Raw genomic sequence first — 72089 nt, forward strand, 5'->3', positions numbered from 1 at the left:
TGGTATCTAAATTCCATAAGTGCTTCTCTTTGGGGTTGTCTTGATTGGGTCTTGTCTTCAACTCAAACCATTTCGTGAAACTACGGGATGCATTTGTCAAACGTATTACCCTAACTCAAGCATTGACTTGACTTTTTTGAATTAAGTAAGTGCTACTTGTTGGGGTAGTTTTACTTGACTAACACAGTCATATCCCCTGCATGTTCTCAAAACCTTCTTAAACACTTCACGATAACCTGAAATAGAGGCATTGGTGGTATTGTTATTCCATAAGTGCTTCTCTTTGGGGTTATCTTGATTGTCACCTCATCAAATGCTAATTGTTGCTTGATACTAGTTGCTTGTGATGAGGAATTGTTCACCTGGGAAAAAAGTGTGGTCGTTAACAACCGTCTACAAAATCGTTGGTGCTTTTCAAACAAAAAAATGGGGAGGGCCTGGCGGAGCATCCTCTATATTAAATGAGTAGATTCTGACCTCCCACATCATTCCATGATCTTCCCCAGGTGAGACTACATTCAGGATCAAGAAATGTTGGGTTATTCAGTGCTTCTCTTTGGGGTTGTCTTGTTTCCATCCTTAACCAGCTAAACTTAAATTCTCCAAGATAACCTGAAATAGAGGCATTGGTGGTAATTTGATTCCATAAGTGCTTCTCTTTGGGGTTGTCTTGACTGGGTCTTGTCTTCAACGACCAACCAATCCGTTATACTAAGGCCATTGTCAAAAGTATTACCCTAACAGGAGCATTGACTTGTCTTGTTGACATTTAGTAAGTGCTACTTGTTGGGGTAGTTTTACTTGACTTACACAACTATATACACTGCTTGTTCTCAGATTTTAAACTCCGCAAGATAACCTGAAATAGAGGCATTGGTGGTATCTAAATTCCATAAGTGCTTCTCTTTGGGGTTGTCTTTATTGGGTCTTGTCTTCAACTCCCAACCAAACCGTGAAACTACGGGATTCATTTGTCAAAAGTATTACCCTAACAGGAGCATTGACTTGTCTTGTTTACATTTAGTAAGTGCTACTTGTTGGGGTAGTTTTACTTGACTTACACAACTATATGCACTGCTTGTTCTTACATTTTAAACTCAGCAAGATAACCTGAAATAGAGGCATTGGTGGTATCTAAACACCATAAGTGCTTCTCTTTGGGGTTGTCTTGATTGGGTCTTGTCTTCAACTCCCAACCAAACCGTGAAAGTACGGGATTCATTTGTCAAAAGTATTACCCTAACAGGAGCATTGACTTGTCTTGTTTAAATTTAGTAAGTGCTACTTGTTGGGGTAGTTTTACTTGACTTACACAACTATATACACTACTTGTTCTCAGATTTTAAACTCCGCAAGATAACCTGAAATAGAGGCATTGGTGGTATCTAAATTCCATAAGTGCTTCTCTTTGGGGTTGTCTTTATTGGGTCTTATCTTCAACTCAAACCATTCACTCAACTCAACCATACTCTATATTAGATGAGTAGATTCTGACCTGCCACATAATTCCATGATCTTCCCCAGGTGAGACTACATTGAGGATCAAGAAAGGTTGGGTTATTCAGTGCTTCTCTTTGGGGTTGTCTTGTTTCCATCCTTAACCAGTTAAACTTAAACTCTCCAAGATAACCTGAAATAGAGGCATTGATGGTATCTAAATTCCATAAGTGCTTCTCTTTGGGGTTGTCTTGATTGGGTCTTGTGTTCAACTCCCAGCCAAACCGTGAAACTACGGGATTCATTTGTCAAAAGTATTACCCTAACAGGAGCATTGACTTGTCTTGTTTACATATAGTAAGTGCTACTTGTTGGGGTAGTTTTACTTGACTTGCACAACTATACAAACTGCTTGTTCTCAAATTTTAAACTCAGCAATATAACCTGAAATAGAAGCATTGGTGGTATCTAAATTCCATAAGTGCTTCTCTTTGGGGTTGTCTTGATTGGGTCTTGTCTTCAACTCCCAACCAATCCGTGAAACTACGGAATGCATTTGTCAAACGTATTACCCTAACTCAAGCATTGACTTGTCTTTTTTGAATTAAGTAAGTGCTACTTGTTGGGGTAGTTTTACTTGACTTACACAGTCATATCCCCTGCATGTTCTCAAAACCTTCTTAAACACTTCAAGATAACCTGAAATAGAGGCATCGGTGGTACTGTTATTCCATAAGTGCTTCTCTTTGGGGTTATCTTGATTGTCACCTCATTGAATGCTATTTGTTACTTGATACTAGTTTTTTGTGATGAGGAATTGTTCACCTGGGTAAAAAGTGTGGTCGTTAACAACCGTCTACCAAATCGTTGGTGCATTTCAAACAAAAAAATGGGGAGGGCCTGGCGGAGCATCCTCTATATTAGATGAGCAGACTCTGACCTGCCACATCATTCCATGATCTTCACCAGGTGAGACTACATTGAGGATCAAGAAAGGTTGGGTTATTCAGTGCTTCTCTTTGGGGTTGTCTTGTTTCCATCCTTAAACAGTTAAACTTAAACTCTCCAAGATAACCTGAAATAGAGGCATTGGTGGTTATTTGATCCCATAAGTGCTTCTCTTTGTGGTTGTCTTGACTGGGTCTTGTCTTCAACGACCAACCAATCCGTGATACTAAGGACATTGTCAAAAGTATTACCCTAACAGGAGCATTGACTTGTCTTGTTTACATTTAGTAAGTGCTACTCGTTGGTGTAGTTTTACTTGACTTACACAACCATATCTACTGCTTGTTCTCAAATTTAAACTCAGCAAGATAACCTGAAATAGTGTCATTGGTGGTATCTAAATTCCATAAGTGCTTCTCTTTGGGGTTGTCTTGATTGGGTCTTGTCTTCAACTCCCAACCAAACCGTGAAACTACGGGATTCATTTGTCAAAAGTATTACCATGACAGGAATTTTGACTTGTCTTGTTTACATTTAGTAAGTGCTACTTGTTGGGGTAGTTTTACTTGACTTACACAACTATATGCACTGCTTGTTCTCAAATTTTAAACTCAGCAAGATAACCTGAAATAGAGGCATTGGTGGTATCTAAATTCCATAAGTGCTTCTCTTTGGGGTTGTCTTGATTGGGTCTTGTCTTCAACTCCCAACCAAACCATGAAACTACAGGATTCATTTGTCAAAAGTATTACCCTAACAGGAGCATTGACTTGTCTTGTTTACATTTAGTAAGTGCTACTTGTTGGGGTAGTTTTACTTGACTTACACAACTATATGCACTGCTTGTTCTCAAATTTTAAACTCAGCAAGATAACCTGAAATAGAGGCATTGGTGGTATCTAAATTCCATAAGTGCTTCTCTTTGGGGTTGTCTTGATTGGGTCTTGTCTTCAACAACCAACCAATCCGTGATACTAAGGCCATTGTCAAAAGTATTACCTCAACAGGAGCATTGACTTGTCTTGTTTACATTTAGTAAGTGCTACTTGTTGGGGTAGTTTTACTTGACTTACACAACCATATGCACTGCTTGTTCTCAAATTTTAAACTCAGCAATATAACCTGAAATAGAGGCATTGGTGGTATCTAAATTCCATAAGTGCTTCTCTTTGGGGTTGTCTTGATTGGGTCTTGTCTTCAACTCCCAACCAATCCGTGAAACTACGGGATGCATTTGTGAAAAGTATTACCCTAACAGGAGCATTGACTTGACTTGTTTACATTTAGTAAGTGCTACTTGTTGGGGTAGTTTTACTTGACTTACACAACTATATACACTGCTTGTTCTCAAATTTTAAACACAGCAAGATAACCTGAAATAGAGGCATTGGTGGTATCTAAATTCCATAAGTGCTTCTCTTTGGGGTTGTCTTGACTGGGTTTTATCTTCAACTCAAACCATTTCGTGAAACTACGGGATGCATTTGTCAAACGTATTACGCTAACTCAAGCATTGACTTGTCTTTTTTGAATTAAGTAAGTGCTACTTGTTGGGGTACTTTTACTTGACTTACACAGTCATATCCCCTGCATGTTCTCAAAAGCTTCTTAAACACTTCAAGATAACCTGAAATAGAGGCATTGGTGGTATTGTTATTCCATAAGTGCTTCTCTTTGGGGTTGTCTTGATTGGGTCTTGTCTTCAACTCCCAACCAAACCGTGAAACTACAGGATTCATTTGTCAAAAGTATTACCCTAACAGGAGCATTGACTTGTCTTGTTTACATTTAGTAAGTGCTACTTGTTGGGGTAGTTTTACTTGACTTACACAACTATATGCACTGCTTGTTCTCAAATTTTAAACGCAGCATGATAACCTGAAATAGAGGCATTGGTGGTATCTAAATTCCATAAGTGCTTCTCTTTGGGGTTGTCTTGTTTCCATCCTTAACCAGTTAAACTTAAACTCTCCAAGATAACCTGAAATAGAGGCATTGGTGGTAATTTGATTCCATAAGTGCTTCTCTTTGGGGTTGTCTTGACTGGGTCTTGTCTTCAACGCCCAACCAATCCGTGAAACTACGGCAATTGTCAAAAGTATTACCCTAACAGGAGCATTGACTTGTCTTGTTTACATTTAGTAAGTGCTACTTGTTGGGGTAGTTTTACTTGACTTACACAACCATATCTACTGCTTGTTCTCAAATTTAAACTCAGCAAGATATCCTGAAATAGAGGCATTGGTGGTATCTAAATTCCATAAGTGCTTCTCTTTGGGGTTGTCTTGATTGGGTCTTGTCTTCAACTCCCAACTAATCCATGAAACTACGGGATGCATTCGTCAAAAGTGTTACCCTAACAGGAGCATTGACTTGTCTTGTTTACATTTAGTAAGTGCTACTTGTTGGGGTAGTTTTACTTGACTTACACAACTATATGCACTGCTTGTTCTCAAATTTTAAACTCAGCAAGATAACCTGAAATAGAGGCATTGGTGGTATCTAAATTCCATAAGTGCTTCTCTTCGGGGTTGTCTTGATTGGGTCTTGTCTTCAACTCCCAACTAATCCATGAAGCTACGGGATGCATTTGTCAAAAGTGTTACCCTAACAGGAGCATTGACTTGTCTTGTTTACATTTAGTAAGTGCTACTTGTTGGGGTAGTTTTACTTGACTTACACAACTATATACACCGCTTGTTCTCAGATTTTAAACTCAGCAAGATAACCTGAAATCGAGGCATTGATGGTATCTAAATTCCATAAGGGCTTCTCTTTGGGGTTGTCTTGATTGGGTCTTGTCTTCAACTCAATCCATTTCGTGAAACTATGGGATGCATTTGTCAAACGTTTTACCCTAACTCAAGCATTGACTTGACTTTTTTGAATTAAGTAAGTGCTTCTTGTTGGGGTAGTTTTACTTGACTTACACAGTCATATCCCCTGCATGTTCTCAAAACCTTCTTAAACACTTCCTACCTTAAATAGAGGCATTGGTGGTATTGTTATTCCATAAGTGCTTCTCTTTGGGGTTATCTTGATTGTCACCTCATCAAATGCTAATTGTTGCTTGATACTAGTTGTTTGTGATGAGGAATTGTTCACCTGGGAAAAAAGTGTGGTCGTTAACAACCGTCTACAAAATCGTTGGTGCTTTTCAAACAAAAAAATGGGGAGGGCCTGGCGGAGCATCCTCTATATTAGATGAGCAGATTCTGACCTGCCACATCATTCCATGATCTTCCTCAGGTGAGACAACATTTAGGATCAAGAAAGGTTGGGTTATTAAGTGCCTCTCTTTGGGGTTGCATTGTTTCCATCCTTAACCAGTTAAACTTAAACTGTCCAAGATAACCTGAAATAGAGGCATTGGTGGTATCTAAATTCCATAAGTGCTTCTCATGGGGTTGTCTTGATTGGGTCTGGTCTTCAACTCCCAACCAATCCGTGAAACTACGGGATGCATTTGTCAAAAGTATTACCCTAACAGGAGCATTGACTTGTCTGGTTTACATTTAGTAAGTGCTACTTGTTGGGGTAGTTTTACTTGACTTACACAACCATATCTACTGCTTGTTCTCAAATTTTAAACTCAGCAAGATAACCTGAAATAGAGGCATTGATGGTATCTAAATTCCATAAGTGCTTCTATTTGGGGTTGTCTTGATTGGGTCTTGTCTTCAACTCAATGTGCTACTTGTCGGGGTACCTTTACTCGACATACACAGCCATATCCCCTGCTTGTTCTAAAACCTGGTTAAACACTTCAAGATAACCTGAAATAAAGGCATTGGTGGTGTTGTGATTCCATAAGTGCTTCTCTTTGGGGTTGTCTTGATTGTCACCTCGTCAAATGCTAATTATTTCATATGAATCATATATCCTATATGAATCATCTCCATAAAAGATCAAACAATCCGATTCCATAAAATGTTTCATAAAATGTATACGTGTAAAAGTTTACAGTTTGCCCATGTCACAGAAGTGATGAGTCACCGATTGACGAAGATGGGCCCAACACTGCGGGTTTTCAAGTTAATTAAAAAAAAAAGCCAAGGAGATAATGTGCGGCTTAATGAAACGGGTGGTTTGGCGCCCTCCAGTGGCCGTTGAAGTCATAACTGTGGATGCAGACGTCAATGTTCCATCCGTTGAAGTCAGAACTGTGGATGCAGAAATCGATGGATCCGCTGTTGAAGTAGAACAGTACTTTGAACATTAGTTTGAGAAGTCAGTGGGTCAGATGTCAATGGTCCATTTGTTGAAGTCAGAACTGTTGATGCAGAAGTCAATGGTCCATCTGTTGAAGTAAGAACTGTGGATGCAGACGTCAATGGTCCATTTGTTGAAGTCAGAACTGTTGATGCAGAAGTCAATGGTCCATCTGTTGAAATCAGAACTGTGGATGCAGAAGTCGATGGTTGATCTGTTGAAATCAGAATTGTGGATGCAGAAGTCGATGCCTCTGCTGTTGAAGTCAAAACTGTGACGTCAGAAGTCGATGGCTCTGATGTTGAAGTATGAACAGTAGTTTGAGAAGTCATTGTGTCAGAAGTCACTATTCCATCTGTTGAAGTCAGAAGTGTGGATGCAGAGGTCAAAGCCCATTTGTTGAAATTAGAACTGTTGACGCAGAAGTCAATTGTCCATTCGTTGAAGTCATATCTGTGGATGTAGAAGTCACTGTTCCATCCGTTGAAGACAGAACTGTGGATGCAGAAGTCGATGGATCTGCTGTTGAAGTTTGAACCGTAGTTTGAGAAGTCAGTGGGTCAGATGTAAACGGTCCATCTGTGGACGTCAGAACTGTGGATGCAGAGGTCAATGGTCCATTTGTTGAAGTCAGAATTGTGGATGCAGAAGTCAATGGTTCTGCTGTTGAAGTCAAAACTATGACATCAGAAGTTGATGGCTCTGCTGTTGAAGTTTGAACCGTAGTTTGAGAAGTCAATGGGTCAGAAGTAACTGCTCCATCTGTCGAGGTCAGAACTGTGGATGCAGAAGTCAACGGTCCAATTGTTTTAGTCAGAATTGTGGATGCAGAAGTCAATACTCCATCTGTTGAAGTCATAACTGTGGATGCAGAAGTCAATGGCTCTGCTGTTGAAGTTTGAACCAATGCTTGAGAAGCCAATTGGTCAGCATTTCTTTCAACTTCTTTCAATTTGATAATGTAAAAATCGAGTGCAATATCTGCACTCGAAGTTTGACGCAAAGTCAGGCAATAAAGCAGGCTCATAAATCTTTCAACCATGAGATTTGTTCATGTAGAAAGAGAGTTGCAGCCCTACCTAGCACCCAGTGCAATTTAGTTTATTTATTAACACATGTATCGTTGCTAGTTTACACCCGCCGCAAAGCTGATTTTTTAAATCTCATTTTATCCCCCTACTTCCCTCGCAGCAGTTACAAGGAGAGTGTGGTTCCCGAGACGCACAGAGTGAGATGCTCCAAAGTTAAACTTATAGTTTACGTCATTTCGGAACCAATGTCATGTGAATATAACGTGTCAAATCTAACTTTGACTACGTTATGGCTAGCATGTCTGTGGTGAGGGTGGAGTGTTCTGACATTTATCAGGACTGACGTACACAAGCACCGCAGACCTGGGTTCAAGTCCCACCAATAACCCTATCAAACATAATATATCTTTTGAACCGATGTCACGTGAATTGTAAAGTCAATTATGACACCACCGAGACGCACATGCTCATGAGTGTGATGCTCGGAAGGTATACTTATAGTTGACGTCATATAGGAATCAATGTCATGTGAATATAACGTGTCAAATTTAACTTTGGCCACATTATGTCTATCATGTTTGTGGTCAAGTGGCGTGTCTTGATGTTAATAAGGGCAGATGATCATTCGCACAGCAGACCTGGGTTCCAATTCATTGTTGGTCTCTGTGGCGCAGGTGATAGAGCTGTTACCTATCTGTTCTGGAGACATGTGTTCGATTCCTGCCTTGACAGGTTTTGTGGCAATGAATGTATGGTGAACGGATGATTGCGAATAACTGTCTGTGTGAAGTGATTGCTGTGAATGACTTAATTCACATTAATCAATTTGGCCAGACGGTAATTCGGAATGAATGGGTGAGTGGGATTGACAGTATGGGAGAATGGGTGTCCCACAGACCCCATATGAATGTGTGAGAGTATAGATCCCTTCACTAGACAGATGTTCCCACCAACCACCGTGGAAGAAATAGAACACATGTCCCCAGAACAGATAGGAAACAGCTCCCCTGCCGAGGCACCTCTTATTGGTAAAAGGTTCTAAAGTTAAAAAGTCATCTCCCTAATTCTCTCCCAGAAGTTTCAAGGAGACTGTGATGGCTGGGACTTGAGCCCATGTCTCCAGATCTCGGTTGAGGTTTGGTGTGCATCGACTACCTCCGGTACAAACAACGAGACACACAGAGCAAGGTGCTCAGAAGTTATACTTATAGTTGACCTCATATAGGAATCAATGTCATGTGAATATAACGTGTCAAATATAACTTCGACCAGATTACCACTTGCATGTCTTTGGTCAAGTGGAGTGTCTTGATGTTAATAAGGGCAGATGAGCATAAGCACTGCAGACCTGGGTTCAAGTCCCCACCAACAACACTCTCTTCAAACCTATTGGATGTTTTGAACCGATGTCTCGTGAATTGTAAAGTCAATAACCTCTCACCAAATCATTGCTGGTGCCTCTGTGGCGCAGGTGGTAGAGCTGTTACCTATCTGTTCTGGAGACATGTGTTAGATTCCTGCCACGGCAGGTTTTGTGGGATGGTGAACGGATGATTGGGAATAACTGTCTGTGTGAAATGATTGTGGTGAATGACTTGTTATGTGCAGATCTGCTCCATGTTTTGCAGAGCTCCTCCTTCAGCCCCTCCTTCTCCTCGTTACCTGGCACCTAAAGCCTGGGAGGCTTCACTCACTCGCTGGCCAGCCAGGGCTAGCAGCAAGGTCCCCATTCACCAGCTGGATTAACCTTTGTTACAAAAAACCCAGTTTTCTTAGATTCTTAGATTGTTTGTCTGCTTCATGTTACTTCCCTCGAGCCGGGTCGTAACATATTGGGGGCTCATCCGGGATAAATCTGGATGAGTTTTGCAGAGTTAATTTTTTTTCTATTTTTCCCCTAGACAGAGTAACCTGGTATGCTTTGGTGGTGTTTGGCAGTGTGGCTGTGAGCAGCTTCTTTTCATGGTGAGTATGGTGAGTATTGAATCTGAGTGCTATGATTTTAAGTTGTGAGTGATCTCCCTGGTTAGTTAGGGAGTGTGCCGGCTGCTGGGCAGAGCAATCTATCCTTCCATCGGTGCACTATTTGTTATTTTGCCTTTTCTATTTTCGAGGTAATCCTGACAGTTAGGGTTAGTTTAAAGTTAGGCAGGTGCCAGGGGGCTTGCTTAGATGATCATTTGCACTCGGAGGCTTGCTCACTGTGCTCAGCAGTGATTGATTTGTAAAGTTATTTGAGTTAGTGATTGCTTATGGGGACAGTTGTGGTAACTTGTCCAGGGTCCTAACTTTGTTTTTGTACAGCTTCTGGATTTGTCAAGTGGTGGTGTGTAGCTTGACTTTGTCGGCTAGTTCTCCCGGAGGTTGATGTTGCCTTAGTCTTGATTACCAGCAGGGTCCATTTTGGTAGTCCATTTAGGAGTTGCTTTGTCAGCTCACTAAAGAACAGCTCCTTAGCCTTGCCAGTCATTATGACATTGAGATTGCCAGTGCTGATAAACGTCTTAAAGATAGTTTAAGAGAAGCACCTAAGGCTAGCCTAGCAGAAGGAGGCGTCCTAAAGACGTCGGCTTTACCAGCATATCAGCATCAACTTGTTCTTCCTCAAATGCCAGATGCTGTGCTGGAGTTCAGGTTGACGGACATCTGGCCGGGAAGATGTCCGTCAACAAGAGCTGACTTTAACATTATTGCTCTCAGCCACTCCCTCTTTTCGCTGATTGGACGCACAAAATTTGGATGGAGAAAACCCACTAACATACTGCAGACCCAGACGTAGTACTGAAGGGAAATTAACAGAGATGGGACAAAGTCACTGTTTGGCAAGTCCCAAGTCTTAGCAGTCAAGTCAGAGTCGAGTCCCAAGTCAAGACAGGGAAAGGCAAGTCGAGTCCACGTCAAAGTCACACCAAAGCCAAGTCGAGTCCAAGTCCAAGTCCCAAACTTTTTCAAGTCTTGAACAAGTCATGTATTTTTACTTAATAATGTCATTATTAGGCTATTGATCATAATTTCAACATATCACTCTAATGTACAGTCATTTCTTATCAACACAGTTATAATATGTTCATTGTTTGTCTTCAAATGTGTTATGATATGCACATGCGCCGAAATCGTATCTTTTTAAAAGTAGCCCAATAGGGTGGGAAAACCACCCAATCTGGCAACACTGCTGAACGTCCTCACCTCCAGCGTCAACGTAAATCAATGAGACCAACTGAAACGAAGCCAATATGAAACTTTAACTGTGATTCTGAAGAAAGCATAAATGATATCAAAATTCAGTTTAGATATTATTGAAGATACGAGTGTGTAGATTTGTTATATTTTTTGAACGAAGGTAAATGGTTGAACAATGATTTAGTTACGATGTCTTAAGTGTCAGAGGCTGGCCAGACGGCTTCAATGGGACCAACTCAAAACGCAGCTGATATGAAACTAAAACTGTTATTCTGAATAAAGTATAAACAATATCGAAATTTCGTTCGTGGATATTATTGAAGTGTAGATTTGTCTTCGCTCGCTGTTTTTTTTTTCATCTTCACGGAAGTGAATGCGTCTTGGGTGTATAGCCCTCTAGGCGGGAAATAGGTTAGATATCTAAAACTACAAATGTTTTTGACTCAAGACATGTCGAGTCATTACAAGTCAAAGAGGCAAAGTCCGAGTCAAGTCTCAAGTCAATAGCAGTCAAGTCTAAGTCTAGTCGCAAGTCATGCGTAATTTTGTCAAGTCGAGTCTGAAGTCATCAAAATCATGACTCGAGTCCAAGTCATGTGACTCGAGTCCACATCTCTGGAAATTAAAATTTAGCCGAAGTACTTTGGCGGGCGGAGCCAGGCTAGGAGATCTTGGGAGTGTGTAAAAAAAAGAACGAAGCACCAAGAACCAGCCTGGCGTGGATTCTACTGTGACGAAATGGGGGGGAAATAGTGTTGCCCAATCTGGCAACGCTGGTCTCCGCCGACCCCTCTAGGTGAACAACAACCTCCGCTTCCACATCCAGCAGCCACAACAGGCGGAACCGCCTGTCCGCTGTTGTGCGCTGACTCAATCCCCTGAAGAACGGTATGAATAGAAAAGCAGGAGGGGGTCTATTTTGAGTTTGCATGATTGTATGATAATGGCTTTCTTTTATTCATCCCATATTGTATTCACCGGAGGAAGATACAAAGTGGAAGTGGTAGTCCACAAGCCGGTGTTCACGAAAGTTTCAACTGCTACTTTGCAAATAAAAGCTTGCAGGAAAATCTGCAGCCCCATCACAGGGGGATGATGTCAAAACTGGTTTATGGATTGGTTAGAAGAAAACGCTACATGGAAGCATGGATCGACTGTGTGTTCGTTTGTGGTTAGTGCATCCCGTGCGCATTGATTGATTGCTTAATGCGCAACAGGTGCGCAAGCCGGCCCATTGCCCCAGAGAGTCTGCTCGGTTGCGCACGCACCACCAGATGCGGCACACGGCGGACTCAAAGTATCGAGACCTAATTGAATGAAGCTGAAGTTATTATTTTGCTTTTTAAAATCGAAAATTTCCTTTGTGTTTTTACCTGTTTGCGACAAAGGACTGAATCTGTGATTTAATAGGATATAGTTAAATTGAAGAAGATTGTCATGTAAGTTAATGTATACCTAATGCCAGTGAGGTAACACAATGGTGATTGAGCCTATGGCCCACTGATGAAAGCCCTTCCATTTGAAGTTTTATGAATAACCAAGTGTCTTTGAGGTGCAGTGGTAAGACCTGCTGAATTACGTGCTTGGGACCCAGCTTCAAGTCCTGCTTATGACTGTTGTTTTTCAACCACATAGTCATGTGGAATGTAATGTCAAATATTCTTCTGGATATCTCCAGCGCTGTGGCGAGCTCCCGGTCATCAGCCCCATTGCGGATGAAGTACATTGTGAAGTGACTCTTGGGTTCGAGTCACTTCACAATGTATCAATTTAGCCTCAATGCCTTGATGGTCGATTGCTCTTGGTTGTGGTCACCAGAGATCCTGGTTCATGTCCCCTGGACATTAGGCTATCTATATTATAAACTATAATTAATTACTATAACTATGATTAAACTATATGAAAAACTATAGATCTAGATCTATAGGATAGAATTTATCCCGTGTCAGTCAGGGTCAGGTAGTTTAGGTTTCTGGCTGCTTTACTTTTTTTTTTTGTGGTTGTATCAAGGTTTAACTGAGTGAACATCTGTACAAATGTCATGATGTTTTAGGTTTTGGGTCTTTCTTTTCACAATATCTGTTCTGTCTGCCTTTGTACAATATATTGTAAACTCTTAAATGCAACCTTAATTACAGGTTGCATTTAAAAGGTTGGTTCAAACATTTGTATAAATAAATGTTTTAGTCACATCTTGGTATTCTTATTTGATTGGACTATTTCCCTCTAAACTCATCCACCTTTCTGTGTTGTTGTTTTTTCTTGCCCTGTGAAAAAGTATAGAAGAGAAGCTGTTATTTATTTGGCAACAGACTGTCTCTACAGCATTCAGAGCTTGTTCAGCTGCATTCTGTCTGGCTATTATTTTGGATCTCCCGACTCCCATTTAATAAAACCCTCAAAATAAATCTGAGGAACACACAGACAACACACAGACACTAAGGTAGTCTAGTAGGTCCAGTTTAGTAGGATTTCATAGAACATAATCGGGAAAGATCCAAGATCCATCCTTACCTGTGCTAAAAATAGAAAATAGGAAAACTACCTCCTAAGAACAGCATAAGGGATAGGTGGCAAAATGAAGATATCAAAGTTAAAGGGAACGAAAGAAGGATACAAACACACACACACACACACACACGCGCGTCCTGTGTGCACAGTGGTAATGTATTGTACCCGACAGAGACTGGTTGGGTGAGGCACACCCATTTCCCATCTCCTAACGCCATAGTCTCCATGTGTCCCAGAAAGAGGTGTTTTAAGACTGCTAAAGTATGCAACGTTGTTGTAGACAATTGGAATCAGCGGCTGTGAAGAGCTTGCAGTGTAGTGTTGATCCATTTATCCATCTTTCTATCCACATATCTATTATCTATACTTAACATAGAAACATAAACCCAAGTACAGACACACACACACACACAGGCGTAGACTCACACAGACGCACACAAATTAAACATTTCATAGCATTAGGCTCAATTCATGCACATGCAGATTTCCCTGTCCATCACTTTGAGTCGTGAAGGTCACATCAAATGATATGGTTTGTCTTTGTGTGTGTGTCAGTATGTGTTTGCGTATGTGTGTGTGTGTGTATATATAAATATATATATATATATATATATATGTATATATATAAATATATATACATATTGTGGCATCCCGCCCCTGAAGCCTCGGCCTGAACGGTCCCGTGGGACCGTGAAGGACGGGGTGTACCACCCCCACCCACCAGCCGGCGACGGAGAGCACCGGGTCCTTCCCCCCAATCAGGGTGATTGGGGGACACCTGGCCGAAAACCGGGGAGCCATCTTAAGAGGAGGGCCAGACCAAGAGCAAGAGAGAGGCAGAGACACACATGGACTGCAGAGGCGTGAGGCTCACGGAGACCCACGCGCACCCTTATCCTGTCTTTGTTGCTTACAATAAACGCCGAAGTCGGCTTAAACCAACCGTTGCCACGTGCTTTCCTGATACACGGCTCATTCTCCAAGCCGGAGACCACAATATATAAATATATATAGATATGGTGGAGGATGCGGGCAACTCGACCGCGCTACGGGCCAGTTTTGTGAGGGAACCCCCTTCAGCCGGCATGCAGAACCCGGATGGGACCGCGGCGACGCCCGCCCAGCAGCAGCGGGAGACCACAGAGAGTCTGGCCCTGCTCTACGAGGTCGTACTACGGCTCACCGAACTAAGCGCCGCGACCGCCGCCGCAACCGCCTCCGCGACCGCCGCCCCGATGCAGCCGGAGACGACGCCGCCAGAGACGACGCGGCCCGAGATGAGGCCGCGGGAGACGAGGCCGCGGGAGGCGGGGCCGCGAGACGAGCCACGCCGGCATGCTAGTGACCTGCTGGGCACAGGGGAAAACAGGAGGCCCGACCATACCGGCGCGGGTAATGAACCGGGGCACGCAGGCCCTCGTGGATACCGGCAGTGTGGTCACTGTCCTCCGCCCCGACTTGGCGGGCGGGAAGGAGGGCGCGCCCATAGAGGTGACCTGCATACACGGGGACGGCCGGACGCTCGAGACCTGCCACGTCGTCATCCGGACCCCGCACGGGGTATTCACGATGCGGGCAGGGATCGTACCCCACCTACCGGTGCCGCTGCTAATCGGGAAGGACTGCCCGATCTTCCACCGGCTACCGGACCCGGTGCGTGAACTCCGGAGCCGGAGAGAACCACCCCGCAGGTGACCCACCAACGCACGAGTGACGCGGTGGTCCCGGGCCCTCCGAAACATCAGGTATTTTCTCCTAGGGAGGGAGGTCATCCTGGTCACCAACCACGCCCCCCCGAAGTGAATGGCCGGGATGCCTGCCTGAGCGGGTTCACCGACGACCAGGGGCCTGAGCAAGCGGTGGAGGAGTGTGGCATCCCGCCGCCGGACCCGCCCGGTCCGAGGACACGCAGTAGACGGGGGTTTACCGTCGCCACCCTCCAGCCGGCGACAGAGAGCACCACGTCTCTCCCCCCAATCAGCGCAATCGGGGACACCTGGCCGGAGGAAGGGAATGGACCGGGAGCCGGCATAAAAGGGGCACCAGACCAGGCGAACGAGAGAGTGCCACGGAGAGAGTCCGCACAGGGAGAGTGACACGGAGGGAGTAAGCACCAGACCGGGCGAACGGCGAAGCGCCGGCTATCTAGAGGCTCACGGAGACCCTAGCACGAGTATACAGACTACTTATTCTGTCGAAATAAACGCCGACAGGGCTTTAACCCCTGCTTTCCGTGTGATTCCTGCCGGGTATCTGACAATCGGGGAAACGGGTTGCCACAATATCCAACTTGAGTGTCAAGTGAAGGGATGGCAATAGAATATCTGATACGGGAGACTCCGGTGAGTGAACACGGGTAACTGTAATATGGCCATCCAGCCAGGAGGGGGCGCTTCAAGGACGCCCATCGCGTTTTACCTGGACGTGTGAGTAGCCGACCGAGTTCTCTTGGCTCGGAGGAGCGAAGAGGACTATTCACGCGGGTTGGCTGACAGGGCTCGGGCGAAGGAAATCACGCGACAAGCGTGGGATCTGTGGGATCTGTGACTATCTATGTCAGCCTGACAGATCCGGTATAATTTTTAGGTGGGACAAATGCGCCTGTCTCCGATATTGGAGGGGACACGTCCCCTCCGTCCCCCCCGGTTCCTACGCCCTTGGTAGTGTGGATATTGTGTGTGTTTAGTGGTTAATATTTAATAAGGGTGCTGGTGTTATATGTTTAGCATAATATAGGAAATCAAAACTAATAATTTAAAATTGATTGAAGAGCCTAGGGCCCTGCCCTCTTTATTATAGGGGTAAAAGGGCTACATAAAATGGAGGCCCCGCTATGTTTAGTTTGGGTTTCAAGATGACCAGTACCAGTTGGGCTGCACGATTCAGGGAAAAATGTGAATCACGATTTTTTTCTCACAAATACATTTTTTTACTGTTCGAGCAGTTCGAGGACAGGATAATAACAGAGGGTTCAACGCAGGCTATTTTTCTTCGGTTATTTTCATTCGAGAGCCAACACGATCAGCCCTGGACAAGTAGAAGCTGTCTTCCATCTGGTTTACCCCCCCACCCACCCAACAGCACCACCCACCCAACACCCACTACACCCCCAAACGGATTACACACACACACAAACCACGGAGACCTCCCCCATGGTCCAGATGTTGGTCCAGCAGCAGACCCTGATCCTGGCACAGGTGAGCTGTTTACAGGTTATCAGTCAGTCGGTGGCAGAACCATTTGAGACGGGGGTTCAAGTCCTGTACATGTTGGTGTTTTTTCTTAATGTCATTGTGTGAATTTAATCCCAAATATAAAGTCTTACCATGAATTGCATGTGTCTTGGTGGTGCAGTGGTAAGACATAGTGATTCAAGTGCCTGATACCAGGGCGTCTATGGCGCAGTGGAGAGAGCTCTCGGTTAGGGTTCCCTGCATGTTGTAGTTTATATAACATGCAACATAGTTAGTTTTTAATTGAGTTTAAAACGGAGGGGGAGCGTTAACTTCAACTAGACGAACTTCCTAGTAAACGTCCAAAAAAGTTGCAAGACCCTCTTAGTTGTAACACCCCCCCCTGCCCCCCGGAAGGGGGGGAAGGAGGGGTTCTGCAGACACGTTGGGGGCCCTTTTGGGGGTACCCCCTTCTTGGTGGCCGTGTGAGCGGGGACTCGAACCTGAGTCTACAGAGTGTTAACCAACAGCCCTTAACCGCTGCACCACCAAGACGCCGACTAGGATGTTCAAAGGGCTGGTTTTTCAACTACCTGATACTAGGTATCAAATCACTATTTTGTCTAAGGGTTTTCAAGCTGAAAGTCATGGTGTGAATATGATATCAAATATTACTTTGGACTGTTTCAATATCTATGGCATATGGTAGAAAGATGTGTTCAAGTTCCACTGATATTCTTCATTAAGAAAAATGAAATGTTTTATACACAAAATAAGTTTCTTTGAATTTCAAATCCACCCTTAAATATCAATGATCACAATGTCATACCAGCCAGCAGTACAATCAGTTATCACCACCAGAGCTCATAGTCGAATTCCATGCATGTTATACTTCTTAAATGAGTTTAAAACCGAGGGGTTAACTAGCATTAACTTCAAGTAGTCAAACTTTTTTAGTAAACGTTCAAAAAAGTTGCAAGACCCTCTTAGTTGTAACACCCCCCCCAGCCCCCCGGAAGGGGGGGATGGGGGGGTTCTGCAGACACGTTGGGGGCCCTTTTGGGGGTACCCCCTTCTTGGTGGCCGTGTGAGCGGGGACTCGAACCTGAGTCTAGAGAGTGTTAACCAACAGCCCTTAACCGCTGCACCACCAAGACGCCGACTAGGATGTTCAAAGGGCTGGGTTGCACTTTTTACTGATAAGAGAGTAGGAGTTATAGAGAGAATAACAGAGGTTCTACGCCGGCTATTTTTCTCTTCACGCACACACAAACCACGGAGACCTCCCCCATGGTCCAGACGTTCTTGTCACCTCGTGCTAGCAGCAGATCCTGGTCCTGGTGTGACCAGGTGTTTAGCCTTCATCTCCTCTATTAACCACAAGGCCCTGTTGGGGAACCCTGAAGAGCCCGGGGTTAGTTTAGTCTATCGCCCCCTCAGTTGCTAGGACCAGGGCGGGAGCCATGCTAGATCATGGCTAGATTTTTTTTTTTTTCTGCAAATATATGTGTGTGTATCTGTCAGTGAGAGAGTGTACATACCCTACTCCTACTTTAATGGATGACCTGTAGAATATTAGCAGTTGTTATGGAAGCAGCAGATGTCTACACACACACCTGTAGGTGTGTTTTTCATCTGACATGTATATTGGAGCTTTTCTGTGTAATCCTAAGGTTATGAGAAAGTTGTTTATAGGTTACCAGTCAGAGAAGCAAGTTCCAGTCCCTATGATGTTGATCATCCTATTTGTGTCAGAACTATTTGTTTTCATGGGAGAAATCACCACTTATCACTAAAAGAATTTTAACCAAGAATAAGAGGCAGCAGTCATCAATTTCAAAAAAGTATTTCCAACATAGTTTTGTTACTATGTAAGTGATATGATCTACTTGCTATTGTGCTCAAGACCAGGATTCAACTCTTGTTTATGTTGGTTGTTTCTCAAGGACAAAGACATTATGTGACTACAATATGAAAGATAAAATCTTACCATCATTAGTAAGTATGTTAGTTGCATAGTGGTAAAACCTGCTAATGGCAGTGGTTCAAGTCCTATACATATTGTTGACTTTTTTTATTATGACATTATGTGAATACAATCCCAAACATAAACTCTGCCCATGAATTGTATGAGTGTTGGTGCTGCAGTGGCAAGATATAATGATTAAAGAACCTGATATGATATCAAACATTATTTTAGACTGTTTCAATATGTATATCAATGGCACATGGGAAAAAATTCAGTTATGAACACTGAGGTTCTGTGTTTAAGTTCCACTAAGATTTTTCAGTATGAAAAATGGTATGTTTTATACACAAAATAGCTTTCTTTGAATTTTAAATCCATCCTTGAAAAATGTCATATAATGTGGTTCAGTGGGCAATACAATCAGTTATCACCACCAGAGCTCCTAGTTGAACTCACTGCACATTATATTTCATAAATGAGTTTAAAACAGCGGGGGAGAGCTATCTTTAATTAGACAAACTTTATTGATTACATTCATTCATTCATTCATTCATTCATTCATTCATTCATTCATTCATTCATTCATTCGATTGTGCAAAAAAGTTGCATAACCCTCTTAGTTGTAACACCCCCCCCATCCCCCTGGAAGGGGGGGGTGGGGGGGTTCTGCACACACGTTGGGGGCCCTTTTGGGGGTACCCCCTTCTTGGTGGCCGTGTGAGCGGGGACTCGAACCTGAGTCCACAGAGTGTTAACCAACAGCCCTTAACCGCTGCACCACCAAGAACGCCGACTAGGACGTGCTCGGAAGCTGTACTTGGCTTTGCAATTCACATGATGCAGAAGTAAGAGATCATCAGTTGGACACCACTGACACCACTGACACTGATCAATCAATCAATCAATGCCCTTCTTGGTGGCCGTGTGAGCGGGGACTCGAACCTGAGTCCACAGGGTGTTAACCAACAACCCTTAACCGCTGCACCACCAAGAACGCCGACTAGGACGTGCTCGGAAGTTGTACTTGGCTTTGCAATTCACATGATGCAGAAGTAAGAGTTCATCAGAGTTCACCACTGACACTGATCAATCAATCAATCATCAATCAATCCCCTTCTTGGTGGCCGTGTGAGCGGGGACTCGAACCTGAGTCCACAGAGTTTTAACCAACACCCCTTAACCGCTGCACCACCAAGACACCGACCAGAACATTTTTGGCGGTTATACTTGACTTTACCATTCACACGATAGAGAAATAAGATGCATCCATTAAGGAACCACTTGAACCCTGGTTCTGTGCGGGGAACGTGAACCTACATAGTGTCTGAAAGCTCATCACAAAGGTCAGCTTCTTATTGGCCGTGTGAGCGGGGACTCAAACCTGCACCTGCAGAGTGTTAACCAAGAGCCCTTACCGCCACACCACCAAGACACAGATCAGGATGTTTTGGCGGTAGTACTTGACTTTACCATTCACATGATAGAGAAATAAGATGTATCCATTAAGGTACTTACTCCATCAGGGAACTTAAACATTGGGTCTAAGCGGTGACCAGCACCTAGGCTCAGCAAGAAAGGACGAGCCAATTCTTAATCCCTGTGAGCTGGGACTCAAACCTGCGTCGACTGAGTTTTGATGATTTTGTTGATGGCGGTTAGACTTGACTTTACCACTCACATGATATAGAAAATTCTTATTTTCCATTTATGAACTTCAGTTGGACTTGAACCCCTGTCTCAGGAGTGTCAGCCAACTGCTCTCTTCACTTCCCCATGGAGGTTGTGATCAATTTGTGGTCGAAAGCTATATAAATCAGTTCAATTGAAATATCACTACATTTAAGAGTTACCCTTTAGTATTAACATACATTAAACAGGAATTGAGCGCTGGTCTCCAGAGTGCTATCCAACCTCAGTGAATAAATGCCGCTCTCAGCGAGGTCAGCTTCCCGACGCATAGAGAGCCTATCTGACGATGTGCGCGGATCAATTATGAGTGGCCTGAGTCAGGCCAACTACTTTTCCGTTGCCATTGACGAGAGTACAGACAACACTGATATCAGTCAGATGTGCATATACGTGCGGTATTTTGATGGGAAGGAGTTCAGGGAGGAGTTGTTGGCTCTAATTCCATTAGAAGGGAACACCACTGGGGATGTTATGTTTGCCAAAGTGGAGGAATTGATTAAACAACATGCACTACCATTTGAGAAAATAAACCTCATCGTGACAGACGGTGCACCTGCCATGGTTGGTTGCCACAGAGGTCTGGTGGCCCGATTGAAGGAGATAGCACCACAAATGCACGCACTACATTGCCTAATTCACCAGAGTGTCCTGTGCGCCAGACTCAGTGGCGAGCTGAAGAGTGTCATGGATAAAGTGATGAGAGTCATTAATTTTGTCCGGGGTGCATCAAGCACACAGCACCGTCTTTTTCGCCAACTTGTTGCTGAGTCAGAGGCCTGCTACGAAGATCTGCTACTTCACAATGACGTGCGCTGGTTAAGTAAAGGAAAGGCACTGGAGCGCTTCTGTGCGCTACTAGATCAAGTGAAAACCTTCCTGCGAATGAGCAAGATGCGTGCTTTAGACGATCACCTGGCCTTTCTAGAAGGTGAAATGTCCATCTCAAACATCGCGTTTTTAACTGATATTTTTGGCCATCTTAACCAGCTGAACCTGCAACTACAAGGGAGAGGGAAAACCATTGTGGACCTGATCGAGAAGATGGATTCGTTTACAAGGAAGCTGGAGTTGTTCCAGTCTGATCTAGCAAGTGGAAGGCTCTTGCACTTTGCAACATTAAAATCACAGGGAGGGGGGCGAGTGACAGGAATTATGACTGAATTCCTTGACAAGCTACGGGACAACTTTCAGTCGCGGTTCCGAGACTACTGTGTCCCAAGGGAAATTGTTGGCTTTGTCCACGACCCATTGTCCACGCGAAGCGAGGAATTCTCCTCACTGGCCAAAACAACCATGAGCTCGTTGGACGAGGCAACGCTTCAGTTGGAGCTCATCGATTTCCAGTCAAGCTCCCTCGTCCGTGATGCGTTTAGTGCGCATTCCGTGGAGGATTTCTGGATCGGATGCTCAGAAGAGTACATTGTTATCAAGAAACTTGCCCTTTATGTGCTGACGATGTTTTCATCTACCTACACGTGTGAGTCCAGCTTTTCGTCAATGAATGCAATCAAGACACACGAGAGGAACCGTCTGACCAATGCAAGCTTGGAGAACTGCTTGAGAATAAAAGTGACATCCCTGTCGCCCGACATCCACAAAATTGTGACCGAAGGGAGGAGCCACTTTTCCCATTAAGTGAGTAGCCTACTGGCCTTTTTAAATAGTAGGCCTAAAAAAAATGCCCAGTTATATTGTTTGATCTTATTTAAATTGTAAATTCCCTTTTTTCTGTCTTTATTCAGGAGCAGCGCAGATCCTTCTCCCACGCGGACAATGTGCATTCATCTTTCACTTTCTTTAAGTTTTATTTTAATTGGGCCATTTCACATTTGAGCAGACCTTGTTATGTTGTTAATTTAACGAAACGTAGCCTATTTTTTACCTTGCCCACTGGAGGAGGGAGACGGGACACTTTTGGGGTTTTTTTGCACAAGATTACGCGCACTCGCGTGCCAATACCGTTCCGACCTGTGCGTCATGGATAACTGCACAGATGTTCCACCTGTTGTTTTGTCACTTTAGGACTATCATCTATACCTCAATAAATGTTTCGAAATTGATGGGATTGCTGTATGCCTTTTTTTTTTTTTTTAAATATGGGGTTGAAAATAATTTTTTTTTAATTAATTAATTTTTTTTTTTTTTTTTTTTACATCAAATTAACGTCATCTCGTGGGCCAGACAGAATAGATGGCGGGCCAAAATTGGCCCGCGGGCCCCTATTTGCCGACCACTGATCTAGAGCATATATATAAAACAATGACAGAAATATAATATAATATAATATAATATCCTATTTGAACTGGTCATTCATTATAAACTGGCCTTACACAGATCACCCACATCGCCCAGAAATGGTGGCAAAATGAAAGTGGAAAAACTTCTTTGATATCACAGGGAAATACATGTTTCTACTTCAATGTATATCTTGTTCATAGATTTGTGGTTTGAGGGATTATCCTAGGTGTCATCCGACTCATCGGCTTCCATCCAACTTTATAGGATTCGCAATTGACTCCGACTGATCTCTTCGGTTTTACAGTAGGCAACATAAATCTAAAATGAGATTGATCTCATTCGTAACAAATGTATTTTCATGTCTGCTGTTGAAGACTTCCATCATTGGTTCGACCCGTGGTTAAATTCATCAGATACATCAGACTCATCCGTTTCACCGGTTCGTCAGGGCCCATGAGATTGGTCTCGATAATGTTGTGTCCTTTCCTCTGTTTCTACGGTTGTTGAATTCGGCGGAACGGCGAATGCCGATTCATGATGCTTGACATCTGAATGGTAATATGAGAAAGAAGGTCAGGATATGCAAAGGACTACGATGACGAGCATCAAAACAGACTACAGAGGCAAAAGTACAAAAAAGCAAGACATTGGCGATCACAACTGACTCAAAAACACACCGCTCTTCACCATTCTCGTCCCGACAGCGGTGGGAGGGAGGATGGCGAGGTTCTAGCCGTCCGTCGGTGGCAAGGCGTCCACCATGATGAAACCGTGTGGGCACCGAGTGAAACACCCATAGATCGTCAATAAACTGACGCCATGGATATTTATGAGGAAAAAAGTGAAAGAAAACAAAAAACGGATCATGTTATTCGTTTATGTAGTCATAAACGAATAACGCGATTACACACTTGTCTTTCTGCTGATGCAGGTTTTTTGTTTGAGGCGACAATAAATTAATTATTCCCTGCTACGGCTTTTTTTGCATTAGAAATACATGTGCCTCCCCCACTTTTCCACGCCCACTTCCTTTTCAGCCCTCCCTGGAGTCCTAAACTCATAAGAAAGTGCTGCTTTGTCTTGCAGCAGCAAAGTTGTGGAGAGCAAGGGATAAAAGTTCTAAGACACTGGCTCTTCAAACTCTCAACTCTTTGTGGGTCAAGTGTCAACTGTGCGCCCTTCCTAGGAGTCCCTTAAGGAACCACATTATAGCTTTTGGGGTACAAGCAAACAGTAATCCAGCACAGACCTTATTTATTGCTATATCAATTGTGATTTAGCTTACTATGATATGTTGCTTGTGTCAGCCACCAAGCTAATGCAGTGTTTCCCACATCTGCCCACCGTCTCTTCGGCAGGTACACTGTAATGTGTACGGTAACATTATAAAGTTTCAACCACGTTCAACATGCCCATACTTTTTTTTAAGAATGATTATTTTAACCAGTGATAACATTGCTGGGCTAGCCCATGGTTTAATTAGCTGCATAACGTTATCTATGGCTGTTTGGGTAGTCCACTAAACTCATGGTAATTTGGCAAGTTTAAACTGTAACTTGCGGCTATTTCCTTAAAAATGAACTACATGACATGATAAACGTAACCTCAATTAAACTTAAATACAAAGCTACAATGTAATTTTGGAATTAGTTGTAATGAATTGTAATGTCCCGTGTAACCTCCGACCTGTGACTGTCCCAATCACAGTGGTGCAGTGAAGAGCGTTGCTGGTTAACCCTCTGTGTTACAGTTCTGGGTTCAAGTCCTACTGAGGTCCATTGCAATGGTATATCACTGTGTGAATTCAATTAATAATTATAAACTAGGACCTCTTGCAAAAATACGTGGTTGGTTTTGTGTTTACACCGGTAAACAAGTTGGCATATATGAATTAACAATGACAATTTACACCCACTTTTTAAAATGGGATGATTCATCTAGAGACAGGACTGAAAACCGATTTGCAGTTGGTCGTACGGCCAATAGGGTAAAGAAGAAGCTGATACTAACCCAGTACTTAGGCTGTGTCTCTGTGAGCTACTGTGTTCATGAGGAAGCAAGCAGAAAAGACCACTCTATTCCCCTCTGTTAATGTACACATATTTAGATTCATCTCACTGGAACACTTTACGATAACATTTAGAAAGAACAGGAAGTTACTGGGAGGAATATGGTTAGAATGGGGTCAGAGAACATAAAGAGTGGCAATGAGACAAAGACTGCTGAAAATGGTGGCCGCATCGCCCTGAGCAGTACAGAAAGAAACAGGAAGAAACGTAAGGAGCTGCTTGTTCCACACACTGTAAAAAAAAAAAAGATCGTAAAAAAAAAAAAAGGTAATTTTCTGGCAGCTGGGGTGCCAGAAAAATACTGTGAAAGAACAGATAATTACTTTCTCATAAAAATTCGGTTATTTTCCATAATTAAAATACAGTTTGTAGTTGTAATTTTAACAAGATTTTGCCTTATTTTCATGTTGTTTTTAATGTTTAATTAGAAACATTCACATTTTAAAACAATGAAATTACCTAGAAATATGGTAAATAAATGTTGTATTACGAATAATACTGCTTAAATTGACAGAAATGTGCTGTTCTTAGCTGGTTTTTAATGGAAAAAGGTTGTATAATAATTTATATTTGATTGAATATAACAGTATATGGACACAAAATAATGTGATTCATCTTTCAAAACATGTAAAACAAATGTTGAAAAACATTATCTTGGCATTACAATTGCAATAATTTACTGTTATTTTTAGATCTTCAGATCAAATGAATAATTAGTTATTTTATATTTTTTTACATTTACTTAAACATCTTTTTTTAAAACAATGAAATTACCCATAAAGATGGTAAATTAACATTGTAATATGAATAATAATGCTTAAATTTACAGAAATGCGCTATTAGTTGGTTTTAATGGCATTATTTTATGTAAAAGGCTGTATATTACTTTATAGTAGATGTAAAGTAACAGTATACAACAATAATTTGATTAATCTTTCAAAACATGTCAAAACTTAGGTGTACAATTGCAACAATTTACTGTTTATTGTAAATTTAGTTTTTTGTTTTCTTTTACATTGATTTACTTAATATTTAAAAGACTTTCAACTTTAAAAAAATATATACTCACCTAATAACACCAGAATTATTTTAATTTTAAATGGTTTAAACCAGTTTTTGGCCAGTGGGAAAAGGGGCTTAAATGAACTGTTTGAGTACTTGAATGAGACTAAGCTGAACAAGAATAGCTATAATTTCCCATTCTCTGTACTTTTATTTAACTGTAACCATTATTACAGCAGTATTCAAAAAAATAAAGACAAGTAAATTAAAATGACTGGTTCTGAAAGACAAAAAAAAAAGTTGAGTTACCAATTTACAGTAACATTTCTATCCAAGGCATTCATAACTTGGTCAAGTAACCATACATCCAAAACATTGATGACAAACTCCCACCAACCACCGTGGAAGAACTAGAACACATGTCCCTACAACAGATAGGAAACAGCTCCCCTGCCGAGGCACCTCTTATTGGCCAAAGGTTCTAACATTTTAAAATTGTTAAATGTCCACTCCCAGAGGTTTCAAGCAGAGTGTGGTTGCTGGGACTTGAACCCATGTCTCCAGTTCTGAAATGTGTTTACATTGTCAGACAGTCTACACCGACCACCTCCGTCGCGCCACCAAGACGCACAGAGTGAGCCTCTCTGAAGTCATAGATTATAGTTGACGTTAGAATAGAGATAGAAGATGAGAATCACACAAACGAGACACTGCAACTATAATGTTTCACATGCACAGCGCTCGAACTTGCCTTTGAAGAAGGTTCGTGGCCCGTCCGTTGGTGACAGTGTTCAGAGCCATATCCATTGCGCCAAGGAGCCGTACACTTTGACCTTTTTGTAAGTTAAACTTGTAGATGAGGTTAGTATAGATGTGACTGAGAAGCAAGAGGATTGTACCACAAAGAAGACTCACACAATCATGACCTCAACTCGATGTCACCCAAGCACTCTAGAGAGGGGGCGTAGCCTGCACCAGAGGGGGTTCTGATCTTATTTTATGGCTGTTGGTCTGGAGAGACGAACCGGCTCTTTCTTCTTTAAAGGTCATAATGAGTGCATGGTCAGCCTGTAAATGTGTGGAGCACTTCACTGAGCTGTACCATAGCTGTGGAAGTTTAGAAACTGTTCACCTTAGCACCTTGATATGTGGACTACTGGAACCGTTTGCATCACCACTAATGCAATATAAACATGTCTTAATATTAATTTTTCACCTGAATCCCAAAACTGATGTTGTAAACAGCACTCAAAGATCAAAAGTGTTGCCTACCTTGCTCTTAAACATTCAAACGAATCCAGGGATTCAGCTTAACTTAACCAACAGTAACAGAGAAAGCCATATCAACTAACATTTTGTAATATTGATAGGGAAAATGTCCGTACCAGCTAGGAAGCTGCTCCACGCCTCCTAGGTGACTTATCCTGGCCAAGGACGCAGGGTGGTGGTGTTAAGGTCAAGGTTTGATACTGAACAAGGCCTGGGGCTCCGCTGCCATCCAGGAGAGTCCGGGGAGGGCGGGCCTAATCTGTACACACTGATTGGTCAACGAGCAACAGGTGTGCAGCCACACCCAGACCCAGAGTCCAATCAGACTCGGCCAGCAGAGGCTGCTGAAACCATCCTCCACTCACACAGGTAATATACAGAATATGCATTTAAAGAAAACGATTCAGCACGTGAATAAGGCTAAAGGAAAGTGTCGCGGAAGGTTGGGATTAATCATGTTTAGTGATGGGGTTAGTGATATGGTTTTGGTTATGGTCAAAATTTGATATCCCAATTAACACTTTTACAACTATTTAGTCTTTTTTATAACCACTTTTTATTAATGTAAATCAAAATAGACAGTTTCACATGATTTCCAGGTTACCCCTGCTTAGGCAGACTATCAGTTTGAACCGGTTTAGCCTCATACAGCCTCATAGATATAAATGAAGAAAGGAGACTTATTATTAGTTGATATATGTGAGTCCAAGCAGCAAACTGCACTGGTATACTTCTTGAAAGGATTTATTTTCCCAAACAAGGTATAACAAACAACATAGGATCCGATAAGGTCCGGTTTCACTTAATACAATCTGTATTTCTGTAATGCCTTTTGTCTTCAATTCTGATTATACATCTTCATAGAAAAGTTTGCTGCAAGTAATGAAAATTCCAGCATGTAAAGAAATGACCTGGTTACAGGGTTCATACCTGTCACACCTGTCAGGGTCAATAAGGGTCAGAGTCCATACCGGTCATTGACGTAAGCCAGTAAGATGGTCAGGGTTCATACTGGTCATTGAAATAGGGTTGGTTAGTCCAGGTTCATACTGGTCATTCAGGGAGGGGTGGTTAGGGTCAGGGTTCATACTGGTCATTGTTATAGGGGTGGTTAAGGTCAGGGTTCATACCGTCATTGAGGTAGGGGTGGTTGGTCAGGGTTCATACTGCACATCGAGGGGTGGTAAGTGGTTAGTGTCTGGGCACTAAGGCTTCATAACATAAGACTGCTATGTGAAAGAAGATTTGATAGCTGCCAAAGGACTATCTGCCCCCCTTTTATTTTTTCATCTTGTTTTTATTCTGTCTGTCCAGGAAGCGTTGTCTCCTGTCTGGTGGAATCTCGTCCAGACTGATGCCATGGTTACTGGCCCTATTAGACACAATAAGAGACGGTTACAACCATCGCATCTATTGAGCCATCGACATAGAAATCATATATAGCACACTAGGGCTTAATGCTGCTATTGTTTATCATATCAATGCTGCTTGGTCTTACTGGCATTGTGTATGCATGTGTGTGTGCGTGCGTGCATTTATTGTGTGTGTTTTTATTGTGTGTTTGTGTGGCCCTACCCTCCAGTCAGGTCAGGAGGAACAGGTAAGGGTTTGGTGAACCCGTCTCTGCCACCCAGCCAGAAGGTATCCTCTGCTCCCTTTACCTGCAGGTTAAGGGTAGGCACCAGATTATATACCGTTTTTCCACCTTCCACCGTGGTAAACTTGGGTAATTGTGTGCAAGTTACACAATTATGTAGAAAAAGCCATTGATTTTTATCACTTTTTATTTATATTATATCGTGTTTGAGGCCCAGAGCCAATGAAAAGCAATGTGGTTTGGAACCCAACTACAACCCCATACGGTAAAGAAGCCCTACTCAGGCCAGGTAAGGCAACTTTATTTATATAGCACTTTTCATACGCGAGGCAGACTCAAAGTGCTTCACATTGAAAATGAAATAATAAAATTGATAAGAAAAAGAAAACAAGTTGAACGGAAATTTTACCCTGTGAATGAATACACATACAATGTCAGCTTAAGGTAGATAAGGTTGAGGCAGAGAGACCAAATCCCAGGTATATTTACCTTTGACTGCCGTGTTTCCATCTTGTATCCCATTTTGAGACTGGCCAGAATCTTCATCGTACAGAGACTGATGTGGATTCTGTAGGCTAAATAGTAACATAATATATTAAACATGTGTAGAAGTGTTAGATGACATTAAAGATGTTGTAGCTAAGATTTCAGGGCGAGGGTCATTCATTAAAATCATTCATTCGCCAGGAATTAGTGATTGACATGCTGTGCGTTTTAGGCTGGCTGCGCCTGCTTCTGTATGAGACCATTTTGACTTATCATTTGTGTCAAACCAGATGATCTCTTCCCTGATTGGTTCAGAGAACTCAACTTGCCAGTCAATCAAAAGTGCTTAACAGAGATGCAACACTTCTTAACAGAGAAGTAAATAAGAGGGAGTAGAGAAGGTGGGAATAGAGGAGGTCAGTTTTTGGGGTTCAGTTCATCTTGCATTCCTCTCTTTACTCTTCTCGCTCCTCATGATCGTGCTCATATGATTGACGATGTGAGAGTGACAGCCAGACAGGCAGACGATGATCAGAGGTTTGCTCCGTACTCACGGAGTCCAGTGGCTTCCAGGTGAGACGCTTGTGTGACGGTGTCTCCAAACAGACAGTATCTGGGCATGGTGTGACCAACCACCCCTGCTACCACCGGACCTATGCAGCCAGACAGACAGGTAGTCAGACAGACAGGTAGTTGACCGAAAAGTAGATGAGTGAAAGGTAGTCAGACAGATAAGACAGGCAGTCCAACAGACTGGAAGACATATAGGCAGGTTGTCAGAGAGATTGACAGGTTCTCAGACAGACTGAACAGCGGACATACAGGTAGACGGATAGACGAGGAGGACAGACAGACATATAGACAGACAGGGTCCAACAGACGCTTGTACCCGAGTGCAATCCGATGCGTATCTTCACTTTGATCTCTGGCATGTGTTTGATCTTAAAGGCTCCGATGCAATGCAGGATGTCCAGGGACATGTTGGAGACTTCTGCAGCGTGGCGTGTCCCGTTTCTGTTAGGGACGCCTGATGCCACCATATAGGCATCTCCTATGGTCTCCACCTACAAACATTACGTTAATATATTAAAAGGTGACATATTATACCACCCGTTGTGAGTGTGCTTAGCCGTTACAAGTCATTTCGGAAAATCGGCCTCTTCTGACATCACAAGTGGGCGTGTCCACCTAGATGTGTGCTGGATGGATCAGTCTACCAGCCTACCCAGTGGACTAGTAGCAAACGTTGCTCATCCAGCCGTCACACATCTAGGTGGACAAGCACCCCTTGTGATGACAGAATAGTTTGATTTTCAAAACGGCTTGCAACGGCTAATCACGCTCACAGCTGGTGGTATAATATATCACCTTTAATAACATAAAACACGTGCAGATCTCATTTTAATTATATTTACTTCTGGAATAAAAATTAGAAACTTGAACATTAACCAGATGGTCCTAATGTTTCCACCACTTAAAACACCCAAAGTGACATTGGTATGTAGTTAACACACCAATGTGTTCCATAGAGCCTGACCGTCTGGTTTAATTGTGTTGGCAGCCGCGACGATGACTGTAGAACGGTGTGACGGAACGCACGGCGACGTACAGGGAGGAGGGGCCGAGGGCCCGAATGGCTGGAATGAGTAAATTGCGTAAACTTTTACGCAAAAAACTGCATTATTTTTCCAATGAAGTGAATGGCATCGGGTGAACTCACAATACAGTATGCCAGCCATAAACAGGGGCGGAGTTGGGCACTAAAAGCCACGGGGAACATTGACCGGCCCGGCCCTCCCCCAGCCGTCCACCGGCCCTTCAGCCCCTTTCTCCCACATATCAACAACACAATCAACACTTTAAATACTAAATCTATTTTTTTAGTCTAGATGAAGACCCAGATTATGTCACGTTTCATTGAGTGGAACTCCTCCATCTGTTCTAACGCCAGCCAAGTCTACGCATTTGGGGAGGACTTAACGAAATATGAAATCTGACCACTAGATGGCACCAGGTAAATGCACAATATTGACATTAAAGTGTAGGTTTAAAGCTTTTATGGGGTTTCTATTAATAAACAGATGCTGAAATGAAACATCAAAATAAAACTTTACAATTACTATTATTTATATATATATATAAATAAATAATGAAGAATTAAATGAAACCAGTCTACACAAAAAATGGTAGATTGATGGCAGAGATCAGAGAGATGAGTGTGCAGGGCAACCATGAATGAGATACAGAGAGTAAGCAAGGGGTATAAATATTGGTTGGAAGTCGCTTCTATTGTATAGTATATCTCAGGGATTTTCGCGGAAGATAGAGCCTTGAAGTGGTTTAAAATAATGCTCTGGGCCGGCTTGCAGACGTCTCGCGGACGTGCACAATAATTGTGGGCCAGTCCATCTGACATCGCTGGCCGACAGGCCGACGGGGAAATCTCCCGATCGTCCTGACAGCCCCTCCGCCTCTGGCCATAAAATATAAGTACGAAAAACCTTCATGTACATTCGATGTAGAATAGGGTACACAACACATTCTTTGGAAGGACCTTTTGGAGGAATGGGTTATTCATAGGGGGAGGGTTAGTCTTAGTGTTACCTTGTAAACATCATGAGAAGCAATGATGGCATCAAACATTGTATAAAGGTCATTTAGTAGGTCAACCACCTACACACAAAGAGAAAACAGACAGGTAAATCAGTTGCCCTGTTTGATACAAAAGCTCAAATTAAAGATTCCTTTACAAATTCACGTGATTAATAATCTGCCATAGGGGAATAAGTAATGCTGCCAAAGGGCTGAAATGTTGTGACGTCACGTACTTATGATGTTGATGTAGTGCTACAGTACCTCTACATATTCAGTCAGAAAGACATTGGCTTACTTAATGCAGTGTTTACATTTACATTTAGGGCATTTAGCAGACGCTTTTATCCAAAGCGACTTACAATAAGTGCATTTGTTACAATAAGTACATTTGTCATAAGAAGTGAAACAATATATCGCTGTCGGTACAGTAAAGATGTTCATAGAACCAAGTGCAAGTATTACAATCGCTAGGCTAACCCATTCCCCGTGTAAAGCAATGATAGCAGCTACTGTAGATGCTACACAATTAAGTACCTTGAAAAAGTGCAATGTAAGTGCCAGGACGTACAACATTCAATGGTTTGAATTGGTTGTTTATGTAGTGTTACAGTACTTCAATGGGTTCACTCAGGAAGACGTGGGCTAGCTATATGTAGGTGTTTATGTAGTGCTACAGTACCTCTATAGGTTCAGTCAGGCAGACATTGGCTAGCTTTATGTAGTGTTTATGCAGTGTTACAGTACCTCAATAGGTTCGCTCAGGGCGGATATTGTGGTGAAGCCAACGATGTCACTGAAGTAGAGCGTTGAGTCTGCATAATGTTCTGGTTCAACCGGATTTCCTAACTTCAGTGACCGGGCTACGGATCTGTCAAAAATTGAACAGCATTTTTTTAGGTTGAATCACATTTCATATTTAACTATGTCTTCTTTCACCAGGGTTAGTGTTGTGCCAAACCCCAGCATCCTGCCTAGGGTTCAACAAAACCTAGCAGTTTGTGTATAGATAGATGTGGATTACAGAGATAGCATATCTATATTTCATATAAATGTGTATCTTACTCAGGCAAGAGTTGGCTGATGAGCTTGTCAGTCTTTTTTCTCTCTATCTCCAGTTCATCCGTCCTCTCTTTGATCAAGTCCTCCAGGTTGGAACTGTACTGCTCCAGCATGCGCAACATGGAGTCTATGATGTGGGGTTTCTTGCCCTGATGAATGCCACGAAACTGCAAGAAAGAAGGCCGTTATAAGCGACACAGAAACAAGTAAAAACTATTATAAACTACACTGAAAGAACTGGACACCATTAGAAACTATACAGAAACAACAAGACAATGGCTTTTATAAACTATGATAAGCTAAACCAAAGTTGTTATCTTACTTACTTTCATTGTCTCGCTTACTCAAGCACCTTCCTCCAAATGTCGTACACTATGAAATGTGCTACGACCTATGTAAATAGGCTTGTTCCTGTTTAAATATGCTACAACGTATTTCAATTCGCTGCAACGTGTTTAAATGTGCTATGTCCATATTGTCAGTGTTATCTGACCATGAGTGTGACTGCTATTGACTATGTACTTTTATTGGTTACATGCCCTTTATTGAACAGTGTCCTTGGATATCTTGAAAGGCGCTTTTAAAATAAAATGTATTGTTATTATTATTATTAAAACCTGTCTCAATATGCAGTGAAAGGTGGGCCTTTTGCCGGGATCTTCATCCCAGCACTGGGTCATGAGAGACAGACACTCTGCAGGAGCTTCGTCCATACAGAACAGCGGCCTGCAGAGAGGAGGTGGATCTCTCAGCCGCTCCACTATCTCTGCACACAGACAGAGAGAGAGACAGACAGCTATAGAGAAGGGGCTCACACAGACAGACAGACTTGCATAGGGAGTGTCATTCTACAAGGAATTCCCTAGTTGACTAAAAGCAACGCATCCTGACTTATCGTCGAATAATAGTCATAAATCTCCGGGTTTTTTTCATATTTAAGAAATGCCATGTCGAGTTGCAAGTGTGTCTACATTTTTTATGTATTTCTAGGGGATTAGGGATGCAAGAAATACCCAAAACCTGTAAACAATTAGGCATACTCTTTTGTAAGTGTTTTTCAATTGGTGCACAAAGACAAAACTAGGATAGTTTCCAACAATGTACACATATCGAAAGTCAGACTTAATTAGAATTTGATGCCGTCAATGTGCGTTACAGCCACACCAGAACTTTTTGCCCCTGATCACTGTTATACAGTAAACACTTAGCAGGGAAAACCGAAATCTTATGCTAAGCTGGACAACATGAAGCTAACCCTAAGCTTGACAACAGGAAGCTAACCCTTAGCAAGGAAACAACCATAAGCTTGAATACACTCACCATGGTCGGGCATGTCCATCATGGCGTAGGGCAGTGTTCGTGAGACCACTTCCTGGATGATGATGGAGAAGCTGAAGACGTCAGCAGCATAGGTTCCTCCTCGTACAGGCTGCCTGAGAAGTTCTGGAGCCGTCCACAGCAGATCTGTAGAGGACATGCAGCAAGTTATGAATGATCCCTTCCACTTTGAATTCATGGACCAGTTTGTTTGGATTTGGATTAACGCAGACTTTGACATGTTCCGAACACGTTTTGACTGGATTAAACACTTTAAAGTGTTTGGAAAAACAGATAGGACACACATCCACGCATAACCTCTTCCAGTCCGCTGAATGAGCTACTAAAGAAGATGAACTTCCTACCTTCTGTTGCCTTGGCTGGATCAAGGTTCTGAGAGTGAAGCACCATGGGAAGGCCGTAGTCAGAGACCTTGAGGACGAATCGTTCGTCCACCACACAGTTCCTCGACTTGAGACGCCCATGGGTCAGCCTGTGCATGTGAAGATACTTCATCCCCTGACAAAAATGTGAATGAATGGGGGGTTTACAAATATACAACTTTAATAAGCGTAAGCATTAATAACAATTAGGGGTATATGACCAATCTTAAATGGACTGTATTTGTGAAGCTTTTGTAACCTGGGACTTGGGGTTAGGGTTACTAGGGTCAGTACCTTGATGAGGTCCATGAGAAGAGCTTCTAGGGTCATGGTTATTAGGGTACGGTTACTATGGTCACTACCTTGATGAGGTCCATGAGAAGAGCTTCTAGGGTCACGGTTATTAGGGTACGGTTACTATGGTCACTACCTGGATGAGGTCTATGAGAAGGGTTCCTAGGGTAAGGGTTACTATGGTCAGTACCTTGATGAGGTCCGTGAGAAGGGAGGACTTGAACATCCAGTCCAGTCTCATGCTACTGTCTGCTAACAGGTCGGCCAGACTCCCGCGTGGACAGTGCTCTGTAACCATGGCAAAGATCCCGGAATCCAGGAAGAGTCCAACATAGAGGCTGAGATTCTCATGTCTCATCTCCCTGAACTGGACAGGGTTAGGGTTAACAGGTTAACAGTTAACACTTCCGTTAACTAATGAATTAGGGTTAGTTAAGTGGATTGGACGAGAGAAATCCGTAATTCAGTTAAGAATGTTTCTTTATTGTGCATGAATGTGTGTGTGTTTGTGTCTTACAGAACTGAACAGATTCTTGGTTGATTGATTGACAGCTGTCATCTCCCGTCCTTCCGGAATCCTCTTCAACCATACCCAATCGCCCTGGCAAGAGCACAGCCAATAGGAAGAGAGAGGTTTCAGGCAGACAGACGGATTGGCGGGAAGCCAGGCTGCTGGGCAGACAGACAGACAGACAGACAGACAGACAGACAGACAGACAGACAGACAGACAAGTACCTCCAGTAGTCCTATATTTGTAGTCTCTGGCGTGGACTGAATGTAACTTCTTGCAATGGATCTCATGGGACTCCTGAGCCCGCAGACACTCATCGTGGACCCTTCATTCAACTTCTAGATATACACAGACATATACACATGCATATATGGATAAGATGGCCGGCTAGGTGCTAAAGGCTATGTGCTATGCTATATGCTAGGTGCAATGCTGTGCCAGCACAAACCTTTTCGCTGGTCTGCGTGTCAATAAAGGTGATGTCATCCATAGTAAGAATGATTTCATTGCTGCTGAGAAATCTCTTGTTCCTACACACAGGGTGGGTACACTAGAGTTAGAGATAAAGCTATATATATCCATATATATATACTCATCAAGGGGATATATATATATATATATATATATATACAGTATGTAGTATATAGACTCTAGCTCACACAGACACAATTTGTAGGAAGGGTAAAACATTGAACCAGATCATGACCTCTGACCTGTAGACAACAGCAGCAATCCCCATGCATATCAACAGGAAGAGGGAGACGGGAACCGCCTTCTCTACACCTACAAAACAGGGCAGTATCAATATAAAATCCTTATCCAAACCTACAAAACACCTCACCTATCACAACAAAACCTTCATACCGGCAAAAGTTGAAGTAGGGTCGCATTTACGTATGAGGTTACAGATGGTTGCGTTGAAGGGTTACAAACAAATCTAGGAATATGGTCCTCGTTAGAAACACAACTAAATCTTTAAGAAACATGTTCTATGTTTTCGTCTTTCAACACTGGTCGCGTAAATCCGACGTTATGCTACCGTTATGCTGCCTCCATGGTGTGACGTGGAAGTATAAATGCAGGCCGCTCTGTCGTGTTACACGTTTGCGACGGATTGGTACACCATATATATCTCAAACCATCTCCTCCCAACAAAAACGATACAAACCTCCAGCGCAGGTCTGGTCTGGACTGAACCAACAGAATCTTGCAGAGGGGGGTTTTCCGCCAGGAAAGCTAAAAGAGCGCGCCAAGGGTCTGAGTACTCCAAACTTGTGTGTCTGTGTGGGGTCCAAAACATGGGTGGGGACCAGTCTGTCTCCGTCACTGTCCAACACCACATAGCTGGACTGAAGCCCTCCACTGCTTGGGGGCCCATACAGCTTCTACAGGAGGAGACACAATCAATACATCTAGATACACAATCAATACATCTAGAGACAATCAATACATCTAGAGACAATCAATACATCTACAGACTATCAATACATCTAGAGACAATCAATACATCTAGATACACAAACAATACATCTAGAGACAATCAATACATCTAGATACACAATCAATACATCTAGATACACAAACAATACATCTAGAGACAATCAATACATCTAGATACACAATCAATACATCTAGAGACAATCAATACATCTAGATACAATCAATACATCTAGATACACAAACAATACATCTACAGACAATACATCTACAGACAATCAATACATCTAGAGACAATCAATACATCTGGAGACAATCAATACATCTAGAGACAATCAATACATCTAGATACAATCAATACATCTAGATACACAAACAATACATCTAGAGACAATACATCTACAGACAATCAATACATCTAGAGACAATCAATACATCTAGATACACAATCAATACATCTAGAGACAATCAATACATCTAGATACACAATCAATACATCTAGACACAATCAATACATCTAGATACACAATCAATACATCTAGAGACAATCAATACATCTACAGACTATCAATACATCTGGAGACAATCAATACATCTAGATACACAAACAATACATCTAGAGACAATCAATACATCTACAGACAATCAATACATCTAGAGACAATCAATACATCTAGATACACGATCAATACATCTAGAGACACAATCAATACATGTAGAGACACAATCGAACACACAATCAATACATCTAGAGACAATCTCAGCAGCAATGAGACGGGAACCGCCTTCTCTACACCTACAATACATATAGAGACAAGATCAATACGTATAGATACACAATCAATACATCTAGAGACAATCAATACAATTACAGACATGATCTAGAGACTGTACATCTAGAGACACAGTGAAAACATGTAGGGACAATCAATACATCTAGAGACACAATCAAAAATCTAGGGAACAAGTATTGCAATGAATGGGGGGAATTCTGACTAATTAGCCGTAGTATTAGCCGTGTCCTGTAGCATGCCGACCTGCTGACCTGATTGAAACCACGGAACTCAAAACCTCCTTCTGATTGAGCAAGCTGATTGCCCGTCACCCATGCCCCTCCCCCTGCTTGACGACGCTCCTCCACTGCCTTAGCAACGAAGTACACCATGTTGACGATGGATCCAAAGAGAGGCGAGACCTGAAGAAAAAGAAAAAACCACCAAAGAAAATATATTTTTTGTATTAATGCAGTATTAATGTGTACCGACATATTAACAACGTATTAACACCATTGAAAACATATTAACCTCGTTTTAACAACATAACCACTCAGCATATAGGGCTTCCACATCGCAACCTCCATTTTGGAAGCAAAGGAGCATTCGAGCATCAGTTATAAGAGAAGATATACTTTATTCATCTCAACAACATTATTGTGTTGGTGGTAATGTTGTTTCGGTCGTTGTTAAGTAATAAACCGTGGAATATTTGTCATTACGGGATTTGTGTTTGAAAGTGCCATAGCTTGGACTGACAGTTTCAAAACAACTTTTTCGTTACCGAAGGTAATAGTATATTGACGTTGATTCAGAATTTTAGAGTACTACAACTCTCTTGAATACTCTCAATATGGCGGAGTAACACCAACAAATAATCCCACGATGCATTCTGATGAACGAGTCATATTGTGTACGTGTGTAAGTGTTAGTGTGCGTACTTATGTAGATGCAGCAGGGTTAGTATAGTATATATGTGTATAAGTGTGAATCAGTGTTGGCACCTCTGTTGCGGCCACAGCCGATCGTATTTCCCGGCTCTGTTGAGCGCTTCGGAACGCCTCATAGAAGCTCTGGTCTGACGCCATGGTTACGGTCAACACCGCGCTGTAAGCATGACGGAGTCTCGCGTTGTTGGCCAGCAGAGGGAATGCTGTATCCTGATTGGAGGAAAATTACGAGTTTGGTTAGGATCTCAGTAGGTTGTTCATCTCCAATTTATTAATTGTAAGAGGTCCAGATTGCCAGTTCTATTTCATGAACGTTTTTTTTTAAAACATTTTATTAAAGAAAATTAGGCAGTATGTTGTACATACACAAATAGGTACAATAGAAGACATTTTCAGTTTTTCAAATTATTATGACATCGATGTGTTTTTTGACTTGTGGTAATAGCAAGGCTTACTCAAGTTCTGCCCTCAATGTGCCATATATGGACCGTTTCCTCTATTGGCTGCTAGACTCCAGCAGTGGTGGCGACCATGACGTGTCATCCAACCCTTATTAACCCCATGACATGCACGTCCCAGTGAATATGTAATGAGGCTGAAGGGAAAGCTAAATGCCCTAAATGTAAATGTAAATGTAAAGGGTTCATGAACGTCACCTGGTAAGGCATGGCATACAGTAGGGCATCATAAGGAATGAACACGTAGCCATCCGACACCATCCCCATGTCCAAGGCAGCCAATAGGAGATCTCTTTGTTCTTCTCCACCAATGAGAGCAGAGCTCATGCATAAGATGACCACTGAAAGAGTTAGGGAGAAAGCACAATATATGGATGGAAATGGTTACACACATTGACACATAGCATAAACATTAACATTTACTTTTAAGGCATTTAGCAGACTCTTTTATCCTTTATTTCTTCTGACATATATGTATATATGTCAGAAGAAAGAGAAACAATAGTTAGTTAACCCCTTCCCTGTATGCAACAAAGCTAGCAAGGATAAGATGCTACACAATGCTATGTACTATTTTTAAGTGTAAGGACGTACAACATACAATAAGTGCGTACATCAGGTGCCAAGACGTACAACATACAATAAGTGCGTAAGTGCTTCAAATAGCAAACATATTGACCTTTGACCTGGTCAGCTTCTCTGATGGCTTTCAGGGCTTCTTTAGGTCCTTCCTCTCTTGTTCCTATGGTAACAACTGGACCAACTGGAATGCCAAGAGCTCTGAGAGCCGAGGCCACTTCCTGCCCGGTGCCTTCCCATAGGTCAGTCGGAGCTGTAGAACAAGGAATTCATACCAATTGTCATCTTTGCCAGAACAAACTCTCACCTCAAGTAATCCTAACCCCAGCTCACAAGGTCAAATGATGTTAGCCCTAAATTACCCTAACATACCCTAGCTAGCCACAGGTAACTCCAACATCCTAAAGCTGCTGAAGAGCCCCCCACCTCCCTGCCTCTCTTCTCCCTTGAGAAGTGTTGCATTAGACCACACCAGAGACCACACCCATGTATATAAGCCACACCCACTCACCAGAGCACACACATTTATTTAAACCTCAACACTTGCCAGAGCACACACCCACTTATATAAACCACACCCACTTACCAAAGACCCCACCCATGTATATAAGCCAAACCCACTATCCAGAGTCCACACTAATTTATATAAACCACACCCACTTACCAGAAACCCTACCCATGTATATAGACCACACCCACTTACCAGAGATCACACCCACATGGGCCCAGCGGAAGAATCTCAAAACAGCGAACAGGACTTGACTGGTAGGGGTGATGGGCGGAAGGCTTGGCCATTCAGAATTGAGACAGCCTGGAGAAGCAAGCCCCGCCTCCCAGTGCTGAGCCATTAGAGTGGCAGCATGACAAAGGGCGGGATTAAAGGGTCCAATGTAGGCGTGGCCATATCCCTCCATTTCGACCAGCTGAGTCACCGCTGGAACATAATCACAAAGGTACAGAAATAATATCCATCAAGCAATATATCAACACGACTACCCGACACCCCACGATAAAATGCGTGCTAAATGTTTTGTCTTTTCGGCAAAACCTCCCCACCATCAAATACATTCTTAATAGTGTACTTTCACCAAGCCCACTACTTAACATTATGGTACTTTATTACTTCCGAGTGGAAATTAATGCATTGCTCTCTCTCTCTCTCTCTCTCTCTCTCTCTCTCTCTCTCTCTCTCTCTCTCTCTCTCTCTCTCTCTCTCTCTCTCTCTCTCTCTCTCTCTCTCTCTCTCTCTCTCTCTCTCTCTCTCTCTCTCTCTCTCTCTCTCTCTCTCTCTCTCTCTCTCTCTCTCTCTCTATATATATATATATATAAACGCGTATTAACTGTCTTATCTACTCTTAAGACTATGATAAAATGCTTAGAATATTGCAGAAAGGAAAAGGAATGATCAGCTAGTCTGATGTATAAACTGCCCTTAAGGAGAATAAACCACTACTGAGTAATCCTTAATTAGGATTTATTATTAATCATTAAAAACTATGTTAGCACAATATTTGGAGGGCAGGACAGAGTATTCCTCCAGTAGTTGAATAAAACTACAGTACTATATAAGGCACTTTATTAATACATATACCAACCTAATATACACTATGCAATACCTTTAGAATTCCTCCTTTAGTAGTTTAATACAACTACAGTACTACACATAGTACTTATTATTTATTTTAGATAAGTCCCTTATTACTAGTCCTATAAAAACTATGTAATACCTTTAGAGGCAGAGCAGTCCTGCACATATATACTATGCAATACCTTTAGAATTTCTCCTTTAGTAGTTTAATACAACTACAGTACTACACGTAGTACTTATTATTTATTTTAGATAAGTCCCTTATTACTAGTCCTATAAAAACTATCTAATACCTTTAGAGGCAGAGCAGTCCTCCTCCAGAAGTACCACGTCGTACCAGTAGCCTTTACTGAGTCCAACATCTCTGTGTATCCGTGACAACGCAAGGTTCGCTGCTGCAGTAGGCATTGCGCTGGAGAACAGGGGGTCACATGACCACGGACCAATCAGCGCCAGCTTGAAAGTTGCTGTCCGTGCATTTCCTATGCATAGCCACCAAAGCCACACACCTAGCAACCATCGAGGAGAATGCATCCTTATCTATAAAAAAAACAAAAACAAGATGAAATAGTTAGGTTTCCCTTGCCCTGAACAAAGAAATGATTGGGTTTGACAAACTCGGTTCAGTTATATAAGTCAAAGAGGCCAAGACCGCTAGGATTCTTGGGATTAGCTCATTGGGATAACCCTTATGCTTTCTGATTCTTTCAGATACGAAATCTCTCGAAGTGTCTCTGGAACTCAGAGAGTGATCCATTTTGTTTTCTTTAATTCACGTTGCTTAACTAAATTTGCTTAGTTAAAGCAGGTATCTGCTTTAATTGCAGGTTGGCTTCACAAGCCATCTTAGAATATGTTGTATTTCTCATAGCCAGCGGAACTTTTTTTACCCTTAAAACAACGTGATCTTTTTACTATTAAAACAAAACCCTGTACGCATGCGAAAGTTAATGCAACAAATAGGTTTTGTAAGTAAAACCCGGCCTAAATAATTAATCTTTAAATAAGTAAATGACTTAAGGGCTCTATTAAGGGGGTGAATCCGCCTCTGGGTTTGTGTTAATGACACTATACATAGAACTCCAACTCGTAATCAATGTGAACTGTGTTTACATTGTGAATATGAGCATCACAGTGCTCTGTTCCAGGATCCAAGAACCATCAAACCGGTGGTTAGGAATATTGTGCTCATGTAATAAGTTCATGTTCATGCATAACATACAGGAATTACATGTGCATGTCACTGAAAAAAGAATGATGGCCGTATTTGAAATGGTGTGGTGTGTGAGTATTAAAATTAAGTATTGAGTATTATTGAGTAAATTGAGTATTAAAAAGAAAAAACACAGGGTTGTTAAATAAAACATCATTTGGGAGAGCGCATCCTTATCTGCAAAATTATCAAAATGAAATAGTTAGGTTGCCCTTGCCCTGAACAAGGACATGGTAAGGTTTGACAGATCTGTAATATAAAAGAAAGAGGTCAAGACCACTGGGATTCTTGTGATTAGCTCATTGGGATAACCCTTGTGCTTTTATGGTGTCCTTGATGCTGTTGTATTAAACACATTCTTAGGTCATATCCGACTGGTTTTTGCAGCAAATACCTTTATATCAGCATTCTGCATTCAAATTATATTCACCTGGAGAGTGAGCAACTTTTACAATCGTGCATCAGATAAGATTTATATAGTCATTTAATTATAGATAAGACACATAGAGTAATAATATATATTATATAACTAGTGTGGATCAACAAATACCTTTAGATCTACAACTTACCAGTACATAAGACTTTCTTCTTATTATGATGCTCCAGACACAATCAGTTGTTCTACATGAAATACAGTGAGGGTTAGATCCTAGTGCAAAGGTTACGGATAAGGTCTGATCCTCATGCTGGAAGGTCCTTTAAAGTAAGAGTAAAGGTAAGATCCTTGTGCCGGAAATTCCTTTAAAGTAAGGGTTAAGGTTAGATCCTCATGCTTGAAGTTCCATTAAGGTAAGTGTTAAGGTTAGAAACTCATGCTGGAAGTTCCTTAAGGTGAAATGTACTTTCGCTACTCATCTCCAACGAGAAAGAATGAGAGATAGTGGGGGGAGGAAGACAGAGGGGGAGAGAGAGAAGATAGAAAGAGGGAGAGAGGGAAGTGGATAGAACGTAGAGGGAGAGAGAGAGAAAGAGAGACAGAGGAGAGGAGGGGATGGGAAGGGGCGAGAGAGAGGGGATGGGAGTAGAGAGAGAAATGACATTTAGTCTTTAATCTTGTTAAGAGTTCAACTAGGACAACCTTTCTATCGACATAATGATCAATTATAGTATAAAACATTACATCATATGATGGTGGTGTGCTTTTATTTGTATCTACATAATTATCAAGTAATATAGTCATTTCATTATTTTCATGGATATGGCTGTACAAGTGCTGTAAGAGCTGTGTAAATGTACTATAAGTGCTTGTAGTTCATATGATTTATAGTTCTTAAACTTCCCATCATCCCAATCATCCCTACTAAGATTTCCAAAGGTTCAGTTCATGCATGCAATATATTTCCACAAGTAGTACTGTTACAAATATATACTATAATAAGTGTGTATGCATATACATACAAACTTATTATAGTATATTTGTACCAGAACTACTGGTTACTACTACTAACAAACAAACAAACTTCTGTAGGTATGTACTGCATGTACATACCTACCATACATGGATTACATACCATACATACCATAACCACATGAGAAGGCCTTTCTGAGTTTGCCTGCTGAGAATAGTGAGTGATAGACTCATGTGAGGATGTCCATGGTGGGACTAAACCATCTATTCGTGGCAGCGGGCCAGATGGTAGCGGTGATATTTGGAGACGGCGGTAATCCAGATTAGGATTTGAACAGATTACAACTGACATGTTTATTTTACACGGCAACGCCCATACACACGATGACACTACCTGGCAACGCACGTGCTATGCAAATTGATGTAGTTGACAATACCTGGCAAACACACACACACACACACACACACACACACACACACACACACAGGTATGGTTGACAATTGAGATAATTTAGACAGATTTCACATTGCATCTACGCCCCACGGCAACACCCATACACACGATGACACTACCTGGCAACGCACGTGCTATGCAAATTGATGTAGTTGACAATACCTGGCAAACACACACACACACACACACACACACACACACAGGTATGGTTGACAATTGAGATAATTTAGACAGATTTCACATTGCATCTACATAAATTAAAGTCCCCATAGACTATGTTGTATTTTCCATAGCCGGAGGAACTTTGTTTACCAAACAAAGTGACAGCATGTTTGGAGTAAAACTAATTAATCTTTTAATTTGTAAATGACTTCAGGGCACTACTAATGGGATGATCCTCATCTGGGTTTGTGTAAATGACACTTTACCTGGAACTCTACCTGGAACTCCCAACTCGTTATCAATGTGAACTGTGTTTACATTGTGAACATGAACTCATTACAGGAGCCTAGAACCTGCGACAACCGTTATTAAGCGGGTTAAGAATAGTGACCATGTGTTTATATAAGATGTTAATGTATAAAATACAGGATTTATATGGGGATGTCATGGAAAATGAAATGAAGGCCGTGTTTGAAGCACGCATGTGTGATTATATACATAATTTAGGTTAGCCTATTTCTTAACCAGATAATAGTCTCCTCCCGGTATATTGCTTCAAAACACAAAAATCACATTAGCGACACGAGCAGTTAAAACACACTACGTTAATATATTTTATCCCTAAACGAAAAAACATAATTAAAAAAAAATGTTGCTATAATACAATTAAATTATCTCTAAAATAAATAAAAAATATTAATATTGATAAGTAAAAACACACTACGTTAATAAATATAGCTAGAAATGTTGATATATATAAGTTAACTGTGGATCTGAAAGGTTGAGTCATCGTATCCGTGTTTCGCCAGAAAGTACGTTCAGCCATGTCTTCTTCAGGGGGACTATAAACGATTAAATTAATATATATTGCAGTGGGTGGACGATTGAAATGTTGGTAGTGGGAGGTTTTCCCATGTGAATAAAGAAACAAATAAGATAAACGAATAAGAAACAAAACCAAAAGCCAGCTAGCCCGCGGAAGAAGACACCAAATGGCCGATGGGGTTCACTACATAGAGCTTGGAGCCCACACCTTAACAGGTGAATGACATCGTCCAATTATTAAAAACACTGACACATTCAAACACACTAACGATGGCAGGTGGCCCCCTGCTGGAACCAAGTGCCTTTTTTATCCAGATTATTGTCTAGCGTTGACAACACTCTATAGTGTAGGGGTCACCAACACGGTGCCCGCGGGCACCGGGGTGCCCGCAAGGACCATATGAGGCGCCCGCAGCCCTGTTCTAAACATAGCACAACTCATTCTGGAACAACCCTTTCCACCTTTTTTAAGTCATTGTTGATAATTATTGTGAGAAATCATTAACATGATCAGTGTCTTCTCATAGAGGAGTATCATTAACCATTTATAATAATATATAACTACAGTGATGCAAACACATGTATGACAAAAAAAAGAGCGCTACCCAAAGTCGGAAAAAATATGACGGCGCAATATCCTATTAACATGAGAAGGCCTATGCTATATGCTTTAATAGGAAATTCAATTTAGTATACACTGCTACATGAGACAGACGAACAGACAGCACCAGCTAATCTTAAGCAAAAAGATTGTGTCTTACCTTTATTTATGTGGCAGTGATCTCATCCCGTGGTGTAGCCTACCACATCCACTTAGTTAAACAAGTTATCAAAGTTATCTGAAAACTAGTAGGTACTGGTCCACAGCGTCCCCAGTGAACCGACTCCTACGGGAGACCCTGTCGGAGACCCTCTCAGTAGCTCTACGTGCGCATGCGCATCCAATATTTAACAATCTGTTGATGCGACGGCAAGGGCAAGGGCTGTGATTGGTCCCCTGACAAAATCATTTCCGGAATCACTTTTCTTTACTTCGAAGTCTCGAGGGGTCTCAGTCAGATTACGGATTATTGACACCTGCACACACGCCACACGCCCCCCCCCCCCCCCCCCCGCCCCCCCCCCCGCCCCCCCCCAAAAAAAACTCTTCGGATCTGCACGAACCACACAGGTCCCCAAAATCGATGATAAAAAAGCGACTCGCGCCAAAAAGCGCGCCGTTTGCATGTCTGTAACTAAAGGCAAACTGAGCAAATTTGTTATTTCAGAAAAGTGCATCAAACTGGGGGCCCTTCGTACGACCATGAAGTAGCACTCAGGTTCAAAAAGGTTGGCGACCGCTAGTGTCAGTTGGACATTAGCACACACACAGTTTGATTACAGATGATTTAACCTTAAATACATTGGAACCTTTTTCATTTAAAATGCAGTTGTATAAATTCCATATGTAGATAGCTGCCTGGGTCTTCCCATTGCCATGCTCCCCTTGAGGGGGACCCAAGGTTGAGCAGAACCACAGGAAGTCATTTGTGGACGACAAACTTGTTTAACAGCTGCTTTAATTAATAATAAGATCACAAGTCAGATGAAAATCACCGTCCTCTGTCATTCATTCATTCATTCATTCAAACATCCATCCATCCATCCATCCGCTCTTGATTTCACATGCCATGCATTCATCATCCACCACAATCTGTTTCCACAATCTGGTTCATGTGTTGGTCTCCTCACAGGGTGATCTTGGTGTTTCTGAAACTGGAGTTATCCCTAAAAGAAACGAAGCCATAATTAATAATAATAAAAAAAAAATTACTATAATAATAACAATACAATAGGGTTAGGTAGTTAGGGTGAAGGAGGGCTAGAGAGTTATGGTTAAGGGTCTTACTTGAGGCGTGTTTTGTTCTTCATAATGGGGCTTGGTAGTTAGTGTTCAATGAGATTGTGTGTTTTATACTCCATGATGGTGCTAGTTGGCTAGGGTTAGAGAGTCTTACTCGATGCTGTCGTTGTGTGTTTTATACTCCATGATGGTGCTAGTTGGCTAGGGTTAGAGAGTCTTACTCGATGCTGTCGTTGTGTGTTTTATACTCCGTGATGGTGCTAGTTGGCTAGGGTTAGAGAGTCTTACTCGATGCTGTCGTTGTGAGTTTTATACTCCGTGATGGTGCTAGTTGGCTAGGGTTAGAGAGTCTTACTTGATGCTGTCGTTGTGTGTTTTATACTCCATGATGGTGTTCGGAGGAAGGTTTAAGACTCGTCTCAGAGTGTCTCGGATGCGGGACGTTGTGGTCTGGTCGCTGGACGTCCGGTTCCAGATGGACAAGATGTCTTCCTGTAACACACATGTTGGGTTAGAGAGTTTAAACCCACACACACACACACACAATAAAATGCATACAAACCTATAAGGTTAAAACGGTTCATAACACATACACACCTATAGGGTTAGACAGTATAGAACACATACACACCTATAGGGTTAGACAGTATAGAACACATACACACCTATAGGGTTAGACAGTATAGAACACATACACACCTATAGGGTTAGACAGTATAGAACACATACACACCTATAGGGTTAGACAGTATAGAACACATACACACCTATAGGGTTAGACAGTATAGAACACATACACACCTATAGGGTTAGACAGTATAGAACACATACACACCTATAGGGTTAGACAGTATAGAACACATACACACCTACACGGTTAGGGTCAGACATTACTGTAGTTCTAATGGTACTGTACCTGGAAGCGTATGGACACCACCACGCCACAGACCTCCTCCCCCACCATGAACTGCTCCCCCACCATGGCCAGGATGATGTTCTCCCAGAAACGACTCGCCAGGCCTTTACGAAGACGGATGATCCACTTGCCCCCACTTCGGTTTGCATCGTCCTATAAAACACACATGATATATACATATAAACACACACACACACTCCTTTTGCCACGCATGGCCGCCGTTGTTTGAGCGGATCAGTTTTCAGTTGACCCCGCTAGACATTTTGGATCGTCCAATTCAATACTCAGTGTGAATACATTATAAAGACCATGGTTAATAACCTATGGAAGCCTAATGCTATGCATAAGGTCTTCAGATAGCCTATATGATCCAAGAGCTATTTTAGTGATGTTTGTTAAAAATGGCAAGGTCAGATACGTCATCTGTTCCTAGCTGACTGCCTAATGAGAGAATATAGCTTTCAGACCGCTCCAGACAAATTTCTGACAAATTCATAATTTCTTCTGATTGTTTAGGAAAATCGATTTTCCTGCCAATCACATATAGCTAAGCTTCACCACTTGTGCTCTACTGCAGTATGTCTCTGCGCAATGAAAGAGAAACTACTTTATTTTTCGTTGGTAACCATGAATAAATATGTATATGTATAATAGTAATGATAATACCCTATAATATACACTTACCTCCCACATCGGTTTGATCCCTTCCTTAAAGAGGTGGAAGTCACTGTGTCCCGTTAGATCTCCAGGTCGAATCAGATGACTGTACAGCTTCCAGAACTGTTCCACCTACAAACATACACACCCCCACACAGTTAAACCAGATGACTGGAGTTTCCAGAACTGTTCAACCTAAAAACAGACACAGTACATCTACCAGAACTGTTAACAAATTACTAATCAAAAATAAATGAGGATGTGACCAAATCAAAAAGTTGGTGGCACCAGAAGAAAATGTTAGCCCTGAGCCTTGCGGTTGTACAGCTTCCAGAACTGTTCAGCCTAATCACACAGCAGTGCTTACAGAGGCAACTGTGGCAATCTGTCGGATGTTCTGCTCGTAGCTTTGGATGCTGGCTGGTCTGCTAGGAGTCCTTCTGCTGAACCACAGACTGTAGTTGTACTGGAGTGGGTGTTCCCCTGGACCTGGGGAGACTGACTGCAATACACAAAAACACACAGATTCATGAATATAAATATATACATACACGTTACAAATAAAAAGGAAATAAACAAATTATAAATAACAAAGTCACCTTGTGTGGGTTGTTGCCGTTGGGGTCATCCCTGGCGTTCATCAACTCGTCCAAATCTTCATCTTCATCTTTAATCCTAAAACACCAAATATCACCATCATCACTGTTAATTCTAAAACACTAAATGATCATCTTTAAACAAAAAAAACAATCTTCATCACTTTTAATTCTAGAACATAAAGATATCCTCTCATTCCCATTTAATCTTAAAACACAAAGATATCAGCATCCCCAAAACAATAGTTATAAAAAGATAGGTTACTACCAACGTTGTGTATTCATCGCTGATACTGCATTAGCAGTCACGTTACCCTTCTAACCAGTTAGCTTAAAGAGCTAACCATCAACGTATTATCCTAAACAGCAAGTTAGCTACTACCCTGTTAACTAGTTACATTAAAGAGCTGGTTAGCTTAAATACTTAATCCAACCAAATAAACAGATAAGTCATACTGAACGTCAGTTGTTATTTGGTTAAGTAAAGCATACAGTCAATGTACATACAATTCCAGTTGATTCATTTCTCTTCCAACTCCAGCAGTCTTCTCCGATGTGAACTCTTGAAGCTGTTGACTCACTATAACTGGACTAGTTAGTGTTCTTGTTAAACACTGGTTGAGCTGCAGTAGTTAGCGGTTTGGTTAACCACTGGTTGAACTCCTAACTGGGCTTCAGTTTAGCTAACTAATGTTCCAAAGTTAAAGCACTTTTGATTCTAACCTCAGTATCTAAACTCTGATTAGAGGACTAAAGCCGTCGTTACATTTACACTGGTCTCATTATATACGCGTTTTGATTTCACTATCATCTCAAACAAGTACAAGTATAAACGTGTTTAACTCAGTAAACTGCTTTGACTCAGCCCCGCTTTAGTTATAGGTTTGATTATCTTCCGGAAACCACGCGCATGCGCATTCAAATTGTACGGGTGATGAATAGGGACAGAGGCAAACAATATGAAAAGCGAACACAACAAAAACGGCACCTGTGGTTTAAACTAGAATAACAGCATACGAGGTTTTTAACAGCAAGGAATAAGCTAATTGGAAGTAATACGAGATTGTTAGAATATTCATAGTAGGTCAGCAAATCAAAGGATTAGGTTGAACGTTCCTGTGTCTGTTCTGATGTCTCCTCTGCTGGAGAATTTCTCATGATACAAAATTTGGTGAATTATATTAACTTTAAATCATCACTCTCACCCAACTGGTTCCTCCACTAAGAGACCTCAACTAAGACCTCCACTAAGACCTCCACTAAGACCCCCACTAAGACCTCCACTAAGACCTCCACTAAGACCTCCACTAAGACCTCCACTAAGACCTCCACTAAGAGACCTCCACTAAGACCTCCACTAAGACCTCCACTAAGAGACTTCTACTAGAAGCCCTTCACTATAAGACAACAAACAAACACAAACACACACCAATACACAAGCAGACACCCAATAATCAAACCAAACACACTAATACACACACACAGACGTTTGTATTTTTATTTTTTATTTTCCAAAACACATCTTACATTGAGGATAGAACAACAAATCCAGAAAAAGGATCAATAACAAGATTGGCACAGGGCTTTCCACAGCCATGTGATTGGCTAATGGGCTCTCCAACCAGGAAGTGCAGAGGATTGGTCTAGATCCATAAAGGTGTGTCTTACTAAGGACAGTTCAAGTTCACAAGGTCACACATCTGTGTTTGTGTGTGTGTGCGTGTGCATTTGTGTGTGTGTGTCTGTGGGTGCGGGGGGGTGGGGGGGTGTCGGTGTGTGTGTGTGTGTGTGTGTGTGTGTGTGTGTGTGTGGGTGTGCGTGCGTGTGTGTGTGTGTGTGCGTGTGTGTGTGTGTGTGTGTGGGTGGGTGGGTGGGTGGGTGGGTGGGTGTGTGTGTGTGTGTGAGTGGGGGTGTGGGTGGTTGTGTTCTACTGGTCGCTGACTCTCAGTTTGAAGGAAACTCGGCCGGCAAACTTGTCTCTCTCTGCTCCCTGGGCAATGGTGTTGGAGACTACCACACACTCCACCGCCACATCCTGGTTCATCGTCAGGTTCATGAACTTCACTGCCACCAAGGGCTGTGTGTAGTTCACCTACAAAGACACACACACAGATGAGATCCTTTAGTTTAGTTTAGTTTTACTTGTGCAAATAGACAAGATTAAAGTGGCAAAAAGATGAACATACACATACATAAATGCACGGGTGGGACAAAAGAAACCCCTGAGGGCTTATAAAGGATGCACACCTAAAATTAAAATACAATAAGGTAAGGTAAAGAAATAAAGTAAAATAAAAAATAAAAAAAATTCTTAAAGGGGTGGAGAACATTATTTATTGATGTGAAACCCCAGGTCATCACAGAGGGATGTATTCACCTAACCTACGGAATATTATTCCAGGAAATGTCAAACTGTATATAAATATAATATATCAAATTCATCTTAGAGAGTAGACCCAACCAAACCCAATGTTTGTGTTTGTGTGTGTATGTGTGTGTGTGTGTGTGTGTATGTGTGTGTGTGTGTGTGTGTGTGTGTGTGTGTGTGTGTGTGTGTGCGTGCGTGCGTGCGTGCGTGCATGCGTATGTGTGTGTATTTTGGCTCTCTTTCCATAGTAGGTGGTATCACATCAGGTGTGTGTATGTATGTGTGTGTGTGAGTGTGAGTGTGAGTGTGTGTGTGTGTGTGTGTTTGTATGTGCATGTGCGTGCGTGCGTGTTTGTAGTGAGTGTTTGAGTGTGTGTGTTTACCTGGGCTCTTTTGCCATAGTAGGGATAGTACATCAAGTTGAAAGCTGCATTGGAAGGAAAGTATGCAAGCTGTCCGAGATTTACATCTTCTTTCTGAAACAACAAATGATATATTTATATACACAGTATTCATATATACACACACCTAAACTACTCCTACTAAAAATACTAATAAATCGCCTCTATCTCTTGTTTCTGAAGTGCATAGGTAAATCGGATGATAAGTTTGTCAGCTATGGTGCCTGACTGATGCTGATCGTGTTCCAGGCAATAGTCGGACCCATATATTTGTCTTGTAAGACCATCTGTGTTTTCAGGAGCAAAACAAACCATTTGTGCTAACCATTTATTTCAAAACACAATTTCCCCACAACAGCATTTGTATCAACCTCCTTATAATTGAATGCTTGGGGATGGAATTGGTATTTGCGGTAGAATCCATGAACCGTACATCTGGCTAACACAAACAACATCTGTGCTACCAGACAGCTAAATGTTCTGTGTTCCATGGCTCAGCAGTCTTTTCTAAGATCTGTATTTCACCTTTCCTTACCCATCCTCTTCTCCCACTTTGACGGGGTTAGATGTTACGAAGCTATGAAGGGGTTAGATGATAGGAACACATGAAGGGGTTAGCTGTTAGGTGATATGAAGACATGAACTGTTTAGAAGATATGAACACATACAGGGGTTAGAAGGTATAAAGATATGAAGGGGGTTAGGTGCAATGAAACATCTAGGGGTTAGATGATAAGAACACATCAAAGGGTCAGATGATGTGAACACATAAAGGAACTAGAAGATATAAACACATGAAGAGGTTTGAAGATAGTCACAAATGAAGGGGTTTGATGTTATGAACACATGAATGGATAAGAATATATATATTGGTCAACCTTTGAAGCACAGGTAACGTAGGGAGACAGGCCCTCCTTCCCTGGTAACATTCCAATCACCTAGGAAACCGATGGACAGACAGTCAGACGGGCGGAAACAAAACGAATTTGGTTAACAAAACCTCACAAAAAAATGATGGTAAGAGGGTTAGGGTTAGAGAGTTCGAGGCTAAGGGTTAGAGGGTTAGGGTTAGGGTTAGAGGGTTAAGGGGTTGTTAAGGGGTTTTACCCGGTTGATTTTGATGAGGACACAGGGCTGACCACTCTGGTAACCATAGGAACGATCTTGGAGCCCGGAACATTCCTCCAGCACAGTGCGATTAAACTGACAGGAGCGCTTCGGATGGTTCCTGACCTAGAAAGACAGACGGATTAGAGAGACAGACAGGTTAGCCCTGGAGACCATGTTTACATCATTTCTAACGGTTTGGCCCCTCCTTTGACATGTGGATTTGTGTTTACGCGCTCATTAAATTCTACTAAAACCTCAAGAACATTCTCTTTATGTGGCTGTACCATACCATTTTGCTGCACTGCATTTGGGTCATCAGCTTCTCTGTAAAATCCAAACACACAATATCTGACCGCTTATCGGTGGAGCCATGATTAGTGGTCGGATATAGTGTGTGGCTGTTGTGTGTAGCATGGTATTGCATGTCATCTGTGTTATATTTTGTTAATCTCTGTGTTCAGTCTTGTTTTTTATTGTACTTTCGCCCTTTGTCTGTTTAGACCTGCCGAGGGACTAGAGATGCAAATGGGGTTAAATCTATTGGTACGCTGCATCAAATGTTGACATGTCTATTTTAAACTGTACGTGGTCCCTTCTGAATAGAATCCATTTTAAAAAAAAGGGACAGGTTAGAGAGACAGACAGGTTAGATCCAGAGAAAGAGACGACTTGGAGAGAAAGGTCGGTTAGAGCTACACAAACTGCCTGGTTTGAGGTACAGAGAGTGAGACATAGAGAGACAGGTCGTTAGAGCTACACAAACCGCCTGGTTTGAGGTACAGAGAGTGAGACATAGAGAGACAGGTCGGTTAGAGCTACACAAACCGCCTGGTTGGAGATACAGAGAGTGAGACATAGAGAGACAGGTCGGTTAGAGCTACACAAACTGCCTGGTTGGAGATACAGAGAGTGAGACATAGAGAGACAGGTCTGTTAGAGCTACGTAAACCGCCTGGTTGGAGATACAGAGAGTGAGACATAGAGAGACAGGAGATTGGAGGGCACGTTAGACAGGTTACCCACAAGAGAGACAGATAAGAACTAGAGATACAGACAGGTTAGTGAGACAGACAGGTTGGACCCAGACAGACAGATGGGTTAGAGAGTCAGACCGGTTAGACGCTAGCGAAAGAGACAGGTTAGATCTTAAGAGAAAGACAGGTTAGTCCTAGAGAGACCGACAGGTTAAAGCAAGAAAGAGATAGGTCAGACCCAAAGAGAGAGACAGGTTAGTCCTAGAGAGAGACAGGATAGATCTAAAGAGAAGGGCAGATTAGACCTAAAGAGAGAGAGGGAGGATCTAGAGAGAGACAAAGGTTAGATCTAGAGAAAGACAGGTTAGCTCTAGTGATAGAGACAGGTAAGCCACAGTGAGACAGACTGACCTCCGCACTGTCCTCTTGAATGAAGAACTGGTCGGGCACACAATCATCGTTGGTCTGAGCCTGATAGTTGTCGTTGTACGCTGGGAGAGAGAGCATCAGAGAGACAGTCAGACAGAGAGAGAGAATTGCGATGCAAGCTCCCTGAGGGTTACACCTGACCTCACTGACGACTTCAACACAATTTACCCTGGCCATCCTCTGCTTGATTGTCTCAAAACCTTATGTGGGCATCAGAGACGGAACTTCTCTGATTAGATCTTATCTCATAGATTGAACCCATTTGTTCTTTGTGAAGAATCTGAATCAAAAGACTGCAACCTAAGCTTTGGTCTCCATCAAGGGTGGGTCCTTGGTCCACTGACCTTTGCAATCTCCATTCTCCGGTCAAGGTGATATTATTTGCAGCTATGGAATTAGCTTTCACTGTTATGTGGACAAAACTCAAAACAACGTTCCTATTGCATCGAAATGACCTCCCCCAGACCCAATAGGTTGTTTCTTGACTGACTGCAATTAAAGGATGGATGTCCCACAACTATTTGAAGCTCAACACAGGGAAAATAGAGCGGATAATCACCAGCCTGAAGAAACAACGGAGACAATTTGTAAATGTCACGAAATCTCCCAAAATGATTGCGTAACAGTATCGCCAGAACTGCGTTTTTCCATCTTAGAAACTTTGCTAAAATCCAACCAAATTTAGCTGACACTCATCCACTCGTTTATATATCGTCTACACTAGTTATTGTTATGTGCTGTTCTCTGGTTTACTGAACGCCAGCTAGAACCCCTCAGCTAGATTCCTAACCTGAACCAGAAAAAATGTGGTCAAATTACTCCTCTTCTCTCCCCCCTCCCCTGGTTCCCAATGCATGCCAAGTTTGCTTTAACTTGCCAGCCCTGCTGTCGATTGGCACTGGAGTTACGGTTCACTCCATGTTCTCCATGCCACCAGCTTGTTCAACAGACAGATGGTGTGTTCGCCTCGTATATGCGGCCTATCGGCGTTGTATCTTCCCATGAGCACTTCTTTAGCAGAACTAGGCTCTGTGAAGGTATATATGTGTGTGTGTGTGTGTGTGTGTGTGTGTGTGTGTGTGTGTGTGTGTGTGTGTCTCTTACGTTCCAGGAAGGAGTCGAGGCTCTGGGCGTGTACGTCCCACGTCTCGGTGTTCTCAGGAGAGAAGCGAAGTTCAAGCAGCTCTCCTCGAGGACGAATCATTAACCCTGTCGACCCAAACCACCAATCAGCAACCAATCAGAAACCAGTCATCAACCAATTATCAACTGTCGGTGTGAGGATGTGTGGGTGTGTGGGTGTTTGTATGTGTGTTTGTGTGTTGATGATTGTCTGTGTGTGTCTGTGTGTGTGTGTGTGTGTGTGTGTGTGTGTGTGTGTACCTGGGGTCACGAGGCGGTCCTGGTTTGTGGGTGTGAAGTCGTCGAGTGTCAGCAGCATGACGTACATGGTGAACACAAACATCCCAGCCAGGAAGAGGTAAAACACGAGGTAGAAGGAGAGAATCAGCCCTATAGAGACAGACAGAAAGAGATAGTGGTCAAACACCAGGGAGAAGGACAGAATCAGCCCTATAGAGACACACAGATAGAGATAGAGGTCAAACACCAGGGAGAAGGACAGAATCAGCCCTATAGAGACACACAGATAGAGATAGAGGTCAAACACCAGGGAGAAGGACAGAATCAGCCCTATAGAGACACACAGATAGAGATAAAACACTGGCCCTATAGAGACACACAGATAGAGATAGAACACCAGACCTATAGAGACACACAGAGAGAGATAGAACACCAGACCTATAGAGACACACAGAGAGAGATAGAACACCAGGTGTCATGGAAAAATTTCACTATTTTGATTATGTTTCATCTCATTGTTGTAGTAGAGGTTTCTACTTTGATGAAGGTAAGACTCAGAGGATGAATGTAGTGAAACTATTTATTACAGAAAGCATGCAATCCGTTATGTATTGGTTCAAGAAGCAACTCTGGAACGAAGGGAATCCTAACGTATATATCGGTGAGGATTGCGTGTTAAAGATGTCCCGCCTTTGGGGTCTGATTTATCTCTGAGCGTTCATCCTCCTCAGAGCGGCAGTAGCTCAGCAGGCAGAGCAGGGTTGGCTGGTAGCCGCAAGCTTGCTAGTTCGATCCCCGGCTCCTCCTGAGTGTCAAGGTGTCCCTGAGCAAGGCACCTTACCCTAACTGCTTCCGACGAGCTGGCTGTTGCAATTCATGGTTGACTCCGCCGTCGGTGTGTGAATGTGTGCATGAATGGGTGAAAGTCAGGCAATATTGTAAAGTGCTTTGGATAAAAGGGCTATATAAATGCATTCCATCCTTTCGTGTTGCCTTGACCACTTGATGTATGAGCAGAAACTAGTCAGAGCTAGTCAGAACTGGTGTTGGCTCTAATGCTGTGTCAGGTGCTGTACTCTAACCTGCTTTACTCAGAACGGTACCTGAGAAATTAGATGTGATTGTGGCGAAGTATTAGGTTAGCGTTAATTTATGGTTCACAGTTAGCAGTTGTTAAAGGTTAGGGTTATTGTTTTGAACATTGAATTAGAGTGCATTCAACTATTTTCTCTCTCTCTCTCTCTCTCTCTCTCTCTCTCTCTTTATGTGGACCGCCCACTTTTAACCTACATTCTGTCTGGGAGGGGGAGGGGGAAGTCTGCAATTTATACACACACAATTACACTCAAGCTTGTATTTTCAAGTGGGCAATCCCACTTTTGTCAATATGGGCGAGAGAGAGAGAGCGAGAGAGAGAGAGAGAGAGAGAGATAATACGAGAGAGAGCGATAAAGAAAGACAAAGAGAGATGAGGGGAGCAATGGGGAGAGAAAGATAAATTAAGAGATATATAGAGAGAGCAAAATCAAGGGAGAGAGAGATTCGAGAGAAAGAGAGGGATGGAGATAGAGTACATGATAAACAGAGATAGATGAGAGAGAGAGTAAAAGAGAGAGATATATGGAGAAGAAAAGAGTGGAATAGAGAGAGAGACATGGAGAAAGAGAGAGTAAGAGAGAGAGACACAGAGAGATAGAAAAAGTATAGGAGAGAAAGAGTAAGAGAGAGGGAGAGAAAGAGAGGGCGAGAGAGAGAGAGCGTAAGAGAGGGAGAGATCCAGAAAGATGGAGAGAAAGAGAGAGGGAGTACCAGATGTAGACAGATTATAGTCCAATCAAACTCTTCCCTAATCCAGATTAACACAAGCACGCACACACACTCTCACGCACATAACCCAAATGAAAAAATAGGTAGTAATGTGTGTGTATGTGTGTGTGGCTGTTTGTGCTTGTGCTTGCGTGTATGTATGTGTGTATATGTGTGTGTGTGTGTGTGTGTGTGTGTGTGTGTGTGTGTGTGTGTGTGCGTGCGTGCGTGTGTGGGTGTGTGCTTGCGTGCTTGTGTGTGTCTATCCTTAAGAGCTAGTCCAAAATCCAGGCCACAGCAACAGAGGAATTGTGGGTAATATGACGTCGCCGTGTAGCTTATGTAAGCCTGATTCACATGCAGTCCTTCAGCACACGCTACGCATCGAAGATTGTATGATGGTGAAGAGCCAGACACACAGCCCATTCACCATGACGGACAAACAGAGACCCTCACTCACATCACTTAGGACACAAAGTCCCATTCAGCCAGCTAGACAGTCAGAACACATCCGGTTGAAACAGTCAAAACACAGTCAACAGAGACAGAACACTTGATACAGAAACACATTTCTTTACAGCCTTGTGAACAAGTAGCCGGACATGGCCGGACTGATTTCGCAAAGGTGTTTGGTCTTGAATCTCTCAGTTAATTTTCTATTTCTAAGGGACATTATCATCGCAAGCAAGCCAGCAAGCCACAAGACCTTAGACCAATCAGCGCGAGGAAACGCGTGAAACGTCAGCTGCAGCTATTTTGGTTGTTTATAAAAAAATAATGCCTCAACGGTGCTGTCAAAGGGCGCTGGCGTGGACAGTCATCGCATCAACCACCCCCATGTTAGATACAAAGTGGTGATTGGTACGACCCGAGGCCAGACGTTTACAACCTGACGTAGCAGATGGTTGGCTACACAGAACCATCTGGGCAGGCATCCTCTGAGTCTGTTTGGATGGGGCCCGGCACGTTCGAGAAATACTTGGCAGGTGGTTGGCTGAACCATCTGTCAATCACGTAGCACGTAGATCACGCGGTTCCTCATAGGAAGCTGATTGGTCCGAACCACTGGTGGTTCGGACGCATCAACTTGTAGCCTGGCAAGATTGGGATCTCACGATACCAGCTGCCTTGCAAGGTTAAATGGACCACCAGGCTACTTGTGGTCCATACTGGTATCACAGGCATCTATACTGGTAGCCTAGTGGACCATAATGGTAGCCCAGTGGTCCATACTGGTACTCTAGGCATCTATATTGGCAGCCTAGTGGTCCATAATGGGAGCCGAGTGGTCTATACTGGTAGTCCAGTGGTCCATACTGGTAGCCTAGTGGTCCATAATAGGAGCCTAGTGGAACATACTGGTATTCCACTGGTCCATACTGGTAGTCCAGTGCTGTATCCTTCCATCTTTCCATCCTTCCATTCTTCTACGTAATTGTAGATTGTGTCATCTTTTAAGATGTTAAACTGAGATGATGCCGTGGTCAATAACGATCCCATGGAACTGGTTGTAAGATTAGGGTTGCTAGGACCGGTTCCCTGGCAAAATACCCGTCATGGCTCCTGTACCAACATGGCCACCTACTCGTCCCCTGGTCTCTAATTGGAATGCGTGTTCGGGCACGTAATGGCTGCCCTGCATCACCAAGCTGGTTGCTACACACTGGTAGTGTGTTGGTACGTAAGTAAATAGATGTAAATGAACATAAATAAGGTCAGTAGATGTAGATATAGAGACATAAGGTCAATAGATGTAGATATAGAGACATAAGGTCAATAGAGGGAAATACAGATACATAAGGTCAATAGATACAGATACATAAGGTCAATAGAGGGAGATACAGATTCATAAGGTCAATATATACAGATTCATAAGGTCAATAAAGGGAGATACAGATAAATAAGGTCAATAGAAAGAGATACATAAGGTCAATAGACGGAGAAAGAGAAACATAAGGTCAATAGATGGAGATACAGATTCATAAGGTCAATAGATACAGATACATAAGGTCAATAGAGGGAGATACAGATTCATAATAGAGATTCATGATAGATGTGAATCTCTATTATGTTATTATAGATTCATAACAGATTCATAATAGATGTAAATACAGACACATAAGGTCAATATATAGAGATACATAAGGTCAATAGATGGAGATACAGACACAAAAGGTCAATAGATGGAGATACAGATACATAAGGTCAATAGATATATATTTATATAAGGTCATTAGACATAGATATTGATACATAAGGTCAATAGATGGAGAAACATAAGGTTAATAGATGGAGATAAGTTCAATATATGTAAATACAGATAAATAAGGTAAATAGATGGAGATCAGGTCAATATATGTAAATACAGATAAATAAGGTAAACAGATGGAGATACAGGTAAAGAAGCTAATGCAGAATCTGACACATTAGGTAGGTAACTGGACCTCACCCCAGCTTTTGGCGGTCCTGCCAAGGAACTCATTGGTCCTGGGGTTCCAGAAGTAGTCCCATCCACCAGCGTCCTTCTGCTGCTCGTCCTTGCCTGACATGGCAGAGCTGGTCTTCAGGATCCACTAGATCGATAGCTCACAGCCAGTGGCAAGTGGTTCAATATCAATAAGCTGGAGAACTAACAGCCAGGAGAAAACGATTTGGAGGAAGTAATGTTGGCAAATAAGAGTGAAGAAAGAGATAGAGAAAGAGAGAGAGGGAGAAGAGAGAGGAAAAGAGGGTGAGAGTAAGAGAGAGTGAGAGGCTGAGAGAGAGTGAGAGCCTGTGAGGAGGCTGTAAGTATGTCATCCCCCCCCCACCCAACACACACTAGCCTACCCCACCCCCCGCCCACCCCCAACCACTACCACGTGACCTCCATCAGACTATGAAATACATCCACTAACCCCAACCCTTAATCCCAAATGTCCTGTGTGGAGGTCTGTGTTTGAGTGGATATTGGTGTCTCTGGTGATGCATCTATTTGTATCTCAATAATAATATTGATGCATCTATATTTAATATAAATATTGATGTTACTATATTTATATTTATATTGATGTATCTATGCATGAATCTTCACGGGATCTATATATATTATTGATGTATCTATATTTAACGTAAATATCGATGTAACTTTATATATATTAATATTGATGCATCTATATATGAATATCCATGGTATCTCTTTTTATATTGATATTGATGTATCTATACATGCTATTAATATTAATGGTATCATAATAATATTGATGTATCCCTATATTATATTGTTTTTGATGGTATAATATTTGTATCACTGAGCTTAATATATTAATGGTATCTATATATTATTATTGAAGTAACTTTTATGAATGTGATTAATATTGATAAAAGTATATCTTATATTCATATTGAAGGTATCTATATACAATATTAATATTGATGTATCTTTATAATATTAACATGGATCATATCTAGATGCAATATTTACTGCACATACCAATCTATATATATTGATACGGATCGTTAGGTGTAGTATCTCTTTTGGCCACTTGGAGGCAGCCATGTTTCAGACAATATAAATATCATCGTAGAGAGTTATATTGAGATGAATATGGAATGAATAAAGTTTGGCTGTCAACAAAATGTGTATCTTATAATTTATTAAACTATAAAACACATTTACATTATCTATTTTTTTAACTAACTAAACAAAGGCCTTTACATTAATGCTTACTATACAAACAAATTTTTAAGAGTAATTGATTAAACTAAACAACCCAAAAGTATTATTTTAATTTATTAAACTAACTACAGAAACCAAATATATATTATTCTTTTTCAAGGAAACTATACAAACCAAATTTATATAATTAATTTATAAAAATAACTATACAAACAAAATCAATCATATTATATTACATATATAATAGTATTAATTTCTGAACTATACAAGTTGGTGATAGCAGACATAAATCATAATAATTCAAACATATGATATCACCGTGTGTGTGCGTGTGCCTTTGCGCGCACGTGCGCGCATGTTTGTGTGTGTGCGCGTGTGCGTGTTTGTGTGTGCGCGCGTGTGTGCGTGTGCCTGTATGTAGGTGTGCGAGATTGCTTGTCTGTATCAGGGTTTGTTGAGCAGGGACCTAAGAGTGTAGTTCTCTCTCTGTAGCTGATTGTTCTTGTCTTGAAGATCTCTGATCTGCTGTTGAAGGACGGCCATCTCCTCCCTAATGGCAAGCTGGAGGTGACTCTTCACCAGGTCCTAGAAGATATGTAATATAATATATAGAATATTTTACATATACATATATATATATATATATATTGTTACGATCCTCAAGTATTGGGGATAGAGGGGATAACATAAAGCCCACTCAAACAGTATAGACTCTGGGTGTCTCTGGGAATGTAACATATACTGTATATACAGTACACATGTATATATATTACATATAATGCATAATTATTATTATGCATACACACATATCGATTTATTGTAGTGACCGTTGCACCGTATGAAGGTCGCACAGACGATGGCTCTGCATTCAACTCGTACTTTCCTTTGTAATATCCCTTCTCACTGCGTGAACTGCCGGCTGCTGTCCAGGGAGATCTAACTGGACCCTACGGTGCCCGACTCGGCCGCCGCCCCGACTGGACAGAACCCCCGAGTCAGGCAAACGTAGAGGCGGAGGGGGCGGCCCGAAGGTCAACCCCCCTCTGGGGCTCGGCACTTCCGCCACAGAGCTCCCCAAGCCCTGGAGCTCTTCACTGCGATAGAACAGCGCTCCCACCTCCCTCTGGAACCCAGCCCTGCTCTCATCGAAGCAGTCCACTTACCCCCCCGCCCGCCCAAGGGGATTAACGGCGGGCGGATACAGGACTTACAACAGAGTAAATAACGGAGGGCAGAAGGCTCACCCTGAGGCGGCTTCTATTGTGCTTCTATTGTTCCATTGTTGTCTATTGTCCGCCGATCCGATTCTTGTCCTCTGTTGTTCTGGACGACGGAGCAGCTATGACCCCCCGCCCGTTGCAAAGACGGATCGTTCTTCCCGACCCAAATTGAGGACAACGGTTCCTCGGGTGTTCAACGGCAGAGTGAGAAATGCGTTGTGACACTCATGACGCTGGTATGCTGCGTTTGAGGGGAACCCTGATGAGCACTTCTGTCTGTCCCTTCAAATGTTCTGCGTGTGCTGTGAGCCGGGCCGAGGACCAGAGGGTGTGAGGGCTCTGTCCTTGACTACGGTCGACCAGGGGAGGCCTTTTGAAGGAGATGAACTCACGGTGGTCTCCAGGGCCAGCACATAGTGCCGACCACCATCCATATATTGTTTTCTCTTTCGACAAATGTACTCATTGTAAGTCGCTTTGGATAAAAGCGACTGCTAAGTGTTAAATACTATGATACTATAAAAACTAGGGTGCTCCAGGATGGGTCCTCAGAAGAGTGGGCCGACCAGCTGGGGAAGGTATTCACCGATCTGTTCCACACCATCCTCATCCTAACCAGTCTGCAGTCCTCCCTTCTGCTTCCGGCGGTCCCCCAGTGTCCCCGAAGCAGAGCTCCCCGTTCCATCACCTGCCTGCATGACCTTGCTCTGTGCCACTGACCTCCATCATCGGGAGGGGCTTCAAGCAGCTGCAGCTGCTTGAAGCCCCTCCCGATGATGGAGATCAGTGGCACAGAGCAAGGTCATGCAGCCAGGTGATGCCCCTCCCGGCAGAACACGCATCTGTTCCAACCCTTCCTGTCACCGTGGACTCACTGTTAATCCGCATACCGCCTCCAACCGATGTACGGATGACACAATCCCCCCCCCACAACAGAGCCCTCTGCCCCCCACCCACCTGGAGCGGGGGGGAAAGGATGCTGTTTGCAGATTACACCTCGGCATTCAACGCAATTGTAGCCGCTAAACTCGTTCCCAAGTGAAGGGTCCCGGGATCTTAATGACTTCCTGACGGGCGGACTCCAGGGGTGGTGTGGATGGGAAAGAGTGCCTAGACGCCACCGGAGAATCCAGGCCCGGCCCACCAGACCCACAAACGTTTATTTACCCCCGAGGCCAACCGGTTTCTCCACCAGCCGCGTTAAGCTCAGTGATCGCAGTGATCACTGAAATGTCGGCGCTGATCACTTCCTCGGGACGTTCAATGGGAATCACCCCAATTAAACTTTCATAGTCCTCGGCACTCCTAAACTTTATATCTGTTTGTATTCTTATTCCCCATCCTGCCTACTATGTAGCTGTTGCTGTTGATGTCTCAATAATTCCCTGAGTTATACTGGGCCTTTCATCACTAAAACACTTTGAGACTTTGACTGTGATATATACATTATTTATACACTCATACATATATAAACATAGAGAGTGAGAGTGTGAGAGAAAGAGAGAGCATGAGAGAAAGAGGGCGTGAGAGAGAGAGAGAGAGAGAGAGAGAGAGTGAAAGAGGTAGTGAGAGAGCGAGAGAGAGAGAGAGAGTGAAAGAGGTAGTGAGAGAGCGAGAGAGAGAGAGAGAGTGAGAGAGAGAGAGAGAGAGAGTGTGTGAGAGAGAGAGAGATAGAGTGAAAGAGGTAGAGAGAGAGAGGGAGGAGAGAGAACAAGGGGGAGAACGAGGGAGGGAGGCAGGGAGAGAAGGAGCAGAACAGTACATGAAGTCCTACCATAGCCTGTTGGATCTTGGTATCGATGGTGTTCAGGTCCAGACCAGCATCACTGTAAGACACGTGACGCGCACACACACACACACACACACACACACACACACACACACACACACACACACACACAGAGGCACCAACAGTCAGTCTTCTGCCATCTGGGGTCCATGTCAGCCTCCTGAGGGCCAATTGTTACCTCATCACAGCGTAGCTCCGCCTACTGGGCGGTGACATCACAGGAGAATCATGGCCCCGCCCACTGGGCGGTGACATCACAGGAGGGGCAGGGTTGGTAGGATTAGAGTTTATGGGGTTGGTAGGGTTAAGTCCAAGGTTAGTAGGGTTAGGGTTAGTAGGGTTAAGGTTAGCACTGTTTGCAGGGTTAGGGCTAGTCGGGTGAAGGTAAGTAGGGTTAGTAGGGTTACGTTCAAGGTTAGTAGGGTTAAGGTTAGCAGTGCAATTAGGGTTAGTCGTGTTAGGGTTAGGGTTAGGGTTAGTCGTGTTAGGGTTAGGGTTAGGGCTAGGGTTAGTCCAGTTAGGAGGGTAAAGGTTAGTAGGTTTAAGGTCAATGCTAGTAGGGTTAAGGTCAAGGCTAGTAAGGTTAAGGTCAAGGCTAGTAAGGTTAAGGTTAGTCATGTTAGGAGGGTTCCTAGTGTTAGTAGGTTTAGTAGGGTTAAGGTTAGTAGGTTTAAGGTTAGTAGGGTAAAGGTTGCTAGGGTGAGTAGCGTTAGTAGGGTAAGTAGGATTAAGGTTAGCAGGGTTAAGGTTTAGGTTAGAAGGGTTAAGGTTGGCAGGGTGGGTAGGGTTAGGGTTAAGGTTAGTCAAGGGAGGAAGTTGATGTGGGGACTTCCTGTCGAGCGGTGCAGGTTTGGCGCCAGGCCAGGACTCCCTGACCCCTCTGACCTTTCCCTGACCTCTCAGCTCCACTGAAGGGCACTGGGGGGTGGGTGTGGTCAGGCACCGCAGAACATTGCGGGGGATTGGAGGGGTGTTTGGGGGGCGGGGCCGTGAGGGAGAAGGCGGGACTTCCTTTGCCCGCTCCAACACTGAGATTATGTCCTTCACGCTTCCAAACATATCTGACCAATCAGCTTTGTCCATCCAACTAATCAAGTTGATGCAATCTGATACAATCACAATGTCACTCCCGTGGTCAGCCAATGGCAGTAATCCTGCGAGAGCTTATCCACTTTTTTTGTTCTTTTAAACCGTATATAGCGATCACAAATAGTCCACTTGTTTAGTTTTGACAGACCATGTGCAGCGATCAGAAAATAGTCCACTAGTTTGGTTCAGTCAGACCAGATTTAGCAATCACAAATAATCCACTGCTTTAGTTCTGTCAGACCTGATGCAGCGATCAAAGGTAATCCACTTGTTTAGTAGTCAGACCAGATGCAGCAATGAAAAATAATCTCCTACTTTAATAGTCAGACCAGATGCAGGGGTCAAAGGTAATCCACTAATTGAGTCGTCAGACCAGTTGCAGTGATCACAGGTAATCCACGAGTTTTGCAGCCAGACCAGATTCAGCAATCATAGATAATCCACTAGTTTAGTAGTCATGCCAGATACAGCAATCACAAGTAGTCCCCTTTTAGATAGTCAGGCCAGACGCAGCAATCCCAGATAATCATCTAGCTCGGTTGAGCAGCGATCACAGAGCCTTCCCACACGCTGACTTCTTCTTTTGTGATTGGTCCAAATACATTCTAACTGTCCCTATGCCGCATGGGTCAGCCAATAGGAGAGTTGCTCCCACTCGCAATAAAACGTGACTTTCGTGTCAAAAACCCCCTTGTTCCCACGACAGCCCTCACACACTGCCTGTCTGTCAGTCTACAATACGTATTATATTACTTGCAGAAGTTGAACGCAGAACAAACACTTAAACATACCAACACACACTAATACACACCAACACACACTTATACAACATAACCTGTCAATTAGATGTATATAAAACAGAGACAGCTAGGGCAGCATGTTTAAATGAAAGAATACTTATCTATAGTTTTATTTTTATTATTTTTAATATATGATGGTGTTTTACCTGGTTTCCGCTGAAATGCTGAACATGGTGTGGTCAAGTATGGACACTGTTTGGCTGGGGTTGAACAAACCATCTTCAGGTCGGTGGAGACGCACTTGCTCAGACTGTGGAGAGAGAGAGACACACATTTGCTTATCTCATCCAGTAGTTCCATTCCAACAGTTAATTATCATCATCATCATCAAACTTTATTGCAGACTCCAATGTCCAAATAGACATGCAGTCAGTGCATAAAACAAACATACAGTGTAAAAGGCGTTATGTCAGCTTATATTAATTATTATTCTATAATGTATTTATCTGTTGACCATCTGGTAACCACACTACCACAATCTCGATGGTGACGGCACTACCATTTTCCCCATGGCCACCACTTTAACAGCATGACCTTTACAATGAGACCATCACCACAGTGACAACACCATCCCCATGACAACCGGACCATCACCACAGTGACACAATCATATGGTGTGTGTATATGTATATGTGTGTGTGTTTACATTTGTATATGTAAACATATGTACTATTATATGGAAACATTTGTGAGTTTGTATGTGTATATATATATGTGTCTGTGTACGCATGTGTGGTACCTGAGCATTGGTGTCCAATTGGAGAACAGGGATATTGAGTAACCGTGGTGGCAGAGCGGAGTCCTCTATTGGCTGGATAGAGTCAAGAAGGGGCAGCCTGATTGGCTGCAGGCCTCTGAATGGTCTCATATCCGTTTTAATTGGTCTCTGGGCGAGAACATGAAGCCCCTCCCCTTTCCGTAGAGGAAGCTGACGGATGATGTCCAGGGACTCCAGTGAGTGGGCGTGTCTCATGCTTTCCATCATCCTCCTAAGCCCCGCCCCTTCTTCACTCTCCAGGAAGTCCCTGCAGGTCCATCGCCCGCGGCAATAGGGCTCCGCCCGCCCAGTGGCCAATCGGATCACTCTGAAACGTGAGGAGCTCCGGAGGAGGGAGGAGCTACTTGGCTGGGAGGAGTTTCCCTGAGAGCTGCAACCAGATTGGCTGGCCAGTGTCCCAGCATAGTCTGATGTCACACTGATGACCTCGAAGCTTCTCCTAGTGACACTCATCCTAACACGCACACAATTTGTGTCTGACACACACACAAACACAACCTTAGTTTCTCTCTCTGACAAGCACACACAGACACACACACACAAGCTGTGTATCACACACTCTCACACAAACACATCTGCACACACACAAACACACACACACACACACACACACAATCTCTCACACACACGCTGTCTCTGTCCTTTACTCACACACACTTTCTTTATCTTTGTCTCTTCTTTCCCTCACAAACACAAGCACACTAACAGATACCGACAGACACTTGCTAGCGGTCTGTGTGTCTCTCTCTCTCTTTCTCTCTCACATACTCTTGCACACACACTCAAACACACCAACACATACTGAGACACACTTACTAGCTGTCTATGTCTCTCTCTCGCTCTCTCTCTCTCTCTCTCTCTCCCCCCTCTCTCTCGTCAACAGCCTTCTCAGGTCCCAAGATTGACGTCCCGTCAAGACAATACCTCCTTTGTGCAAAGTGCAACTCAGGATGACCAGATGAAACTTTCCACTTTTCTCTCCCGTCTCGGTCCCTCTTCCTCTCTTGATGTGTTCTCCGTCCTGTTCTCAACGGCGTAGAACCCAACAATGATAATTAAGGACTTTATAGCCTAAGTAAAACATTCCGTTCCGTTCCGCTCCTGGCGGCGCCCGGGCGATCGACGCCAATGGACATTCCTGCTGTGACGTCAGCTCGCTGCAGGGAACGCTCCGCACAGAGAGGCTGGAGAGAGAGGGAGACGGCGATATCCCCAGCTTCATACTCAGCAGTCTTGATCAGCCCCCTTTGCTTCTATTGAGTATAGACTATAAAGTATAGACTGTTGAGTAAGTACTGTAAAAACCATAGACTGCTTAGACTGTTGAGTATAGACTTTATAGAGTATAGACTGTTTGGACTGTTGAGTATAGAGTATAAAGTATAGACTGTTGAGTAGGGACTGTAAAAACCATAGACTGCTTAGACTGTTGAGTATATGTATAGATGATAGACCATTGAGTATAGACTGAATAGACCGTGAGTCAAGGCCAGTGATTCCCAACCGTAGACTTTAGGTTTACTACTCAATTGTCATCAAGACCTTTCATGGAGAACCTCATACGAAACGGTAAAAAACACATAAATTAACATGTAGTGGTTGAAGAAAAAAGTGAAAAGGGTTTGGTTAGGGTTAGCCCCCTTTTTTCACAATTATAACTGCAAGAATGCAAGGCCATGATCAGTGGGAAACAGTGGAAAAGATTAAAGATTATGCTCCCAGTGTGTTTTGACAAATAAACACACAAATTAACTAGCTAGATTAACAGTAATCTGAAACATAACACTTGAAAACATATTATGGAACACACAAAGGTTGACACTATATACAAGCCATAATAACCGTCTGAAATACAAGCCATAATACTATCTTAACTTTAGAGTAAGAACAGTGTATTTATTTTCAATAATAAATGTTTATTTTTATTTTATTGTAAATGTATTTTTTGTGTACCACTAGTATAGACTGTGTATAGACACAAGTATATACTGTTGAGAATATAAACCATATCCAGTATGGACTGTTGAGTACAGATTTATAAAGTATAGACTTGAGTATAGACTGAATAGACTGTTGAGTAGATAGTTGAGTATAGACTGTATTGACTGTTGAGTAAAGATTGTATAGACTGTTGAGTATAGACTGAATAGACTGTTGAGTAGAGATAGTTGAGTATATACTGTATAGACTGTTGTCTATAGACTGTATAGACTGTTAAGTATAGACTGTATAGACTATTGAGCAGAGATTGTTGAGTATAGACTGTAGAGTATAAACAATATCGAGTATAGAATTTTGAATATGGACCCATATAAAATAGAGACTGCATAGACTTTCAATTGTTGCAATAAAGGCATCAGAGGAACTACATTCTAGCCTCGAGTCTCGAGTGAACCACCCAAAGGCCTTTAGAGGAACTACATGAGACTACAAGTTTACCTAACATCTTCTCTATCATCCCTCCATCAATCTGTCCCTCATTCTCTCTCCCCTCTATAACCCTTTCATCATTCTGCTGGTTTTCTGACATAAATTGCTGCTTTAAAGACCAAAATGCAATAAAATTGTTTTATTATTAATATTTGCTTATTCCAACATGAAATATTTAAGATAAAGTCTTTACATAAAATCACAGATCAATCATACAGTATATATTTTTTATGTTTCTACTAGCAGTTCTAGCCTGGTTATGTGGCTATGTGTGCTAGCATGGCTTTTTCGCTCACTGGGACATCCTGTGGTTTTCTAGTGCAAGCATACCACTGTAGCTAACAATAATGATGTCGGCGTATTATGAGAAGGTGATGTCATGATTTTGGTGTGTTATGGGGCGGTGATGTCATGATGTAGGCGTGTTATGGGGCAGTGATGCCATGATTTTGCCGTGTTATTGGGCGGTGTTTTCAAGTTGTCAGCGTTTTATGTGACTGTGATGTGAGGATGTTCTCATGCTATGTGAAGGTGATGTCATGATTTGGGCCTGTTATGTGGCGGTGATGTCATGATGCAGGCGTGTTATGGGGCGGTGATGTCATGATTTGGGCCTGTTATGGGGTGGTGATGTCATGATGCAGGCGTGTTATGGGGCGGTGATGTCATGATTTGGGCCTGTTATGGGGCGGTGATGTCATGATGGGGGAGTGTTATGGGGCGGTGATGTCATGATGCGGGCGTGTTATGGGTCGGTGATGTCATGATGGGGGCGTATTATGGGGCGGTGATGTCATGATTTGGGCCTGTTATGGGGCGGTGATGTCATGATTTGGGCCTGTTATGGGGCGGTGATGTCATGATGGGGGCGTGTTATGGGGCGGTGATGTCATGATTTGGGCCTGTTATGGGGCGGTGATGTTATGATGCAGGCGTGTTATGGGGCGGTGATGTCATGATTTGGGCCTGTTATGGGGCGGTGATGTCATGATGGGGGCGTGTTATGGGGCGGTGATGTCATGATGCGGGCGTGTTATGGGTCGGTGATGTCATGATGGGGGCGTATTATGGGGTGGTGATGTCATGATTTGGGCCTGTTATGGGGCGGTGATGTCATGATGGGGGCGTGTTATGGGGCGGTGATGTCATGATGCGGGCGTGTTATGGGTCGGTGATGTCATGATGGGGGCGTATTATGGGGCGGTGATGTCATGATTTGGGCCTGTTATGGGGCGGTGATGGCGGTGCGCTATATGAAGGAGATGTGGCGGTCATCTGGGATGCCGTACAGATGTTTGTTCTTCTCAAACAGCTCAGAGAGCGCCTCCATGTATTTACCATGAAGAACATCTATGTCTTCACTACTGGGGGACGGAGTCTGGACCACTGGGATAGGCTCACCAACTATGGAGAGGGAGGGAGGGAGGGAGGGAGGGGGGGAGAGAGAGAGAGAGAGAAAGAGAATCAAGGACATGCTAACACTTAGCTATAATTGTTTAAATGTGATGTGATATAGTTGTACCTATAGTGTGAATTGATTTCCTGTAGGGCATGAGACCAAAGCTGTATTGAAACACTCCTCTGGCATGGAACAGAGGTAGAGAAACTCCCATAATGGACTGCAGCCGCTCCTGGGTAAAGCAAACATAATATAGTATAACATTTAATACAAATACACTGATATACTCTATATTATCCCACATATTAAATGGCCACTGACTAAAGAAATCCATAATTTGACCAAATATGACACCGAAAAACTATTTTATCAATACAAAACATATTTCATTGATTCCGAGAAGAAAACAATAATATATTATAACAATATATGAATATTATTACAGTACATAATAATATAGGAATTATTACCTGAAGTGAACGGAGTGGAGAGCCACTGGGGTTGGGAACCTGGTCAAACAGCTCATTCTCCCCGAAGGAAAACACAGGAACCAGATGAGCTCTGTACACACACACACACACACACACACAGACCTTTCAGACACCTCTAAGATATACCATCCCTACACCCCTCCTATCAGGTACCTCCAATAGGTTCCACCCACCCGTGTTTGAGCGCCAACTTGATGAAGCCCTTCCTCTTGAGAAGCTGAAAAAAGACACACTGTTAAAAACAACCCAATCATCCTTCTGTAATGCATTCATCAATCATCCTTCAACCATTCATCCATCTATCTTTCTACCATTATCCATCTATCATCCACCCCTATTGTATTCTCACAGTGTTCCTTTTTACAAACAGAGCCTTTAAAGCTGACTTTGCACCACGGTGTAGGTTGGGGGTTTATTGGTGAATCAAGGATGATAAAATTAAAGATAATTTGGTCTCACCTCACTCTCCTGTAAGATTAGAGTTGATTGGTTTGTTTAAAGACCTGCAAAGTGAGAGTTAATTGTTAACTCTCTGGTCTTTAAGTGTCAGAGAAGCTTTAGGTCTAGCACTCATCCCTTGGACGTGGACATCTACCACTGCCCTGATGGAGATAGCCCCCCACACACACACACACACACACACACACACACACACACACACACACACACACACACACACACACAAACACACACCCACACACACACCTTGATGACCTTGTAGGTCATCATCACTCAAATAGTGACCAAGATGATTCACCCTCTCTCGGATGATGCAATCAACAACAACCACTGCCAAGAAGGAGCTGTGAATATACTGTGGGGTCTTACTATTAAGTGTCTGAGGAGCTTAGCCCTCTCTTGAAAGCTGCCATCAACATCAACCGCCGCCAAGTCAGAGCTCCACGCACAGTGCAGAGAGGGAAATGGTCACTTGCTGCTTGGCAGACATTGGCAAAAACATCGGGTTTTGCTCCTGTTTTCTCTAAATTAGTTTTATTTTATTTTAGTAACAGCGACAAAATGGCACGGATTACTCGGTTGAAAATCAAATCCAACACATAATACCACTTCAAAAGTGGTAAAATATATATATATATATATATATGTGGGTTTTTTAATGACTTTGGGCTCACTGCCCCTTTCCAGTCATAATCACTTTCTCTCAAGAAATGACCTATAATTTTATCGATAAAATAACTATTAAATAACTTTTTT

At 42.7% G+C, this 72089-nt stretch overlaps 5 protein-coding genes across 5 annotated transcripts in view; 1 reads left to right on the forward strand and 4 right to left on the reverse strand.

The window, feature by feature from the left end:
• Positions 1 to 20453: 20453 nt before the first annotated feature.
• On the forward strand, positions 20454 to 21785 carry LOC307091322 (zinc finger BED domain-containing protein 5-like; the record flags this gene model as incomplete). Its single annotated transcript, XM_079758265.1, has 1 exon — positions 20454 to 21785. The coding sequence occupies one exon, from the start codon at positions 20454 to 20456 to the stop codon at positions 21783 to 21785; it is 1332 nt and encodes a 443-aa protein (XP_079614391.1).
• A 6221-nt stretch (positions 21786 to 28006) lies between these two features.
• Positions 28007 to 41290, reverse strand: LOC307090979 (retinal guanylyl cyclase 1-like; the record flags this gene model as incomplete). The annotated part of the gene is made up of 23 exons (XM_079757799.1): positions 28007 to 28100; positions 28304 to 28389; positions 28815 to 28900; positions 29366 to 29464; positions 29701 to 29875; positions 31416 to 31484; positions 32151 to 32274; positions 32469 to 32632; positions 33083 to 33231; positions 33786 to 33929; positions 34148 to 34301; positions 34650 to 34826; positions 34977 to 35060; positions 35196 to 35309; positions 35420 to 35501; positions 35685 to 35754; positions 36140 to 36356; positions 37454 to 37603; positions 38186 to 38341; positions 38788 to 38930; positions 39269 to 39421; positions 39872 to 40102; positions 41050 to 41290. The coding sequence occupies 23 exons, from the start codon at positions 41288 to 41290 to the stop codon at positions 28007 to 28009; spliced, it is 3162 nt and encodes a 1053-aa protein (XP_079613925.1).
• Positions 41291 to 46299: 5009 nt separating this feature from the next.
• On the reverse strand, positions 46300 to 49658 carry eif4e2rs1 (eukaryotic translation initiation factor 4E family member 2 related sequence 1). Its single transcript, XM_079757900.1, has 7 exons — positions 49278 to 49658; positions 48774 to 48849; positions 48542 to 48676; positions 48202 to 48306; positions 47518 to 47670; positions 46957 to 47093; positions 46300 to 46525 (listed from the first exon to the last, which is right to left on the reverse strand). The coding sequence occupies exons 1-7, from the start codon at positions 49292 to 49294 to the stop codon at positions 46486 to 46488; spliced, it is 663 nt and encodes a 220-aa protein (XP_079614026.1). The 5' UTR covers positions 49295 to 49658; the 3' UTR covers positions 46300 to 46485.
• A 1039-nt stretch (positions 49659 to 50697) lies between these two features.
• atp1b2a (ATPase Na+/K+ transporting subunit beta 2a) lies at positions 50698 to 59769 on the reverse strand (the record flags this gene model as incomplete). Its single annotated transcript, XM_079757806.1, has 8 exons — positions 50698 to 50862; positions 51522 to 51614; positions 52418 to 52477; positions 52647 to 52772; positions 54035 to 54114; positions 55157 to 55261; positions 55436 to 55564; positions 59670 to 59769. 8 exons carry the CDS (start codon positions 59767 to 59769, stop codon positions 50698 to 50700), a joined length of 858 nt encoding a protein of 285 aa, XP_079613932.1.
• A 10295-nt stretch (positions 59770 to 70064) lies between these two features.
• mogat3a (monoacylglycerol O-acyltransferase 3a) overlaps positions 70065 to 72089 on the reverse strand; it is a 5863-nt gene continuing 3838 nt past the window's right edge. Inside the window, exons 6-9 of the mRNA XM_079757618.1 lie at positions 71048 to 71091; positions 70854 to 70944; positions 70507 to 70615; positions 70065 to 70388 (exon numbers count right to left, since the gene is read on the reverse strand). Coding sequence (XP_079613744.1) covers positions 70234 to 70388; positions 70507 to 70615; positions 70854 to 70944; positions 71048 to 71091 — 399 coding nt within the window. The 3' untranslated portion in view covers positions 70065 to 70233. The remainder of the gene's footprint in view (positions 70389 to 70506; positions 70616 to 70853; positions 70945 to 71047; positions 71092 to 72089) is intronic.

Source organism: Pollachius pollachius (assembly GCF_949987615.1).
Source record: "Pollachius pollachius genome assembly, chromosome: 20".
Lineage (NCBI taxonomy): Eukaryota > Metazoa > Chordata > Actinopteri > Gadiformes > Gadidae > Pollachius > Pollachius pollachius.

What these genes read in the sequence shown, in the direction of transcription:
- eif4e2rs1 (XM_079757900.1), bottom strand. An exon ending in TGGTGTCCATACGCTTCCAG is followed by an intron (nt 47,094 to 47,517) that starts GTACAGTACCAT and finishes TGTGTGTTACAG; the next exon opens with GAAGACATCTTGTCCATCTG. An exon ending in ACACACAACGACAGCATCAA is followed by an intron (nt 46,526 to 46,956) that starts GTAAGACTCTCT and finishes CGTTTCTTTTAG; the next exon opens with GGATAACTCCAGTTTCAGAA.